This window comes from Cheilinus undulatus, linkage group 9 (assembly GCF_018320785.1).
Source record: "Cheilinus undulatus linkage group 9, ASM1832078v1, whole genome shotgun sequence".
Lineage (NCBI taxonomy): Eukaryota > Metazoa > Chordata > Actinopteri > Labriformes > Labridae > Cheilinus > Cheilinus undulatus.
The window spans coordinates 6,545,791-6,608,553 of NC_054873.1; the positions used below are offsets into that span (position 1 = coordinate 6,545,791).

General features: G+C 39.6%; 2 protein-coding genes across 2 annotated transcripts; both read right to left on the reverse strand.

Moving 5' to 3' along the window:
• Positions 1-359: 359 nt before the first annotated feature.
• On the reverse strand, positions 360-25,927 carry LOC121515509 (creatine kinase U-type, mitochondrial-like). Its single transcript, XM_041796318.1, has 9 exons — positions 25,654-25,927; positions 16,339-16,537; positions 12,531-12,626; positions 12,156-12,377; positions 11,716-11,801; positions 9,061-9,184; positions 7,335-7,469; positions 6,107-6,232; positions 360-1,267 (listed from the first exon to the last, which is right to left on the reverse strand). Exons 1-9 carry the CDS (start codon positions 25,797-25,799, stop codon positions 1,154-1,156), a joined length of 1,248 nt encoding a protein of 415 aa, XP_041652252.1. The 5' UTR covers positions 25,800-25,927; the 3' UTR covers positions 360-1,153.
• A 7,615-nt stretch (positions 25,928-33,542) lies between these two features.
• Positions 33,543-54,023, reverse strand: ticrr (TopBP1-interacting, checkpoint, and replication regulator). Its single transcript, XM_041795930.1, has 21 exons — positions 52,981-54,023; positions 49,881-50,118; positions 49,259-49,491; positions 48,576-48,810; positions 48,157-48,295; positions 47,634-47,761; positions 47,320-47,523; positions 46,535-46,680; positions 46,120-46,220; positions 45,773-45,866; positions 44,321-44,403; positions 43,725-43,955; positions 43,484-43,571; positions 43,155-43,227; positions 41,867-41,998; positions 41,565-41,655; positions 41,399-41,457; positions 40,817-41,094; positions 37,484-39,602; positions 34,610-34,738; positions 33,543-34,435 (listed from the first exon to the last, which is right to left on the reverse strand). The coding sequence occupies exons 1-21, from the start codon at positions 53,656-53,658 to the stop codon at positions 34,317-34,319; spliced, it is 5,598 nt and encodes a 1,865-aa protein (XP_041651864.1). The 5' UTR covers positions 53,659-54,023; the 3' UTR covers positions 33,543-34,316.
• Between the last annotated feature and the right edge of the window lie 8,740 nt (positions 54,024-62,763).

Here is a 62,763-nt window from a genome sequence, read left to right on the forward strand (position 1 = left end):
CTATGTGCCGCTGCAATGAGCAAATTTCCTCCATATGAATCAGTAAATGTTACCTCAAAAGTCTTCGTATTAATAAGAGATTTAATATAGATCTGTTTCAAAGCTTGGTGAGGAAACAAGAATCCTAAGCAGCAAGTATAATACAGTTTTGTTTTGCCTCTGACTAAACACGGTCACATGATGCTTTGCAACCACGCTGATCGCTATCATGCTCCTGGAGCTTGGTTACCATGGTTACGTAAAGCTTGGGCTGCAAGCTCAAGCAAAAATCCTTCTGGAAACCAAAGAATTAAATCAGGTCTGTGTAGAAAGTTAAAAAAAGGAAACACTCTGGCACCAAAGAAAGAGAGAAGGAAGGATTACTGTTAAATAGATGATTTCTTTAATAAAAGACATTACTGTGAGACATTCAGTGATGAGCTGGAATGATATTGCTTACAGTACAGAACCCAGCCCGGCCAGTGTGTGTTATTACATTACAGTATGACACCAGTGTGTCATCAAACATACAAATCGTCAGGAGAAAGTCTCCTCAGTCTTACCCTGTTATCCTACATTCAGACCCACTCAGAATGGTGTGAAGAACACACAACCCACAATGGAAATAAAGCACAAATGGACGGACCTCATAAGCACCAAATAGTAGTCATGACCAAACAACACACAGGACTGAGAGGGGCAGACAAAGGCTGAATATAGGACATGCGTAAGGAAGGGGGAGAGGCGGGGTAAAGCCAGGTTCGGTGGGCCGAAGAGAGCCGCAGATACTGTTTGGCCATGCAAAGATGGGCAAACTGGCGGCCATGTTTGCCCATTACAGTTTGTGCATCCTTCATTGATATTTGCTGCCATGTTAGATTAAGGTTTGTATTTAAGATTAAAATCCTTTAAAAGCTTCTCAAACACTTTGAAGCCAAATGCAGTATAGTGGGACTTTGATTGAGCCAGATAGCTGCATGTTTACATTTAGATTATATCAGAGAGAGGTATACTGAGAGGGAGGGGTGAAGGAGAGGTGAGGAGATAAGTAGTAGTAGAAGCAGTAATAAATGAGGCGTTGACATAGATATTTATAATATCTACGGGCACAGAGGGGGTGTTTGTGCATGTGTGTGTGCCCAGAGCTTTGTGGGGTGAGGTCAGGGGTCAGTTTCTACTTGAACTGCTTGATGGGTGGGGGCACCTTGATGTCCTGGCCTCTCTCCAGCCTCTTCTCACACTCGACCAGGTAGCTGACGCCATCAATCACCGTCTGCACCAGCTGGACCTGAAAAATAACCAACAGATAATTAAAGACCCTGTAAAGTGAAATCTAAAGTTTTTGTCTTAACACTCTAGAAATGTTGGAATATGGCTGCTGGAAACATGTGAAAACTCTGAGATCTACATGTGACTGAATTCTGAATTTAGGCCATTTCATCTCTTTCCTGGCTTGGTTTCATGTGGGCAGGGCCAACATGTGGGCTCACGATGTCACGAGCCAACAGTAGAGAATGACCCCGCCCCTCTAACACTACAATATTGTGGAAGGAAGTAGTCACCTGGTGAAGGGACTTCTGGTTCATTTTGTGCAAAGGAATTCAGTCTTGTGCTCTTGAGCCATTCTATAATGTTGATGTTTCATTGCAAAGTTAAAGTTATGCATGTTTTGTTTCTTGGTTCATGTTTTTAGGGGAAAATATTTTTCCAAGTATGACACCATGAGTGAAGGGGTTAATGCTGCAGACTACCTGTATCCTGAGTGGGTGTGGTTTCATGTCATTCAACAGACACGCCCACACCATCCTGAATTAGATTTTACTGCCTCATTTTTCTTGATTTGAAGCTTCATTTTATAAACTTGGAGATGCTTTATGTGACTGAAATTTGACCTGGGGGTTCATAACACAGTGATCTATCATACAACATACCTAAATACAGATTTATGTTTACTTTACAGGGTCTTTAATTTCATACAGTGCAAATTCAAATAAGCTTCATTACTGTGTCATAATTCCACATCCATTTCCTCTGCTTATTGGATAACCAAGACATCCCCCTCCACAGTGACTTTTTCCAGCTCCTCCTGAGGAATTGCCAAGCATTACCAGGTCAGATGGGATATATAATACTTCCAAGAAGATCTGGGTCTACCTGGGGGTCTCCTCCTAGCTGGATATGCCTGCAAAACCTCCAAGGGAGGTATACAAGAGGCACCCTAATCAACACAAGTGGCTCCTTCTTAATACAAGAAAGTGGTGGTTCTCCGAGCTCCCTCTAGGTCTGATCTCCTCACCCTAACTCTAAGACTGAAGTCAGCCACCCTGCATGTATCTGCAGTCTCATTCTTCAAGTCACAACCTAAAGCTCTTGACCATAGGTGAGGGCTGAAATGAAACTGGTAAATTGAAATCTTTGTCCTCAGCCTTAGCTCCCTCTTCAACATAACAGTTTGGTACAAGGCCAGCATCCCTGCTGAGGCTGCACCAGCCCGCCTGTCACCTCATGATCCATTTTATCCTCATTTGTGAGCAGGACTAACCTTGCAAAGCAGATAGACTTTCCAGTCTGTTATTCGGCAAATCAATCTTGAAAAGCTCCAATCCTTAACATTTGTGAGCAACCAAAAATTAAGTAAGGGTTAAGTTGTACTCAAAAGCAAGAGGCAATGGCTGCCAACGGTGTAACAAATAGCTCTGATGTTGCCAAGTATGGTACCGTTTTTATCAGAAATGGACCGTGTTTCTATATGAAATAAAGACCAAGAAAAAAACTGAAAGCCATATGATTGAAAAGATGTTTTTCGCTCTTCTCCCAGCCTGCTTTGGCATGAGTTTGTGATCTTAATTGGTGGGGTTGGCTGGTGTATACACTGAAAGAAAGGCAATTGGCAGGTCTTTGAATTTACTAAGATTAAATGAGTTTATGTAACACAATAAAATCACATTCCTTATGTGAACATAATTTAATCAAGTAGATGTAACATGTTAAAGAAGAATGTATAATCTATGTATTTGTTTTGAGTTGACTGAAAGTGATTTAATCAAGTGTTTTCCAAGTGTCACACCATGAGTGAGGGGGTTAATGGTGCAGAGTACCCTGTCTGTATGTGTGTGTGTATCTGTGGTAAAAATAAATGATAGCTGCTCATGCTCACTGCGTGAGGGCTTGTCAAACTTATTCATTCTGTCTATGAGCCATTCCTCACCACAGCTCACCACAATATTATTCTGCACTGTACTGTGAAGAGAAGTTTATATTGGTTTTATGAATGTCTTTGCAGTCATTAATCTGTCCTGAAGATGCTTTTAAAAGCATAGCTGTAGCTAAACATCAATGTGTATTTGGTATCCACTGCATCTTATGTACACAATTACACAATTGATTGGAACTAGTAACTTGAAAATAATGTGTTCATTCAACGTGATTCTTATGAACAGTCTAATTTGATTGAAACATTTTGGTCTAAAGAGTAATAGTTAAGTTGGGATAAAGAGAAAAAGGGATGTTGGATCTACACATTTTGATTGTGTGGGACCGATGTACACATTCAAATGAAGTAGATTCAAAGAACTTTTTCTTTCAGTGTATAATGGCTACTGCCATGGCGGCTATTAGCACAGATGTAGCTGTAAAGGACAGCAGTTTAATTAGAACTTCTCTGAGTTTCACACAGAAATTCAGGTATGTTACAGCAGCGCAGAGCTCAGCTTCAACCTTTTGCCCAACTACCAATTTTGTATTGTCGCTCTGATTGGCATGTATTAAATGTGACAGACACAACATTCATTCAATCATCTTCTGGGAATTTTTTTTAAAGTTCTGCAAACAGTCCATCTGGTGTGTCAGGTAAGACCTAGGCCACAGAATACTTGCCAGTGAATCCTTGCCCACTCGAGGCAAAGATTCACTGGCATTTCACCCTTAAAGGTAACTGATCCTGATCACTGCTGCCATTGAGCAAGAGCCAGGGTGCACCCTGGACAGGAAATCACAGGGCTGACATACAGAGACAAACAAGCAGTCACTCTCACCCACAGACACTTAAGAGTCACCATTCAACCTAACAAGCATGCTCAAGCCTGTGATAGGAAGATGTAGGACAGGTAAAGTGCACATACACAGGAAGAACATCTAACTCCATTCAGAGGGGCCCTGTGTGATAGGGGATTTGGATCAGGAACCCTCTAACTCTTAAGCAGCGGCACAAACACTGTGCAGCCCAAGACATATAAATGATTTTAAGACACCTGTTATTTAGATAGAGGTGGCTTTGCTCTGCCACCAGCCTTCATGCTAAGCTAAGTGAAACACTTGCTGTTTCCAGTTATACTAATGTAATTCTACTGTGCAAGAAAAGACTTCAACTATTTGTCCTTCTGCAAGAAAATGGTACAGTAAATTAACAAAATGTGAAACTTTCCTCAAAGTTCACAGAGAGCACACTCACTCCTACTATAGAGAATGAAAGCTGCACACAGCAACCTGCAGGCCAGACAGCTGATCCATGGACATTACAGAGACTGCCAGATCTTGCATAAACACAAACAGTCCACAATCATAACTGAGCTGTGAGGGAGCAACAACCAGAGGCTGATAACCTTAGTGAGGAATTCCTCCTCCAAACAATTTTTTTCTACCAATGTGTGTATTTCTAGAGATTTGTTTCTTGGGGGCTTTAATGCTTTTACTGTGACAGGACAGTGAACAGAGCTGGAAATTAGGGGGAGAGGACCCCGGTTTTCTCCATTTTTTAATCATACTTGCAACAGAGAAGTAAAGAAAAGTAAAGAATGGCATCAGAATATCTCTAGATCCTGAGAAGTGCTGACATCTTCAGAGAAATCAAGATGCACAACCTTGTTTTGGTATTTGCTCTGAATGGCCATAAGAGGAAAATGTCCTTCCACTGTATGCCTGCTCTTTTCTCCTCATGTCCCTACTTCACCTCTCTCCATCTGTTACACTCCTCCTACAGAGCACTCCCCTCCTGACTGCTCATCAGTCTGGGACCTAGATGATGGAGGACCACACAGCAGCGAGCAGCCAACGCTATCAACAAAAGTGGACAGGATGTTGGAACCAGACAGCTGCAGTGCTCCCAACACTTAAACCTCTTTTTGTCAAGGCTCTGGATTTATTTCTCCTGCACGTAAGCAAAAAGCAGACTGTGCTCTCTGAATCCCTAAGAGTCACATCTCCAGGTTACATAACGGTAAGAATATCCAATGAATGATCCTCAATCTGAGGGCTAATTAGCACACTTCGCTCAAACTAAGAGAGAATAACAGCAGCAGAGAAGAGCTTCATTGTGCTGCACAGCTCTGTCACACAGGCATGATGACAGCATGACCAAGAACATGACAGAGACACAGAAGATGAATGGTTGGAACAAGAAAACACTCTTCTTCTCACCCTTCTCTTGCTAACAAAAAAAAAAAAAAAAACTCAGGAAAAACAACAACTCTTTGTTTTGTGCTTTTCACAAAACATTACCTAGGAAATGCAAAAAAAAGCTTTTTTTTACACAGTTTTAAACTGCATGATCATAACAAAGCTGTGCTTTAACCCAGTGTTTTCCAACCCCTTTTCCTTGGAACCCCCCCTACAACTACCTAAGAAAAGCAGAGCTCCCCTCAGGACCCAAGAGAGAAGAAAAAGTCACATATGCCGTCAAAAATAAACACCGATTTGAATAGGTTCACTGGTAAAAAAAAAAAAAAAAAAAAAAATTAAAAAGGCCTATGCATGCTTTTCTTATCAAAAGACTTTTAACTTAACAACTTAATAACTGCTTCATTGTGGTTTTAATTAATATTTGCAGATCTAATTTTGGCAGCCTCAGAACAGACAAAGCCTTGCGCCCACCCTAAGATCTTTGGCGCACCCCCTGTGGGGTCCAGACCCCAGGTTGGGAACCAATGCTTTAACCCATTTAGCCTTGATGCAACATTTGCATGTACAGTGCCTGTAAAAAGGATTCATCCCCTTAGGCATTTTACACTTTCATTGGTTTAATAAATCAATCATGGTCAATGTACTTTGGCTTCTTTGACAAAAAAAAAAAGAAAAAAAAAAAAAACCCTCTGTAAGCTTTGAGGATTCACAAAAACACACTTGGCTGTACCTCAGATTGTCCTAGACGGTCCAGGTTGGAGATGTCAAACACACCACCCACAGCAGCCGTGTCCACACCGCCTGTCCCTCGCTTCTGCAGACGCAAGTTGGCTAGGATCTTACCAAAGCGAGGATCCTGAGGATGGGAGAGGAGTGATTGTTTAATGTTAAGATTCAAATGTACGTGGGTATTTTATGTTCTCTAAAACTTTTAATAGTAGCATTTATTATAAGAGTTTTACAAACATTTTTTAACAGCTTTAAAACAAGTCTTTTTTTCAGGTGAAAATATCAGTTCTACAATTATCTGCGAAGTGTGAAATCTTAACTTAGTCACGCCAAGGCAACGAAGTAAATAGTCTACAAAAGAAAAAAGTAAAATCCTGGAGTCTGCATTCATGTCAGATCAAAATGGAAAATGATACAACAAAAACAGAACCAGAACTAAGTTCTACTTCTTTTACCATCACTTCTACACTGTCCTAACAGCAGCGTTTGACAGCTGTGAGCCAAATAATTTTGACTCTAGTTGACACAAGTCAGAGCAACTTTCAGTCACAGATGTGGACATTATTTATGCATAACTAGCTCAACTTTTTAAAGCAAGCTAACAAGCTCTGCTGAGTGAAGTACATAAAAGAAAATCAAGGAAATATTTCTGTCAGACACTCCTGATACCTAGTTATCTCCCCTTTTCCTTGGTCCTTGCTCATCTCAACACAAGTGTGAAAGAGAGGAAAATTGGAAGGGTGACAGGGAACAACACTGCACCAAATATCACACTGCATGGCTCACATGCTGTCAGGATACAACAGAAATAAATGTTATGTTGATTTTGTCAGTGACCCTGGCTTTTACTGCTTCCAGTTAGGTATTTGGTTTCACTGAGTGGTTTCAAATGAGTATAAATCATTTAAATCTTAATATATTTTGTAACAAAAATTAAAAATATATGTAAAAGAAATGGTTAAAATACTCAAACTCTAAATAACTCAAGTCCAGCATTTCAAATTGCTAGGGGTCATAGTCACTGATAAATATTTTTTGTATTTAAATTTTTTATTATAGTTTGATTTATCTTTATCTCATGTACTATAATACTGCATGGGCAGCCACTTGTTTATTTAATCCCTGCCAATGTTTTTTGACACTAAAATGACATAAACAATCCTCCATTTTTTGCTAGATTAAAAGCATCATTATACCGTATTGTCTTGCTATCTAAAGCTTTCTGTTACCTTGCTCAGCAGGGGAAGTTTGACATGAACACCAGCTCTGAGCCCTGTGCCCAGATTTGACGGACAGGTGAGGATGTAACCTAGGCGCTCGTTCCACATGAACTCCCAGCCTTTCTCCTGGATCAGACGCTCCACCTGAAAGAGCAACAATCAGTTACTACACCATGATAGTATGAATCATTCATTCAACCTGGGATTTTCAGAGCATTTTTTTATTGACACCATTATCAGCTGCGGATTTTTTATTTTTAGAGCTAGCTGGCGAAGAATCAACAACCGTTCACTTCAGTGTCTTTTAAATGACTTCAGCTGAGAGTGGATGAATGCAAACATCGGCATGTTGTTAGAATTAAATCAGTGTGTATGAGGCACTAAACACATTTTGACACACCTTGAGTGTGTAACAGTCTAATAACAGATGATTGTGAGTCTTACTTTGCTGTTAATCCCTTAAATAAACAATTCATGCTTGAATGGCTATGTTTGGACAGATTGTCTGCAGGTTTTTGCAAAGTAGAACAGTATCAGTAATTTCTGGTGCAGGCGCTACTCTCCTCTTAGTTGGAAAAAAACCTGATGCATTACAGAAAAATGTAAGTCTATCTAAGCTTCCTTGAAACAAACAGAACTGACACAAGTGTGTTGCAAATTAATCTGTGTGCTTTGAACTTGAACTACTTTAGTCAAATCTACTGAAACCAAGTCCAAATCAGGACCACAGTCAGAGAAAAGAGAGGTATATATTTATTTTTCTTAGTTTAACAAGAATAAGAAAAGACCAAGAATTTGAATGACTTTGACCAAAAGGAAGAAAAGGCGAGGCCAATCAGGACCCAAATGAAAGAAGAGACCTTTGCCTCGGACAGAAAGTAAAAAAAAAAAAAAAAAACAATTCTTTCAACTAGGGCTGGCCACACACTACAGGACTTTAAGCCCAATTTGAGGCAAGATTTCCTCCCCTAATGATTGTGGGGATGTATTCGAGTGGAGCCTCCTAACAAACGATTGTTTGTCTAAATAATCCTCAGGTGTTTGCCCAGACCCCGAATCGTAAATATCAAGCATGTTTGATATATATGATTCTGGGTGGTAGTGCCTCTGATGGACTACCCACAACAACTAACAAGAAAACAGGCAGATGGAGTAGCATCACCTCACAACCATAAACACATCTGTGCCTTTATTCCAGCCAGGATTTCATCCTGTGTCTTTCCCTTGTTTTATGATTTTTGCTGCACCTGTAACCCATGCCAGGGCAGCCTGTTGTGGAGGGACAACCAGAGGATATAGACAGACATCCGTGTTTGTTAGTTCCTTCTGAAGTCACGTGATCATGTGAGTTCGTTGGCAGGTTGGCAGGTGTGTGGTCTCTAGTGGTCTGACGGTCTGGCTTAGTTGTCTAGTGTGTGCGTTCGGAAGATTAAAGATGAAAAATCATCTGAAATTGTCCTGATGTCTGTGGCCTCCCAAGTTTTTAAAAATTGTTTCGGATTCAAAATGTCTAGTGTGTGGCTGGCCTAAGACAGATCTCAAGTCCTAGAGCAGCACAATCGGGTCAGCTTAATTTATTATACTTCTTAGTTTTTTTTTTCCCAGATTGATTAAAACAGAATTAAAAGACTAAAACAATCAAAAGTTCCCTCCGTCCTCTCAAACCCGTCTGAAGCCTCTTTAACAAAACGCTTTAAAAGATCCACTCTTATTGCAGAAGTAAACCAAGCCAAACCTCCTTCAGGCCTCTGCAGAACCTGTCAAAGACCCGCTTCATGTTCCCTCCTTTCTCCATGGAGATGACTCTGGTGTGATCCTCCTCATTGATCCAAACCAGGAATGTCTTCTCATTGTTGTGCCTGTACAGACAAAAAAGTACATTTTGCTGTAAATCCAGTTAAGCAGTATTGATCCCTGTGCTTCAGTGTTTTTTGGCCTCCATATCCAAGGCACTGTAGGCACTCAGGGAAATGCTTAGTGCTGCATGTATTCATTTTTATTTAACCTTCATTCAACCAGCTAGTCCCTTAACATTAAGGTTTCTTTTTGAGGTAGACCTGGCAAAGACAGAACACCAGTTAATATTAGAAAAAGATGGACATGAACAACATAATTACTTTGACCTTAGCTAAACACATCCTTTTTCTCCTGAGGAACTCTCCATTACAGTTTAAAGACCTCCACACAACAAGAGTCTCTGAGAAAACTGTCAACTCTAACTCATCATATTTCTAATTACGAAGAACTCAGGCTCTGCCAGTCACTGCAGAGGCTTTTTGTCCACACTGACCTCCTTAATGCTGTTAGAGATTTAATAAAGTAATGGAAAGGTTATGGAGACAGCTGTTAGGAAATGTAAGAGAGAAAGAAGGAGACAAAGTAGAGTAGGATGCTTGAAGGCCAGAGATAGAGGACAAAAAGAGTGTCTGACGGAAGGTTCTATAAGAGAATTTGAAAGAAAGTAGAGCAGAAAGTAAGGACAGTGAAATAATGAGAGAAGGGAGAGGGAAAATGAGCCAAAACACGGAAAGAGGAGACGATGGAGGGATGAAGAAGTGAAGGTGAATTATTTAGGAGAGCAGAGGCTTGGAGGAGGAGAGAATTGAGGGTGGTGATTGATTTTGGCTGGCTAATACATTGCATTGGGCTATTCCTGGGCACACATTGAAACTCAATGCTGAGGCAGCCCTGTCTGCATTGCTAATACACCTCCAGCAGAGCTCAGCAAAGGGGTGATGGGATTATTGGTGGGGTCATGTCAGGAGAGAGGAGTGGGGAAGTTCAAAAAACAATGGGGAAATAAGGAGGCATATTTAAGAGAACTGTTAAGGAGAAACTAAAAAAAGACAGCACAGTTGGCTTTTTTATGGCAAAGAATAAAGTGGAAAAGTTTTCCATCTGACCTGTTCAGAGGTTTTAGCAATGAATGGGAAAAGTTGATAAATTCAAGAGGAATTTTACAAACAAATCTCTTTCAGGTACGGGAGAACACATTTCTACACATCTGAAATGAAAATGAAATTTCAGTAGACCTTATTGCGATGTAATCTAAATTTGGCTTAACTGCTCAGCTCTGCTGCAAACCTTGTTGTGCCCTTCAGACCTCTCTGTTATTTCTCGTACGTTTACACCAGAGATCTTCAGTAAATGATACAGCAAATAAAGTCTTTTACTCACTCTGCCGAGTCCCCCTGAAAGATTAATTCTGTTCCTATGAGATATCTTCTTTAAACTGAAAAAACAGTATGAGCTTCCCTAGCTTTTAGCCCTAAATGGGGGTAAGGATTTCCCTCTTAATCCTCCCTTAAGCATGACATTATCTCACTTTTACTGGAGAAAAATCCAGCAGAGAAACCTGCTTTCATACAACCTTATGACCAACAAAAATGCTTAAAAATATATACATTTTTGTTTCAGTTGAACCTTATTCCTGCTTTGCTGCTGATCATATTTTCATTCGAATGCTTAAAGATTTATCTGGTCTTTTTAATTCATACGATTGGAGCTCTTATGGTCTACAAGACATTTAACAAGCCTGGGGACCACATGAATCTGTAAGATCATGCATTATTTGATATGACAGATGTGTCTGGTCCTTCTCCTGTTCAGGCAGATTTCTAGTCCAACTACATCAAGTTATCAATAAAATCTGGTTGAAGTGCTCTTCAGGCCATCTTGGTTAACAGTCAATGCCTTGATCTATTGTGGTATATTCTAAGTGACTCAGCATCTGAGAAAATGGGAAGCATTTTATTTTACCAAAAAATGGGAATTGTTTACTGATAAATCTTGTCATGCCTAACATCTAGGTGTAAACATATGCAATAGTTCAACATTTGGAGAATTTGGCCTGTTGGCAAACATCAGCCATCAACAAATAATGTGGCAACAACAGATTGAGTAGAAACCGATTATCTTTTGTGCCCAATCAATCTTATGCTGGAAAAAATATACTGAATTCCTGGATCAAACTAGATTTTCGACTAGGCAGAGCAACCCACAAAATAGACACTGATCCGTCTCTCTGAGAAGAAAGAAGTGAGGGATAAACTCTGGTATTGGCTGATGAAACAAGCAAGAAAACTAAGCAGACAACAATCAACAAATAAAGGTCCATACTGCATAATGATATGCTGCAAAATACAGACAGAGAATGACTTGAGTTCCACAGTTAAAGAATACACATCTTTTAGTAACCCTGGTACAATGGTTCATACATTACAACCACACAACACAGATTGCATCACATGCTTAAACCCTAGATTACCAATCCAAATAAACGCAGCACCATTTGATTTTCTATACACATTACTTACGGCCCAACGCTTGGAGACTATTGAGTTTGAAAAGGCCAGAATGTAAAAACAACCCTCTCAGGTTTTTGTCTCACCAGATACCACGAGCATCAGGCCAGTCTCGAGCCATGCCTGCACATGTCAGGAGGGGTGACACGGGCTTGTCAAACAGGAAATGGTCCTAAAAAAACACAGAGATCAGAAGTTTTATATTCATAGAGCCAACAATGGGAGTAGCTGAAGCACTGAAAACTTAGATTTGGCAGTATTGTCAGAGGGAGGTAGAAACAAAGGTCTGTGTCTTAAAAATTCAATAATCACGCCAATCTTTCCTCCACCGTGGGTGGGACAAAAATACCACTGCAAACACATTCCCAACCCATTTCTAACAACTCGAGAGAGAGAAAATCACAGTTTTTTTCAGGTCAAACATTTCATTTAAAGAAGAGAAACAAAATCATTACAGAGAGCCAAGTGTATCACCTCAGTATTGTAAAACATTTTCACATAAACCCAGCATTACTTCCTCACTTACATCAATGAGCTGTTGCTGCTCTTTTTCTGTCATCAGGGTGAGACTGTAGTACCTCCCAGCAAGGTCCTCCTTCAGGCCAGCAAGGGCGTCCACCACCACCCTCTCCACCTCCCTACGCTCTGCCCGGGTGCAGGCAGGGGGCAGACTTAGACCCCTGATACTACGACCTGTTCTAACCCTGGATGACAGCACGTACCGCTCGTCAAATTGGCCTGACTGGATCTGAAACAAAGACAGGCAGAGAAATATTGATATTACATTCAGTTGTAGCAGAATAAAAGTTGTTTGAAAAAGTTTGTGTGTTGCTGTATAAATAATAAACTAACTTTGTTGAGTCACCAGCCTGCAGAGCTAATCTGTCTCTCTGTGGTTTACCTTGCTGGCGTCCAGGTCAGTGGGGTGCTTCATGGCGCGAGGGTCATATCCGTTGTGTCTCTCTTTGATGACTGGGTCCAACAGGTCTGCAAATACCTGAAACAGGCATAGAATTTATGAGTATTAATATTTAAGACTTTTTTTTATAAAACATAATCCACACTTTCATGAAGTGATTCACAAAAACTACAGCGGAGAGCCAGTTAAAGAAGAGGTTTCACAGAGAGCTAAAAGCCATCAATAAAAGAAGGATTCTCTGGTTCAATGTTTTCTTCAAGGACATTTGAGCAGAACTTTAACAGGCACCATGAGTTATTTGTAGCCCTTATACCACCACATCCCTACTGCTTTCCCATGAGCTACATCTGCTACAACTATATTTAGATAAAATGCTGATATGTTTCTCTGTATCTACATTTGATTGGTATAAAACTGTTGAGAAATTAATACATTTTTCAAACTTATCTCAACTATACTCTGAAGACTAAACTAATGCTATCAAACCTCACAGTTTATAAAGGTTAGATTGAAGCACCAGTCAATCCTAAAATGGAATATGGAGCTATGTGCCCTACGGCATGCTGCCCCAAAACACAACTCTATAACATGTTGAAAAACCCACTCTGCTTCAAGAAATGGTGCTATAGGTGGTTCTTGGAAGGAAAAGTGTCATAGTTTGATGACACAGAGTCCTGATGAACTGCAGCCAAAAGATTTCCAGCAAGATTAAGCTTGATTCTGTCTCCTAGGTAAGTCAAAGGCCTGGTGGATCTGGCTGTGACTGCAGGAATAGGGTGAGTGTGTTGTGACAGAGCTGGTTAGCCTTACAGCTAGCTCAAGCTCCAAGCACCCTGAGGCTGTTTCAACAGAATGACTGCTCACCTGTCTAATCCTTATTGTTAAAATCCAAACACACTTCAAATGCCTGCTGTAATTTTAATACAACTGTCATTAACATTATGCAACTTTCCTATGTAAACAAACCTTTGCTGTCTGCTCTCCCTCTTTAGCTCCTGTTGATCAAAAACTGCTTTACAGAATATCCTAACAGACCTGGAGGACTTCTGAATGTACATCACTCCTTTTAAGCAGCTGCATCTAAGTATGTATTTTTTTATTTACCTCATATCCTTCATTTTTTTGCTGTGCATTCGATGTTAATGTTGTTGTTTCAGCTTTTTATAGCATGTAAGTTAAGTTTGCAGTTGTTCCAGTTGTTTTCCAGCATTTCTGAGTTAATCACAGTATTTTCAGCTCCTGTTGAGCCAAGATTTTTGGTGGATTCAGTTTGCAAATTTGTCAACATTTTCAGCAGTAGGAGACAAAAGCATGGGTACGATAATGAAACACTAATTCCTTGCTGTGAAAAAGCAGAGAGCATCCATGCTATGATAACCTTCCTGCAGGAACAACTTCTATTTTTCAAACTACAGTCAAAAGCATTGCCACTAGTAGTGAGCACTCCCATTAAAAGAACCACCAACACTTAAGAAAAACAAAAACAATAATCCATTGTGCACTGCATTACATTTTAAAGTTACTTTGCAAAAGCTTCATATAGAAATGAGATGTCAGAATATTATGAATCACCAAAAAAGGAACACTTTTACAAATGAGTAACATCATTTGAGGGAAATACATATTCTGTCCCTGCATTTGTAACCTAAAACTCTCGTTCCTGATCCAAAGTTAAAGTAATTCAAAGATGTGGAGACTGCTGTTAGAAGTTTCAAGAACTATGTGATTAAAATAGATGCAAAGTTTGTCTCTCACTATAGATAGACACCAAGGTATCCCCTAAGAGATGTCCTAACCTAAAACTTTCCATCCCCTGTGCTGTAATTCAACTTCCTCTAAAAGAGGACAGGGAGGATGGGGGAGTCATTTTTGTAGTTGCACTGAGACAAATTTCCCAACCATTCTGATGATTTAAGGGTTGTCATCTATGTTGAAATGGTCTTACAGTAATGGGGAGTAGGCTCGGGACTTGAGTTCAAATGGAGATTGTATTAGGTAAGAAATTGCAGCTGAAAAATAAAACCTATAGTGTCTATAAAAATTATTCAACCCCTTAGATGTTTCACCTTTTGATTTTGTAACTCAGTCATGGTGAATGTAATTTGGCTTTTCTGACATAAAATATACAGAAAAACTGCCTTAATGTCAAAGTGAAAACAGATTTCTACAAAGTAATGCCAATTTAACAAAACATGTAAGGTACAATAAGTGACTGCATAAATATTCACCCTCTTTAAAGGGACCGACCTAACTGAACAGATGTCCATTCTTGGTGCTAGTAGTCTTACAATTAGTGAAATGAGGATCCCCTGAGTGCAGTGAATGTGTCTCAAGTGATTGTAGTATGAAGACCCCTGTGTTTGGAAGGTCCAATCTCTGCTTAATCAGTATTCCTGACTACCATTACACCATGAAGACAAAAGAACACTCCAAGCAAAAGACAAGGTTTAAATGTTTAAAGACAACAATGTGAATGTTCTGGAGTGACTGGGTCAAAGCCCAAACCTCAATCCAATAGAGAATTTGTGGCTGGACTTGAAAAGGGCTGTTCATACCTGATCCCTGTGCAACTTGACAGAGTTTGAGTAGTTTTGCAAAGAGGGATGGATTAAAATTGCAGTGTCCAGATGTACAAGCCTGACTGAGACCCACTGACACAGAGTCAGTGCTGTGATTGCAGCCAAACATGCATCTACTAAATACTAATTTGAAGGGGGTGAATATTTATACGTCACTTATTTGACATTACATATTTTTTTAATAGACATTACTTTGTAGAAATCGGTTTTCACTATGACATTAAAGAGGGTTTTTTGTACTTCTTTACAAGGAATGAGTATTGACATCTGGCACTAAATGTACCAACACATCCAATACCTACTGAACCGAATTACAACAAATATTGATACTTCATTTAGATACCCACCACCCAAAGAAAGGCAAGAAATCTGTTATCGAATTTGTATGATTTATGTGTGTTCTTTTATATCCCATGTTTGGCATCTTATAAATATATTTCTGCAAATCATTTATGATACCCAGACTGCTTTTATTCTCCTCTGACATTCAACACGTGTTTTTCCCCCACGCAAGTATGGATTCAGGCACCATTAAGGCACTGGCATTTTATCAAAAGTATCAATTTAGCATGGGTGTTGGAAAAACCAAAACAATACCCAACCCTACTTTTTTGTCAAAAAGCCAAATTATATTGGACATGATTGATTTATCAATTCACTGAAAGGGTAAAACATCCAAGGGGGTGAATACTTTCTCTTATTCCTGTTTTTCCTCTACAATTAAGACACAAAAGCCCAAAAACAATCTAAAAATTATCTTGTATCACTGAAAATTAATTAGCCAGGGCATAGACTGTCTGGATAAAACAACAGCTTGCTACTCCAAAGCACTTGCCTCTTGTCCATATAAGATCAGTTTTGGCAACAACAATACCAAACTTGAAGCTTAAAACTGCAGCCCTTACACTAATGACTGACGCTGCAGTTCACATAATTCTCCTTAAAATAGTTAATACCATTTCTTTAACACATTATTTTCTAGAAATGGACTTGATTAAACTGTTATTTTTATCATTAATGAGATCTCAACAAAACAGGACATGCCACGCTACTTTTTAAAATGTAAAAATCAAACATTGCAGAAGCTTTTCAGGGTTTTTTAATACAGAGCAGGACTAGACTAGATAAAATGTGTCAGTCCCCATGTTAACACTTCAGTCTGGAGATGTTGTGGTTGTGTTTGTGTTTGAAAAGATACAAAAATGTCTGACCTCGTAAGACTCCTCGTCTCCTGCCACCATGCCAACGGTCTTGATGAAGGGGTGCCCGGGGTTGTCCACGCCCGTCTGGATGGCTTGGTCCAGTGTGTAACCATTGGGAGTGGCTTTATCACACAGCTTGGCATAGACAGCAGGTGTCAGGTGACTGGCCATGCAGTTGTTGTGTTTGCGCAGGTCAGGGTACTCTGCACTGCACAAGTACAAGCGTAAGATAACATTTTATTTTACTGCACCAATCTTTGAAAGGGAAAGACAGTATGGGCACAGGCTGACTATGAAGCTGAGTGCTCATAGAAAGAAGGAATAAGTTACTCACTCAAGGACACTTCAGGATGGCATGTGCAAAAGTAACTTTGGTTCAAACCTGTAACTGTGTCTATGGGACAGTCTGCTGTGAAAGGACACACAGGGACATCTGGATGGTTCTATAACACTTGTTGGCATTGTGAAAAAATACATAGAGATGTTCTGAAACTGCCTCTAATAGCCTTAAATGCTGTTGATACCAACAGGTGTGCCAGTCAATAACCCCATCTTCACATGATAGCCATTTTCCTGTGCTTATGGTGGGAAAGCTTAAATGCTGTTTAAATGTGCTGTTATTTTTTTGGTTTTTATTTCTTATTTATACACAGTATCAGACATATGGTTATCATTTGGCAATCTGAATTGGTTAGAAAAAGAAGAAAGATCTGGAGGTACTTCAGGCTCAGTCTGAACCATATAGACCAAAAAAGTCACCCAATGTAGGGCAAGTTTTGATTTACAATTATCTAAAGTTGCAGACAAGCTCAAGAACTGCAGAAATATGCTGGAGACAATTTCTTAAACTGAGGTTGTAAAATAGTCTTTATTCTTAAATAGTGATGCACAATATTATCGATATGATATCAGTATCTGTGGTGATTGTGGCACTCTTGTGTTTTATGTTGAAAATCTTCTGGATGTCTGTTTCCTGCTTGAAGTTGTTGATTCTGTCTTCACAGAGATTTGGCACCTCCCTGCACTGGTTCTCATGGCACTCTCGCATCTCATGTGATATCAGCCTCTCGCTCGTGTGACTCACTCTAAATTATTGCAAGTATTGCCAGTGTTCGTTTGTGCCAGCGGTTAATCCTGTTCTCCTCCACCTTTTCCAGTGCCTTCTCGTGCCGCCAGTGCTTCAGCCCAATCCCTGCCATGCTGCCACACTCTCACAACAGACTCACTCACCTACCTCCTGCACGGAATCTCTCGCCTCACGCTCTCCTGGATTCCCCCCTCAACCTCCTCCTAATTCCCCACAATAAATCTGTTAAACTGCTTCATCTGTTTCCGGTCTGCTTCTGGGTTCAACTTAAAATCATACATCAATCATTACAAGTATCAGCAGATATAAGCTTATAAAACTAATGATATATATCAGCTGTAAATATTGTCAGTATGAACCACAAAATTAGCGTAGTTTCAAGCAGAACCAACAGGCCAATGCTAGCTGAAGTCCTTCACTTTGTTAATTCTCATTCCTTACACTTTTATGCTTGTTTAAGGGACATGTTATGAATTCTTAAATTTTTAAGAAACTGGATGATTTTTTTCCCACAAAAACTCAGTGAAAATTCACCCTGCTCATTTAGGCAAACTTGGTGCATCTGAGGTGTCTGCTCCCAGCTGAGAGCTGTTGGTAATCAGCAGGGCTGGGAGGCTATATAGCGAGAAGGCTGCTGCTCAGTTTGGGTTGGGTTATGAGTGTGTGAGGGTCAACACCATCAGTTGGCTCTCTATTTGTTTTTGAATTTAAAAAAAAGAGAAAACTTGTTTCAGGGCCTTTTTGTTTGTGTGTGAGGGGGAAAATTAAGAAATCCGTTTGTTTCACTTACCCCTTATTTGAAAATGACTCCCACCCATTTTTATTTTGGGGCAGTTTTTTAGTTCTTCCATCATTTTGATAGACTGAGTAGGTGGCAGTGTGGAGAAATAATCCCCTGCCACCTTTCAGAAACCCAAGACCCATTTTGTTTTGTCCTTGCAGTTTTTTGTTAGTTTCCCCATTAGCGACCTTTCTTATAAAATTTGTGTTTTCTTTGGGGGGAAACGTAACAGACAATATTGGCAGAAATGTACTTTTATAATAACCTGACACGCCAGATGGACTGTTTCACACATCCATTCGGGAAACTTTCGATAGACAGCGTTTGGGAAAGGGCGGAGCCTTTGAAAAAATACTCGGAGGGTGACTGGATGAACATTATGTCTGTCACATTTTTACGGGCCAATCAGATCAGCAAAAAAACGTGATGTCATAGCTGCAACCGAGGTGTGCATGCACCGCTACCGAGGAATAAACTCCAGACAGAACTGCATAACGTGAACAACATGACATGTCAGTACACGACTTTTGTCGTTTTTGAAAAGAAAACAACTCACTGCTGTTCTTTGTTCTTCTTTTAACGAAGAAATTTCATCAATTTCTGATAAAACTGGTGCTTTAGCAGCATCCTTTAGCAGCTAATCTCTTCCGCCATAATTACACCTGTCTCTTGCTGCTGCTTGCTTACATCATGACTCCGCCGCGCCGAAAAGTACTGCCCCTCGACGCTGATTGGTCCTGTCACTTTCTAACCGGGCCAAAACTGTTCAGATGGGAGCTTTGCAAGATGGATTCGCCAGTGAAAAACATGGAAGAGGGCGGATCCATCTGCTTTGCAAGGTTACTTTTACACATCCCTATTCTGAAATAGCTTGTGTTTCAGAAACATATTACAAGATTTGTGATATCAAAAAGTGCAGAGGCTTAAATATCGTCAGTCAAATTTTATTCAAAAGAAAGAACTCTGCATTAAATTGCACAGATACATAAGCAACATTTGGAAAAGAAGGAACTCCTATTTTTCCCATATTGCCAACAGATTTGTGCAGTTTAGACAATGTGTAGGAGTATGTCTATATTTCCAACAAATAAAAAGGAATACATGAACCAATATCAATGTTTAGGACTTCTATTTTTGTCATTTTAAACAGGTATTGTTATCATCAGATTTTTACTAATAATAAAAAAACAACTCTTAAATAAAATGACTAAAATAACAAATCTCCGTTAAGAATACGTTTTCATTTAGATATATTATGGTCAGCAAGCATATAATGTTAGTGGGTCTAACTGAAAAACAATCATTTTACTGAGCATTAGGCCTCGTGTTCCAAAACCATCCATTCAAAATTATATGCAATAGCCCAATAAAGTTTTAAGAACTATATAAAATTATTTTCTCAACCTACAACTTGTTTGACATCATTTGAAAAACTGGGGCACAGCTAGCCTTGCAGTTATGTCACACCATGTATGGTGGGTTCAAGTTCAGTCTGTGGCTCCTTTCCTGCACGTCATTCCCTACTCTCTCATTCCTGTTTCTAACAATTAATAAAGGCTGAAAAAATCAGTATAGACAGTACTGACGAAAGTAAGACAACTAACAATTGCTAAAAACCCTATTTCAATTCTATTTACAAAATAACTGTAGCCAATATCAATATTGATACTTATATTTAAATGAAGTTCACACCTAAAACTTCAGTCCTTAAAACACAATTTCAATTTTAGGGGATGGACAAACTGAAAATTTCAGTCTTTAAAACAGTTTTTTAAGGGGAGCAGGTGGCCTAGTGGTTAAAGCGCTCCCCATGTACGCGGGCGGCCTGGGTTCAAATCCGGCCTGAGGCCCTTTACCACGCCTCTCCCCCACTCTTGACCCTGTTTCTGACTCTATCTACTTTCCTCCTCTATCTAATAAATGCCCAAAAATAAATCTTAAAAAAAAAAAAAACACACACACACTGATGTAGTTCTGTTGGTTCAGCCTAAAACTCCACTCAATAATGTGTTCATACGGCCAAAAATTACCGCTTTCATAGGCTGATTTTATGGCGATAATTCACATTAAAACTAATAACTGCTAATACTGATATCACACCAGTATTATCATACATCCCTAGTTTAAACAGCCTGTTTATAATCTCTTGGCTACCCTTCAATTGCAAGTAGGTTAAACATTCACCCATATACTGGAATACACCTCACCACGTATCTTGTCATAAATCACTGACCTTCTTAATATTACATTGTAAACTGTTCTTTTATCATTACCATGTATTTCTGAAGAGTTTTTAAAATATATAAGCCTCTTTTATTGATGTTTTCACAGGCTTATTTTTTATATTATTTTGGAGGGTCTTACTGTAGCTATTTTCGTTTGTGCATCTACTACTAAAGAGCTTCTTAACTACTATTTGACATACTGTGCATGGATGCGTGATTTAAATGTGATATGAAACGTGGCCAGAGGAAATGCTGAATTCTCATGGATAAATGATTAGGATTTGTTCTATTATCTACATTAAAAGAAGTGTTACCTGGAACACAGTGGTATGACATAAACACCTCTGAGCTTCCTACACAGAGCATATCATTAGAGGAAAATCTCAAGTCTTCATGTGGGAATCAGGAGGAAAAGATGGCGTCAGAATTTCTCCTACGCTGTGACATACACTAAAGAGAGTCCTGGATTTTGCTGGAAGATGAAAACCCTCCCAGCTAACTGACAGTCGGGCATCACAGACTCCACTGCCAAAAGGCTAAAATTGATCTTTGAATCTAGTTGGGATGCTAAAAGTGCCATTATCTGAATGGTGATGGAGACAGGAGCTTTTAGATTCCCTCTTTCACTGTAAAATAATGCTGCAGCACAAATACAAATCTAGTAATTACCTTTAAACCTCTATATTCAAATGAATTATTAAGGCTTTCAGGCAGGCAGGCACAGAAAAAACAAAGAGCCTGCTGTCAAAAAGCTGGCTTTGACCCATAGATAATACTTTCTATAAAGACTGAGGAGGATGGAGGGATTTTTTATGACATGGCTAAAAGTGCAGAAGCAGCACAGACTGAGGAGCTTATTGGTTCCTGTTTCCTGCTGAATGCCAAAAGATAAGAAAACGAATGTGGAAAAAATAACTGATGAGCACATGGGTGCAGAAAAACGGACTTACGGCATAAAGCGCTGCGACCCAAGTCACATTTTTTCCATAATACTGCATTAAGAGATTGAATAAAGGCATGCCATAACTATAATAATTGTTTAAAATAATTATTAGTTGGCACCAAAACAGAGATGGAAGGAAATGAGAGAGTGAAAGCTCATGGTCAGCATCCAGAGCCATGAGGGGTAGCTATCAGAGCCAGAAATCACAGGTGGCTGCAGGTGTCAATATGCACTGGAGTCTGTTTTTACCTCAGCATTATTAACACCAACAACAAGCTGTGGGGAAAAGCTTCCAAGAAATATTTGCGCCAAAGGAACGACAAAACGATGACTCACTAGTCACAGTGGAGAGGATGTACGTCATACAGTAAAGTCTACTGCTGAAGAATGATTCTATACTAAAGGAGTATTCAAATACACAAAAAGTGGTCACTGAACCAATCTACAGGAGTAGTTCGACATTTTTCCTGGTCATGCATAGGGCTGGGAAATACATCATTTTTTTTTTTTTAATGCATCAATGTTTTTTTTTTTTTTCAAAGGAGATACATGACATTGCCAAAAGTATTTGCTCACCTGCCTTTACTTGCATATGAACTTAAGGAGCATCCCATTCTTAATCCATATGGTTTAATATGACGTTTGTCCACCCTTTGCAGCTATAACAGCTTCAACTCTTCTGGGAAGGCTTTCCAAAAGGTTTAGGAGTGTGTTTATGGGAATTTTTGACCATTCTTCCAGAAGCACATTTGTGAGGTCACACACTGATGTTGGACAAGAAGGCCTGGCTCTCAGTCTCTGCTCTAATTCATCCCAAAGGTGTTCTATCTGGTTGAGGTCAGGGCTCTATGCAGGCCAGTCAAGTTCATCAACACTAAAGGGGCCATCCCCAAACTGTTCCCACAAAGTTGGGAGCATGGAATTGTCCAAAATCTCTAGGTATGCTGAAGCATTCAGAGTTCCTTTCACTGGAACTAAGGGGCCAAGCCCAGCTCCTGAAAAACAACCCCACACCATAATCTCCCCTCCACCAAACTTTACACTGGGCACAATGCAGTCAGACAAGTACCGTTCTCCTGGCAACCGCCAAGCCCAGACTTGCCAGATGAAGAAGCACAATTTGTCACTCCAGAGAACGCGTCTCCACTACTCTAGAGTCCAGTGGTGGCGTGCTTTACACCACTGCATCCAACGCTTTGAATTGCACTTGGTGATGTATGGGTTGGCTGCAGCTGCTCAGCCATGGAAACCCATTCCATGCTTGATTTTATACACCTGTGGTCATGGAAGTGATTGGAACACCTGGTTTCAATTATTTGGAAGGGTGAGTGAATACTTTTGGCAATATAGTGTAAATATAGTTTATTTTGACATAAACAGCACAAAAAGTAAGGAAATTTGTGTTTGGTAGATTATTTTTTTGTTGTAGCAATGCTTCTTGGTAATAAATCTTATTCCTTTGGAGAGCCTGTTTATTTCCCTTTAACATGGTCCCACATTTGAAAGGACCATGCATTTGTTAGATGAGGAGCATTGGATGATTGGCTCCTGTTATGTTCAGTGATGAGTCCAGATGCCTATGGCAGTTGGATCATAGGGTAAAAGTGATGAGACTGCACTGATAGGGTAACATCGTTTGGTGGAGGCAGTGTGATGGTGTAGGGCAGCATCTCACTCACTGAAAAAACAAGGCTTGTCATCATTTGAGGCAATCTCAATGCAGAGGGGTATAAAATGAGATTCTGCAACCAGTGGAGTTCTCCACAGTCTGGGACTGAACTCTATCCTCCAAGATGACAATGCTCGCTCCACAAAGGCAGCAAATGCTGGTTGAAACATAGGATGCCATTCCACGGCAGTATGTGACCAGGCTGCATAACCTGCAATTTCCACATACGACAACTGCGCCACACACTGAAGTGCTGTGTGTTTGCTCTGACCGAAGGCAGCCAACCTCGCCCACTGGAAGGGTGTCTAGAGCACTGCCCTGCAGCACACTGCTCTGATAAGTGGGTTAAATGATTGGTTACTGCTTCCGCCATTGGGTGAGTACATAAGGAAGTTAAAAGGTTAATGTCTGCTTAAAGGACCTGTGGTTTTATGTAAAATTCTTTGGCTAAATGTCCTCAAAAGTTAACTTTTCCTTGTCAATGGTGCCACTGTAGCTCTGTGACCCACTAACCTCCTGATGACCCTTTGCTCTCGCTGCAGGATGAGACATAATGTTGATATGGTGATGATTTACGATTGGAAGTCTGTGCATTTTGTTGTATTTTGAAAGAACCTGATATTCTACATGTTACTTCCTGTTTGGAGGTTTCTGATTGATGGGAACTGACATGGTTTGGCAGCGAAAATAGACCTGTAGCGTATCTTGAATGAAGCAGAGTGGAGTGACGCTCCAGGGACACGCCGCTGCCAGACTGGGGCGCAGGCTGTGGAACTGCTCTGATAGACTAAAGAGGGAGTGATGTGCTCTGTGGTACCATATGCTGGTGGATCGAGGCGTGGTTGCTGTATGTAGGAAATGGAGGTGGGGAGGAGGTGTTAGGCTGTTGTGACTGTATACGGTTCTTCCACATGCTACTGAGGCTCCTGTTTGTTAAATGAATAAATTGTTAAACCGCCAAAATTTCTTGTTTCTTTAGACTTCAGTCACCCAAATCAGCATACAACATCAAACAAGAATCAACAGCAGAATAAGTTGTTTGGCATTGGCAGAGAAGATCTGGCGAATTTTCCATGGGTGCAACCCGCATACTCAGCTCTGCTGCTCATCCCACATGTGCATGTTCCTTACAAATGTAGCACCATTTAAAAGGGAAATAAAGAGGCTTTTCAACGGTGTAAGATTTATTGCCAAGAGGCATTGTTAGGTTTATATATGAACACATATATAAATACATTTCAAAATTGTTCAGCCCTATGCTGAAATAGTTTTCTATATTTTTATTTAAACTATGATCTCTTGGAAGAGTTCTAGTAACAGCCCTAACAGCCCTTACTTAAAAGTACAGATCCTGAGATATAATTGTTTCCACCAGTCGCATTATCGTTATTGTCAAATGTAAAAACTTTAGAGAATAATTTTTTTTTTTTAATTTGCAGTGGCCTCAGTCAGATTTTTACATGCAAGAATTAAAAATCAGAGTCAAACTTGTTAATAGGAACCCCTATGGATGAATGGCCTGTATGACAATTGGCCCATGTGGATTTCTAAAACTGACTTTAGTTCTGTTATTTCCTCCCTGAAAAAATGTTGAGATATATATGTATTTCCCAGCCCTACTATTTAGCGTGTCCGAGCACAAATGGGTAAAGGATTGTTTGGACCCCCCAGCTGAGATCACCTCAGAAAAAACTGCAAACAAATGCCAGTACCTAAATAATAAAATATTGGTTGAGTGCTAGATTCCCTCTGTGGTAATGAATCTGGTGCTGTAGGTGCACCTTCAGTGTGACAGTTATATAACATTCAGGGCAGGGTTTTTATATCAGGGCTGATAATATTTTACAGACCTGTCTATATACACTGCTTTATAAAGCATGCCTGCGTGGTGTGGGACACGTACTCATCACCACCTTAACCTCTCCACGTCTATTGTTATTCTCTCTATTAATACAATTCATATTTATATCCTCCTACACAGCACGGTCCTTTGTCCTCTGAGATCAAGTGCAGTCGAGGATAACCTTCTAGTACTTTCTACAAAACAAATACAGCTAAGAACGGGTCTTTTTAAGATTTACCTCATATTATGTTATGATTGGTGTATTAAATTTACAGGTTAATTTAGGAGATAGTGCCATGTATTCGCCTATTACCTTAGATTTGCCATATTTAGGCGTTTAATTTACGAACCAACCCACTAAAGTTCCCAAACACCCTCTTTGATGCAGCATTAATGTGTTCTAACGGTGCATATGGTCTTAACATCTCTGCGGCCATGACAGCATCCCATTTTAAAACTCTTTAAAGAATAGAATATGACAGTATTGTTGTTTTGTATAGCTCTTTTTCAAAAAATTATATCCTGTAGATCCTATTTTAGCACATTTTAACACCATTACTTGCTCACTCCTCAGTCTCAATGTTCTTCACACTGTCATGGCGGTTACCTTAAATGCCCCCTCTTTAAATTGGGTTCTGCTCAACGGTTTCCACTGTGTTTCGCACCGCGCCATTTTTCGAGTAAATTATACATAAAGCAACATTTTTTAAAACCAAAAGAGAGTTTTATGACAAAAAGTGTCTTTATAATGACATATACCGGTGGGGCATCGTTACCTGGCGGGGTAACTCCTACGTACAGGGACCCCGGCGTTGACATGTTCCCGGTGAAGCAGAAATCCAGCCGTTGCTGCTCCTCCAACCAACGACAAGATCCCAATTTTTCGTTTGGACGTCAGGAGTCTTGAAAAGCTGCTCGCCATTTTTAATTTTCCTTCAAAAGCTGGTTAAAAAAAAAAAAAATAATTTTCCTCAGTGGCAAGAAGGGAAGGACAGGTGGATGAGAGAGCGTCAGTGATGAAGTGCCCTGGTGGAATGCGGTAGCGGTTAAACCGAAGCGGAGCGGCAGCGGCGTCAAAATAGACGGAGGGAAAAGGGACAAGACCGGAAATACAGTTTCACAATAAAAGCACAAATATTTCCCATGAAGATCCTGTCATTTAATCACGGTCGAAATAAAAAAAATGTCAAGTCTACTTAAATTTTGTTCTCTTTTGTTTAACTCATTTTAGAGGGAAACTTTTAAACATTTATTTAAAACATAATGCAGGTTACTTTGCCCATTAAAAGGCCTGTTACTCTTATCCAACATCTTATTTAAAATCTGTTATAAAATATGATTAGTTGTATATTTGAAATACCATAGAGAACTGTTGTATCACTTTCATACTTGGAGCATACCACTACCAATTCAAAAGAACTATATTGATCAATAAATAGATAATTCATGATGCAGGATGAGATACATTATTTTAACTAGTTTTCCTTCCAAATTCTGAGAAATGTATTGTTTTACATTAAACATTTGCACAAAATATTCACTAAATTACCCAAAAGGTCAATTTCTAAATCTAAGAAACTTTTGATCCTTACTTTGCTAGTTATAAAATTATTTAATGTTTAATTATTTTTATTAAATGCTGTTTCTTTTACATTAGGAAAATTGAAAAAGAAATGGACACATATAAGTGATATGTTTAAATGTGTATGTTGTTATATTAAAGTATATGCATTGCATTGCATCTTTTATCTGTGGTATAATGAGGTTCTGCAATTCTAAAGACACCGGCTCGTGCTACTAGGACACACCCCGAGTGATGAGCATAGGGTCATAAGGTGTTTTGGTTCTTAGATCATCAGCAATCCTCACCTAAGTGGCCCAGCCAGGGATGATCAGACCCTGTCTGGTGTCCCAATAGCTTGTGTCATAGTTCTTCTCTCCTTATCTACAGCTACAAAAGCTTTTCTATAGCCTCTACAATGTTTCAGGTGGTTCTTCTCTCCTGTGACACGATGATGCCAAGAAGGCTATAGCATCCAAAAGAGAGATCTGCAAAGCCCCTACTGCCTACGTCAATAGGATTGCAGTGAGCCTTCCATCCATGGGGTCTGCAGTACTTCTCCAAGTCAAGATAATCTTTTCTCTTGTGATTGTGGGCCTTTGCCATTAGGTCTTGCCAGGGGATTGTGAGGTCTACCATGACCACCTATTTGGATAACTATTAGGACCAGATCCGTCTTGAGTGTTGCCCTTGCAACATCATATAGGAACCTCAATCGATTCCCAAGGTTGACCATCAGCTGTCAGTTGTGGACTGTGACTAGCAATCCAGAAGAGGCCCTGTTTGCCAGCTGTGGTCTTTCTCCTTGCCTGACAGAGATGCTGTGCTGTCTCCATCTGTATTTCCCCTCTCTCAAGGCTTTCAGGCAGCAGCTTAAGATCTGCTCCAGGGATCCTCTACACTGTCACAGTTGGCAGTCCGGAGAGCAAGCTAGACCCCAGTACTGCAGGCTGGATGGACTGTGTACAACATCATACACAGTCTACATCAAGATCTTAAACCCAGCTTAAAGCTCCATCCAGGCAGTCTTCTAGGCAGCTGTTTGGTCCCACTTAGTCCAAGCTCCCTGCGTGCACATAATCACGGTCTTGCTACAGTGCCTCTGCTTGAACCCAGCATGGATCCCACCCGATGTTTCTCATTCTCCTCAGGGCTTTGTCTTACTGAGGTCTGAAACTGTCCAGCCCTGGCAATCCTGCTACCCCTGTGCACAATTAGTGCTAATTTTCTAATCATACCACTATTAGAGCCTCTGCTTCTTAAGTATGATAAATCAAATAAAAGATATAAAGCTTTAAAACATACTAGTATATGCAATATATCAGATGCAAAAATATGCCCCTTAACTGTTAATATATATTATTTTATTTAAGCCCAGCTAAAATGAAGTTGTGACTCATCTCAGAAATCCTCAGGGCTTACTGATTTAATTTTCCATTATTTTACCGCCAGTCCTAAAATCAAATACAACAGGCTGGGTTACTATATAGCTCATGATGCACAGATTCTAATTAAACGTTTACGACTGGGGGTCTTATTGTGAAATTTCCTTTGTACCGGAAGTCCCCTTCTTAACAGTGGTGGAGGAGAGCGTGGAGTGAATACAGAAGGGCATCAGTGAATGAATGAGGCTGCAGCAGTCAGAGAGGTTTCACTTCACGCAGCCCCAAAACATTCACGGCAATCAGCCTTAACTTCTTTTCCACTCTCAGGCAAGATGAGGGAACTGTTTCTGGTTTTAGACGCATCACAAGGTGAATCGAGTCATTCTCACCATAAAACTGCAGTAACTTCCTCATAACGATGCGTCACGACTGATGTGACTTTACTAGAGGGGAAAACGGGGACACTCAGCCACAGGTCAGTCAAGGTAAAACGAAGTTGGGTTAATTATCACGACTAAGATATCATAGTGTCAATAAAATGCTGTTTATTTTAAAACTCCATGCATCTAATCTAAATAAGTACAAAGCTATGTTTTTTTACAAGTTTATATATTTTGCGAAAGAAATGTGCATACATTTAGTTCTATGAATCAAAATGTAAGAAAAGGAGGTCAATAAAGCAAAAATCATGACAAAAACATCAACTTGGACTTAAAGTCCAGTCCTTAAGTCCTCAGGTCAGTTTTCCTCCCTTGGATCATGACCTCCTATCAGGGCCGCCCATAAGGCGAGATAAAGGGAAAGAAATTAAATGAAATAAATTGTATTTATTTATGCTGCAGTACAATATAAAATTTTCAGAATGTTTTCTTGAAACAGAATTAGATTTTTGGTAATGTTAACATTGTGGATGGGCACACCAACTAAACCATTTGGAAAATAATGTTAGACTTCATAGCTAAGCCATGATGTGCACAAACGCTGGGATACCAGAGAATACAGTAGGGGGAACTGGAACAGTTTTAAGGGGAAAATAAATGGCAGAATACAGGCACAAATGGGTTGAAAGTGGCAAAAAACTTGTAGACTTAAGTGGTGAAAAGTGCTTAAAGAGTGGAAAAATATATTAAAACAGTCAACAAATGGTGAAAAGCAGATAAAAAGTAGCAAACATTTGCAAAAATGGGCTTGGTGTGGAAACAAATGTGGCAAAATGGGTGGAAACACTGATTAAAAGGGGTTAAAAAGTAACGGGACTAAATAATTTAAACATCAGAACCCAATAATAGCTTCAGCTCTAAAATGGGGTAGCTGTTAGCCAGGACGCTAGCACCAATGCTACTGATCCAACACACATATGTTGATAGAATGAATATATCACAACTGGGGAGGGTCCATTCTCTGGATTTTTCAGGGCCCAGTCAACTCTGTGGGCAGGCCTGCCTCCTGTTACCCATTTAGACCTCTTCAGAAGTAAAACAATAAACAATGTGAACTTTACTCAAGAAAAAGTAGCGATACCACAGTTTATACTCCATCATTAGTTGGGCTGTGTATCTAAAGTACAAATGAACTAAAAGTACATTTGAATTAGAAGCTAAATAAAAATTAAAAGGCCAAAAGTGAAGAACACATCTGATACAGACAGGATTATTTGTACCTGGCTAAAGCTCAAAAATGGAAATATTAGAGCAATGTTCAAATACCCCAGAAATGTAAGCTTGTCACTGTTAAAGTTCCAACAAAGTCTAGAACCTGGTCTGGGGCCAGTTCACTTTTTAAGTTCTATTAAAGTACCCCTGAGAAAAACACCGAACCCCCAATGGCTTAGAAGGAGCTTCTTTGTGGGCAGCAGCCCCTCACCCAGATAAACTCACATTAGTGCACTTATTTCAGCCTAACTGTATTTAAAAAACAGAATAAAACAAAACTGAATAGTCCTGAACCAGCGTTCCTCTTCTTTCAGTCACTTCTTATCTTACTTCTTCAAACATAACTTCTCTTTAGTCTTCAAGTTTAATTCTTTTAACTTTGTGATATCTTGTCTGTTAATCTTTTTCAGACCATGTTTGTCTATTTTCTTTTACAGCCAGTAAAATATATTATTTGCATACTCTATTATCCTTCTTTGTGGAGCACTCTGAACTTGGTTCTTGATAACAGTGCAATAAAAAAGATTAAGACAACTATTGGAATAAGAAGTATATCGAGCCGAATTTTTGTTACGACTTGTCAAAAGTAACTTTGGTATGATTCAATCTATTAATAATCAGAGCCACGTACTGGACATGGTCTCTTACAGAGGCTATTTCTTTAGACAGAGGTCCCACTGATTTATTTTCAGAGTCTGAGCTCCTTATGGAGGCTCATTCAGTAATCTGTGGATTATTAAAGAGGAAATTGAGGGCATACAGCACTCCGATCAAAGTTCACTTTGTGTTTCTGAAGGACTTAGAACCAGTTTACAACACAAAGGATATATTTAAACAATGTAGTACTTCAGTTTATCCTCAACAACAGCCATAAAACCAAAGTAATTCATGGGGGCTGAAGTGCTGGCATAGCTTCCTCACATGCATTAGAGCTGTTTTAAAGCCTTGTGGACGTTAGGTTTGTTCTAAATGTTCAAAATCAGGACTAGAAGTATAATTTGTAAAATTTACTTAATGTTTACCAAAATCTTGCTTTTGAGGCAAAGTGCATCTTAGAAGATCATAACTGTGCAGCAGGGTGCAACACCTGGGTATGCACGATGCATTCACTCTGATACCAGCCCTGCTGAAAATCATGCAGAATAATGAGGCATGCACCAATTTTTATCAACCATGCACAGATGTGCATCTGTTGTATTACATCAGTGTAATACTGGCAAGCTGGTTTACCCAACATTTGATTAGGAGAATAAGCTTTAATTAGGGGCTGATTGAAGTTAAAACTTACTTGTATCCAGCAGCTGGTTAACTGAGTTTAGTTACAGCAGAAGGCTGACTTCATTCCAGCAAAAATCAGTCACCATAACTTTGATCCATATTGACATCTTGATTATTATACCATTTTGCTTATCCGATTTCCATATGGTTAAATTAATTGTTTGGATTGCTCCAAGTTGGACTCCTCAGAGTCAGAGTGGTTCCACATGACGGAGGTCATTTGACTTGTTTTTGTTAACCAACAGCAGCCTGTAAACGATCTTAAGTGCTTTCCATACTGACCAGAATACGAGTGTGGTGTGGCTCCATTTGCTACTCACTAAAATTGGAGTGAGAGCCATTTTTAGTGTGAGGAGAAGAGCCCAAGCTGTGCTATAAAGTAAAAGATGATACGCTCCATTTACTAAACAATCTTTGTTGTGATCGTCTTGTTGTCGTATGTTGGGAAGCAAAATGTCAAAATCAGGTGAAACAATGTGAAGGCCCTATAATCCTAATTCTAGGTATTAAAATTATTTTCAGAATTTTTTCAGTGCCAGAGCATGCTCAAAAAAGAAAAATTTTGCATGTGCATATGGTCTGATTTATTGCTAATTACATTTGAGGGCAATAAAGAACAGTCATGGATCAATTGCTGGCTATCACAGTCTAACAGTTTTCACAACGTAAGTCCACGATATATTAAATTTTGTGGGAAGGTGCAGCATGCCAAAAATCCACTTGGCCAAATAATCCGACTCCAGCAGGAAGCTCACTAGTTTGAAAAAAGGAATTTAATTTAGCTGCTTTATTTATTCATTTACATTTCCAAGAGTGCATCTAAGATTAAATGCGTCATTGGCATTCATCTGACCTAGTCTGCTTTGAAGCTCGATAACCCTCCAGCCTTTATGTAAAAGGTTTGCAACTTAATAGGATGGTGTAACAGGTGCAGGTGCTTATACCAGTGGTTCTCAACTGGTGGGTCCTGAAAGCGTGTCGGGGGAAAAAAAATGCTGCATAAAGTATATGGACATACAGTACAGCCATACATTTTTATCAAGTTTTTCAAGTGAAATGAGCATCTATATGTGTTTTCTCAAGGTTTCAACTTATCTATATTCTGCAGTGTTGGCGTCATGGGGGGGCTTTCACAGGCCAGGCCACTGTGCCCCTCCATCCCACTCTGCAGAACTTCGGAGGCTGTATTACAGCACTACTGATGTGGTAATAGAGATGAATTTCAGATTTAAAAAGCCCAGCTCACAGCTGATCAGCGCCTTTTTTGCACAGAATCACTGACATTTTTCTTGATGTAAAATTATGAAGCACATTACTGGCCTCACAGTATAGTCTTTCATAAAGGCGGTGGCACAGCGTCTTGCATACATGAAATACGAACTGTGTCATTCCTTTAGAACCTAACCAGGGACAAGGACTGCAAATTAGCCATGGCTAGAAGTCTTGTATACACTGCATAGGTTGCACTGAAATGAAATGCAGCAATGCTTATGTATTTCCCCTGGCGAATAAACTGATAAATAAAAATAAATAAACTTTGCAGCATGTATTGAAGTGATACTGACTGTTGTTGATGACAAACATATGAATGGATATCATAGTTATGAATGGCAGTTTGTGCCCCCCATCTGATCTGTTCTGGAGCAGACTCTTTCTCTGAGGTACATCAAGTAAAATAAAATGCAAGCATGCATGTCTCTCTGTAATGATGCTTCTTCAAACATGTTTGCTTTGCTCGTTCTCTTTGTTCATTAATGTTTTCTTCCATTAAGGGTCCAAACGGTAACATTTTTCATCAAAAAGCTTTGGTAACGACTGAATGATTTCAGAAATCTGGGTCACGACTGGTTGACAAGGAGGTGGCGGTGGGTCCTGGCTCTAGACCAGTTGAGAACCACTGGTTTATACGACAGTCAGTAAGAAAAGGTGTTTTTATGCCTTCAACGTTGGGATTTTTTTTTTCAATCAAAACAACTGAAACTGATTCTAACTGATATTTTTTCAGTGTTGTCCTGGAATGGAAGCAGGTAACGTTGGAAACCATTGGCCTAGGGGCCCTATAAATAAGGTCAAGGCTTAAGGGGGAGCTCCTGAGAGGCCTCTGAAGTACATTACAGTATAATACAACAATGTTTAAGCTGTTGAAAAGCCAAGTCACAATACAGAACTTACAAGAATTTAAAAGTGCCTGTTGAGTCACGACCTACACAAAACTTTAAAGAGCGTGAACAGATTGTAAATAAAGTGGAAATCTGAACTCAAAGGTAAAAATGAGTTTTCACTTTTTAGCCGCTATCTCTCTGTGGCTCACCTACCTGGCAAACACAGGTGTGTCACTCGTATCATTTTTACTTCTACACCTGGTGCCCGATAAAAGGTGAGCTCATGAGTAATAATTAACAGCTAAAATGACCTGCAGTTCTGTTGAAACAATAAAATCAAACTTCCTGATTGGATCAGTCAGTAGGTTTGATTTAGGGTTTATCAGCTACAATAAAAATGTAATATCCTGAATGCAGCAATCATTAATGTAAAACCTACATGCATGAAGAGTTGTATTCTTTCATAGCGACGAACTCTGAACAGGTCAGAAGTACCAAGCACAGATGGAAGCTTTGGTTTGCAATCCTGCAATTAAAACAAATTACCACACCCAAACAGATAACTGACAATAAGGTGAATCGTGTCTTTGAGTTACCTAGTAGTTTCCCATTATTCCCTTGTCTAAAAAAACAGGTCAAATCCCAACAATGTCGGTATTCAAAAAGAAACATTTTCAGGAACATAATTCAGAAAACGTACATTTATTTACATAAACTTTGGAAACATAAGATATTTACAGCATTACTCAACAGTTAGACCTTCCCTTTTACTTTAAAAGCGAACGTATGACAAAAACAAACTCATAAATAGACATGAAAATTATATCAACAAATTTAGACTCCAGACGTGATTGTTAAAAGGCTAATTAAAAGTTTGAGGACATATTAAACATAATACCACCATTTCCCTTTGAAGGGAGCCATGCACACATGGAAGGCTTTAAATGATAAAATCCTTGAGATGAATGACTGCTTTAAACCTTTGTGGCAAAACAGCACAGCCTTTGTATGAAAGCCCTCAACAGATGTGCATCCATTTATTTTATTACTCTGTTTTTCTGTGATCTTGACTCATTCATTTCGTTATTGAGACAAGAATGCAGGTAATAAGAAGCTCAGTAGAAATACTGAAAGAAAAAGGGAGTAAATTAAAATAAATGAAGCATGTCTTCTTAGGGCCTCTGTACTTTTTGACTCATTGCCACACCTTTAATCTTGAAATATCCGGACTAAAACAAAATCAGCTGGTCTAAACAGAAAAGTTCAGGGTCAAAGAGTTGGTGGAGGAGTCTGAAGGAGGCACTGTTCTTCCATAAAGCCTTTCAAAGCAGTGCTTCAAAGACTTTTTTCACATGTGCCGTCAATAGCACTCCAGGAAAATGAGGCAAAGAAAGATCGACAGCTTCACAGCAACACACTGAATGGACAATACTTGTGCTTTGGTTGCCAGATGGTTTGAGGTCAGTGGATCAGTCTCTTCCTGCTGTAGTTCCTCCCTGTGTTTGAGCGTCTGATTGGCTGGCTGAAGGGAGAGAGCTCCACGCCATCAACCTCCATCCCTTTCCCTGATGAGGCCTCATCTGCAAAGTGAAAGAAACAATGGTGATCATAGTTAGGGTGTACGAAACCTTCACTGTATGTATCTGGAACCACTAATGCTAATTAAAGCCAATCAAAAAGGGGACATGCAAAGTTGGTTATCAGCTATATAAGTCAGACCCTCAGAGAAATACTAGTAAGTCAGAGAAACTTACCTTTAAAGTTTGGCGTTCTCTTATGAGCAGAGCCTGCTTTGCCCTTGAACAACAACGGAGAGTGAGTGAGGGCTAAAATCCCACTGGCTGTCACTGGCTTCCTCACTTTAGAGCTGGGGGGTGTTGCCGCTGTCAAGGCAAAAGAAAATGTGAGAAAAATGTTTGGTTTTTTTTACAATAATGCAATTTAAAATAAACCACGTCAAGAAAAATAGTGAAAAGACTGTATACCCATAAATTTAATGTTTCAGTCATCCAGTCAAAAATATAGTTTTTCAGGACCAGTAGGAATAATTACTAACTCATAAGATCGATATCTGTTATTTGAAATTGATGTGCATTTATTACTGCAAATAAAACTGACTTAATGTTAAAAAAGTAAAAGTGCACAATCAAAAACAGAGAGAAAATAAACTATTGAACTGAGCTCTGCCAACACACGGAACAGCAAAGAGCAACAGCGGGAAAACAGGACGTGATGCTGTACGCTCACTGTGCCAAAGGCAGCTTGGAATAAACTGATTGGCTGGTGCTTGGTTTGACCTTGGAGAGTGTAGCAGTGGAGCCAAAGCAGAGAGCTTTTTGATTTGAGAATAACTTTACTGATCACCATAAAATGCAGGTACAGATATTGGGCCAAAGCCAAGTATCAGCCTCAATAATCAGCCAGGCTCATAGGCAGTCGACCTCTAGTTCAATTTTTTAAATTTTTTAACTTTCAATCGTTAATTTTGATAAATCAGAAAAAGTATCAAATGCTCATAGCTTTGCATCTGTGATACTTCTACAGAAACCTTTTTTCATGTTCTGACAAAAAAACATTAAAATCTGTTTCAGTCTTTTCTCTGTTATCCATAACTTTTCAGAGTAACTAAACCTTAAGACCACATTTAAAAAAGTTATACTTTTGTTGATCAGTTAGGGTCCAAGTCTCAATGTTTGTGCACAAAGTAAATTCAAATTCCAACTTTGAGTTAGAAGTATGGATAGTCATGTAATTCTTGGATGTCAATTTTTAAGTGTTTCTCAAAGGCCTATTCCAAAGACCCAACCCCAGCTTGGCTATCCTGGGATGCTCCACAGAGACTCTGGGACTGGCCTATGACACACTGCAAATTATTTGGTGCTTACTAAGATTTAAAAACTTAGATTATTAAGTGTTGGATAATTTATCTTTTTTTAAAAGTTAATTTCTTATTTTGATTGTGTAACTTTACAGTATAATCTTAAATCAAGCATGATCATATCTTTTTTGTCTCAATTAGTCTAGAAGTCCTCAAGTTAAGTAAATAACTCTTAAAATAAGCATCATTACTTCACCCACAGTTTCATCAAAATAGATCTTGTCTCAAGATTAAGTAACAAACTCAAGTTGCTTGATTCAAGAATCCCAAAAAAAGCATCAATAAAAAAATGCAATTTATTGAGCAGAATACTTCTGACTCTGAACATGTTAAAACAACGTTGGAAAGAAATTATATAGGCTGATTTCAGTAGAAACATTAAGATGTATGGTCTAAAAATATGGACTGGTTTTAAGTTTTATGGTTTAGTTTTAACATGGATTTGGTTCAAGATGAACCAACTTGTTTTAAAACACAGCTGAATCATACTTTACTAATACTAAGTATTTTTTCCACTAAATTTGACAATATTTTATTAAATTATCATAATTTTTCAGCTTAATTTGCTAAAACCAAGAAATTAAAGAAATAGATTTGCTTATATTTAATATAGTTCACTTATTTTCAGGCTGTAGGAAGTTCAGTTTTAAGCAATTTCAGCTTAAACCAGTATTTTCTGCTTATTCTAACTCTGTTGAAGGGTTCTGCCAACTTACTTTTTTCTAGATCTAACAATCTTATTTCAAGATATCTTAAGTCAAATTATCTTGCTGCACGGACAGATAATTTCACTAGTTTTTAGTACCTTTCTTCTGAGATTTACTGTTTTTATCTTATATTAAGCCCCCCTGTTTTTGCAGTGCATGCAGAATGCTCTTCACCTGGGAACAGTGGTTGCTAAAAACGTATTCTCCTCTCCTGGAAGTCTACCTCACCACCATCTTCTCACACTGGATTAAGGACTTACTGAAAGTCATTAAACTGGGAAGACTGCGCTTATACATATGAAACACAAAAGACAGATTTGAGAAAATTTGGGGTCCATTCTTGTCATTGTACCACAATATTTTTTAAATCTGCAGACCTTTTTTTTTTCGCTTGGCATCACACATTCAAGTCATTTTACCAAACATGTCAAGCTTTATCATTGTGACACAGGTTCTAAAATGCTTTGTGACTCTGTATACTGGCAGCCCTTTCCCTTTCATTGTCTTTTGTTTGCTTCTTTGTCCTGTAATAGACTCTCTGTTTTACATGCTTTAAACTGAAAATTTAAATAAAGTATTAAAAAAAAGGAAATATGGAAAGTGACTGCCCTCTACAGGCTTTGCTGTTTTATTTTGGTACCATGCAACCCAATGTGACCCTATACTAGTCCAACTGAAAGGCACAAAATAAACAATGGAATTAAAAGAATTTCATGCAGACTCATTTAAATTCATATGCACAGAAATTAAAAAAACCCAACCCTACAAAGTAGTAGCAGCTGATAGCCAAAATTCACAGGTTATGGCGACTCCAGCAATCAGAGAGGTGGTTATAAAGCTGTTGGATTTCGTCTCCTACAGGACTACACGTTATCATTTCACACTCAGGTAGCTCTTAGTAACTCTACCTTGGATGGTTGTGACATTATGGCTAATAATGAACTCTGCAAAAGCAGAATAGACTGTATGAAGTTGTGGCTGATGCTGAATGTGTTCTATCTTGACAGACAATCTTTTATGGCACAAGTTCAATCGCAACGTACCTGACTTTGCATCGTCACTTTCAGTGCCCCAGATAACTTCTTCTGCTCTCTGACGATCAGCACTGTCAGCTTCTTGTGCCAGCTTTTCTATCCAGTACAGGTCCTCCAGTGGAGAAAGAGGAGGATCTGCAGCAGCTGGTGGTGAAGGTTTGGAAGTCAAAGCTAACACATCAGCTTTTGAGGACTCATCTGCGTCCTCGATGTCCTGCAGTCTGCTCACTCCCAGCTCAGCCTCCTCCAGCAGCTCTGCCAGCAGCGGCTCCCCCTTCAGACATCGATCTTTACCTCCAAACACTCCAACCTGAGCTCTCTTCCTGCGAGGCCAGCTGTTCAGGTTGTCTGGGGTTACTTTCCCTGCACTCTGAGGTGAAGGGGTCAGTGGGATGATATCTGGCACAGCCACAGGAGACACTGTTCCTGCAGGATGGCGTGTGGGGGTGTAGGATTGACAGATGTAAGTCTGGACGCTCCCGCCTTTTCCAGGCGTGCTCTTCGCTGGAGTGACATGTGTGCAGATAGATGGTGACACACAGCCAGGATCTCTGTGCTTAGAAAACAAAGCTAAAGGGCTTTCCATCTGAGAGGGTTTCACAACAACTAAAGGGCTCTGAGCTCCATTTGAGGCCATATCTCCTGCATTCATGGAGTCTGTACGTTTGAATTTGAGTTTGGGAATTCCCGATGTTTGCATCTCCATTTCTACTTGATAAGTCAGAGGAGTTGGAGTGCTCGTACCCTTGTGTCGACTACCTTTCGCAGGACCTCTTGGGGTTGAAAATCGAGGAGAATCGTTGCCATAACCCAAGCGAGCAGCAGCCTCTCTCTGTTGGCGGTCAGGAGTTTGCCTGAAGCCATAGCTCCGTCCAGGTGTGCCTTGGTTAAGCAAGCGTGCTTTAGGAGAAATTGTACCAGCCAGAAAATCTTCACCTGACTTTGACGGCTTACGAGAAAAGCTAATATTCATCTTCAGACCTCCACTAAACTGAGTCTTCACAACTGCTGCATCTACAATATCCAGGCTATCATCATCTGTGGATACGGAGTTAAATCGTGATGAGTCGGGCTGCTGTGAGTCTGAATGAGAGCTGGTGTCAGTTTCTGACGTTTGGGAAGATTCAGCAAGTTTCTCCTCTTTCAGATCTGACTGCACATTCTTTTCCACAGGTTCACAGTCATCTGAAGACTTTGTAATCAAAGCAACAGGTATATCCTCACCAGAATTGGATCTTGAGTTACGTCTAGTGGCTCTAGCACCTTGACCAGACCGTTTTCTTGTCAGGGATTTTACAGGAGACGGATCCGTTTCTTCTGGAACAGTGGTATCTCTCGGTGGTGTAGAGAGCAGCTTACATGGAGATTCAATGCCTGGACTTTTGACTGGAGTTCGTCCAGAGCGAGTTGTCATTTGGTAAGTGGGACTAGGGGTCTTAGTTTGACTTCTTGTGTTGGGTTTGGGCGAAAGGTTGCGGTCTAGAGGAGGTGTGGATTGTGGAGGAGGCATTGTGGGTGATGTGGCTGTTGTCTTTGCCAGTGGTGAAACATCAAGAATGGTCTTTTCAGACAGTCTTTCTAAGACCACATTGAGAGTCTTTTCTGGGGTCTTGAAGATGTCTCTCTTGGTGTTTGTGCTCCTGACTGGACTCTTGAACTTGTCAGGTGTGTTCATCAGTCTGGGAGAGGTGCGGGCTGCAAAACGTGGAGACTCCGGCACCTTGAAAAGACCACTGCTCTCGACCAATTTAGATTTTCGAGGGGAAGGAGACCATGTGACGCTCTTCTTGGGAGTCTTTGACACTGGGCTACAGAGTAATCCAGAGGAGTCGACCAAAGCTTTGACCGGAGTCCTGAGGATGCCCTTCAGTGGACTCCTTAAGGGGCTTTGCTTAGTTGGCGTCTCCACCACTAAAGCCTTTGTGGCTGGAGATCTGAACGGACTTCCTCTCAGAGACATGCCAGAGCTGCCTGCCACAGGGCTCTCAGCCACAGAGGAAACACACAACCTGGTGGAAGGAGGTGTGTTGGGGATCCCTGTGGTTCGAGGGGTCTTTGGAGTTGTTGGAGTCCCATGGTTGACTCTCATACGTTTAGCAGGTGACTTTGTAGGTGTTTTATTTGGACTCTAAAACAAAAAAATAAGCATATGAGTGTTATGATTGCACGACTCATTCAATTATTCATTCATTCTATTATTTCAGCTTTGAAAGATCTGTTGCTCTTTTTATCCACGCTGGACCAATGTTAGTTGGTCAGTGCTCAAAGAAACTAAGTTGTTTTGTGTAACTGTGTCATTAAAATTATATTCTAACATTATTTTGGGGCTTTTGGCCTGTATTTTCCATTTTGACATTTTTTGACAGGCAGAATGACTGGAAATTTGAGGAGAAAGGGGGGAGAAATACACCAAACAGCATCAGGCAGTAAAGGTCTTTATGAGTCCTTTATTTTGGATACATTTTTCAGATCCGTAGCTAATAAGAACTGTCACAAACTCAAACACTGCAGAGTCTGATGTGTTTTCCTTTCATTTCTAGATTTTGAAGTACTAGGCAAACGGTCAAATTCTGTGAAGAAAAAAAGAAGCAGCAAAGATGATTTTGTTGCTCCTTGAAAAAAGAAACACTGGGTTATTCCTCTCCTGTCAAGAGTCCTTTATACATTTAAATTATCTACACAAGCTTGTGAGTCACTGGGCTACAGGAAAGAACCGAGCATTCTTCTCTTTGCATAAAACTATGACAAATTTAATTGAGAAAAATTAGGACTAGGATCCATGCAGACACTGATGGACCAGACCTGGTGCATGGGCTATCTGGCACCCCAGACAGACAGTGTAGTTTAATGGATACCTTTAAATGTTTACTTAACAATTAGTACAAAACATCTCTTTGAAAAAGCATGCAGCACAACTATGTGAACCAAAACAATATCTACTCGTACAAAATAAAAGATAAATGTGTAACTTAATCAAAGATTAATCAGTAAAACAGAATATCAGTTAACTTCATATTTATAGTTCAAGTAATGGTGTGTTCAATTTGTCCTCGTAATTTAGACATTCAGAGTAGACGTCATCAAAAATGCACCCTGTCCTCCGACTCGTAAGTTGGAGAAACCCCCATTACCTCCAGTTACGAGCTTGTAGAAAATAGAGCGTATTCAACTCGGGTGCAACATCATTACCAGCTCTGACGTCCAAGTTAAATGGAACGCATCATTAATCCAGCTGTTATAAATGATTTGGTAAAACATCAAAATGTCTTTGGTAAAGCGTAACTTTCAGGTTTAAAACATCTTAAGCATGAACTGATACTGACACACGCCATGTGTACTCACCTCAAAGACACTTGAGTCCGTGAACAGCCGTGACCTGGTGGACCTGGTTGCACGTGACAGCTCAGAAGTCCGGCTCGGAGATATCGCAGCACCAAACAGAAGACGCATGGGAGAGCGGACACTTTTAATGTTAAGATCGCTGATTTTGCTGTCGCTGAGCGTGAGCTGTGACGCAGAGAGCGCTCTTTCCAGGTTTCGAGAGCGAGGCTGAGAGCTTGAATAGAAGATGTTAGAGTGTCGTCTGGCAAAATTCTTGATCCTCGGGCTCCTTCTGAGGTCTGATAACATTAAAGGGAAAAAGGATAAAGACATGACAACTGTTTTTCATGTGCAAAAAAGGTTGCTAGTAGTACAAGTAATTTATTTGAACAGCATTAAAAATCAGTCCCTATAAGACAAGCACAAATTCAGGCTAAAGATAAAATACAGTGAGGAATCAAGCTAATCATAAATGTGTCAGCTGAAGCTCAAGCTTTTAATACCTACCCTTTAAATATAACAGAAGACTACGAAGCATTTATAGGTGCCACAACAGATTCTTACAATGTTTTTATATTTAAAGAACAAAAAACAGTGTGATACCTTCTGCAGGCTTCACTGGGGACTCTTCTACAATGCACTCTTCAGTCGGGGCAGATCTCCTATGGAGAGGAAAAAAGTCACAAACATGACAAAAAATCTTTATGAGTGATGGAAGAAAAAACTTAGATTTATCTCTACCAAGAAGCTTTAGGTGCAAAAGACTCACCTTCCCATGCGCTGTCGGTAAAGGAGACGACTAGACACCTGCTTGTGGTGTGGGGTTTCACACACGGACTTTGTTAGAAGCTTGTGTCTCTCTGAAAAGGAAGATTGTCCATTTAGATTAACTACTGGATGATTCTTTGGTCATAGTCCTGTCTCAAATAAAAACGTCAATCCAGCTGATTACAAAAGTACCAAGGATACTTGCGTTAAAGATTCTTTCATTTTTGAAGATAAAACATCAGCTTTTATTCAAAGATTTGAAGCCGTTTCTTTCTGTAAATTTGCAGTAATGACTGAGTTTACCTTCAGATTCATAAGATCTTTTACGTTTCAGTCCTTCCACAGCAGACACAGACTGGCTTCTTGGCAGCTTGGCTTTCTTTGATGGGGACAGGATCTCTTGGTTGAACAGGTTTCTTCTCACCTTTGTCACCTCTGTGAGTGATCAGATAATAGTCTGTATTTAGGACTTCTGCTACAACATGCTGCAAGCTCTCTTTACATTTTGCATGCGATGCGTTTTATACATCCCAGACCGCCTCTGTATGCAGTCTGAGCTATCCAAATTCAAATTCAAATACATGTACTTTAATATGGAGTTTGTCCCCTTTTTGAAGCTATAACAGCCCCCTCTCTTCTTGGAAGGCTTTTCACAAGATTTTGGAGTGTTTCTATGGGAATTTGTGCCCATTCATTCTGTAGAGCATTCATGATGTCAGGCACTAATGTTGGACCAGAAGACCTGGCTCAAAATCTTATTCCACACTGAACTCATGAAACCATGTCTACATAGTCCTTACTTTGTGCACTGGAGCATAGTCATGTTGGAACAGAAAAGGGCTTTCCCCAAACTGTTGCTATGAAGTTGTTGAGCCCGCTCTGTGATTTGTGTTCCGCTTTGTGGCTGAGTTGTTGTTGTTCCGAAACGCTTCCACTTTCTGATAATATCACTTACAATTGACTTTGGAATATCCAGCAGGGATGAAATTTCACTAGCCGTTTAATTGCAAAGGTGGCATCCATCACAGTACCACACTTGAAGCCACTAAGCTCATCAGTACGACTCATTTAGTACCACAAATGTTTGCAAAAAGAGACTGCATGTCTAGGTGCTTAATCTTATAATCCCTGTGGCAATGGGTCTGATTGAAGGCCTGAATTCAATAATTAATAGGTGTGGCCAAATACTTTTGTCCATATAGTGTACCATAAGACTACTAAACAGCCCCCCCTTCAGGATGGAAAGAATGTGATGCCAACTTCTTCATGAGATTTAAAAAAACAGAACCAGCTTTACAAAAGTAAGGAAGAATGCCTCATTACTGCCAAAAGCAGCATATTTAACCACTTATTGCAAAAACTACAGATGATGTACTGTACTGAGATTATTTGTAAAAGTGGTTGGTGGAGAATTTTGGATCTTTTAGAACCAAAGTATCTTCAGCTGTTGTTAGATTTGTTCTTCTTTTTACTCTGAAGGAGAATTTTAACTGGTTACATCAACAACTTAAGACATAAAAAAATACCCATGACAAGGACCTATGCTGTTAGAAATATGTGAATGATGTGATCAAATTAAAAATGAACATACCTTGTGTTTCTTGTTTCTGAGGTTGTGGTTCTGCGACAGGTTTCTCCAAAGCAACAAACGTCTTTGATTTGGACTGATAAACAAAATAAAAACAGGTGAAGTAAACCAGATAAAGCAGTTAAAATAACCCTGGAAATGTATCTGCTATTGTCTTTAGCTCACAGTTAGCGTTTGAGAAATTAGACAAAAACAGAAATGATGCACTTTTTGATTCTTTAGGCAGGTTAGAGCCAAACTAGCTGAGATTTTATAGAGACAGTAGATGACAGTTTCATAGTAGTTCAATATAGTTATCATTAGTGAATATTTATGTATGCCCATCAGCTTACAGCTCTTGTGGTCTTTTTAGGCATCTCTATTTGGCGAAGACTCTGTGATGATTCAGTCATGCTGCGATGGCGAGTCAGCATCCCACTTCTAAAGAGAAACAGAACAAAAATGAAAAACTCCCAAATTTCATGACTCTAAAAAACATCTGTCACGATTTTACTAGAAAACTACTATTCAGCCCCCCAAACTTTCTGATAGTCCATATCCTGAGTCTGAAGGACACATGAGGAGTCCCTTCACCTCCTCTTGTTGGCTGAACGATTTCTTAGCTCCTGCAAGTGCTCTGGGCCATCTGAAGCCCGGCTGTGCGTGGAGAGAGGAGGTGAGGAGGCTGATGGAGAAACGCTGTCTTTGGCGACTGACTCGTCGCTGAAGAAGTCTGCAGGAAGAACAGCCACCAATGCCTCGGGGAGCTGTGTGCCCAGACTGTGGTAGATGTCTGCGAGAACTCTGGGCACAGCAGTCAGGAACCTGCCACAATGCAGACGGACAACAGACAGAGCGATAAATACTTAGATCATTTAAAGTAAAGCTATGATGCACCAAGACTGTGTGCAAAAAACAATCAAGAGTCATAGCATTGAAAGAAGATTGTAGAGCAAACTCAGAATTATCTCACAGTAAATTTCTGATATCTCTGAGGCAACTCAACTCCTTAAATGTCATTAGGTTTGGTAATAAATAGTTTTCTTCCGTCTACTGTATTTCAAAATAATTTATCTTGATAACTTTTATCGGTTCTTTGTTTAACAAAAACACGACAAGAAATCCAAGACATGGTTGTTGATATGGAACCTTGCATTCCTCTTGAGAAATACACAAAGCCAAACACTTACCCTGGAAGGACCTCATCTTGAAGGAATCTCGTCATGCACACAGGATCTTTTGTTAGAGAGATTATCCGGAGCATTTCAGCCACCTGAAAAATTGAAGAGTTTAAAATTGCTTATTAATTTTGCTCTTTTTCACAATCTGAGGTCAAAATAAAACAAACAACTGACTTAAAGGTAGCTTAATTGGTTTGCAAATCCGCCAAAAAGAAGGAAATGAGAAGCATGGCATCTACTCGCTTTGACATTTGTTTATGCTTTGTGAGATCAAGGAGCCCACCCTGCAGGCTACAGCAATTGTTTAAACATTTTCAAGATGCCAACGACCCTCTTTCCGCCTCCATATCTACTGTGCAGCCAAGAGGATGAAATGGGTCCGCACAAATGCAACAGGACAAGCAGATCTGAGCATGTGCTCTGGTTTGATACATCACACTCAAATGAACCCCACTCATGGGTCCAGTGGACTCTGATGTGGACCTGGGTCCCTAATCTGGAGCTACTTAGAATTCTGTGGTACTTAAGACATGCATGTTGGTAAATATGGCCTTTCATCTTCAAAACTGTGATGCTTTTGCCCATAGTCTTTGTCCAAAACAGTGGTTCTGAAAGTGGGACTTGGGACCCCCTATGGGGGGTGCAGCAAGACTAAGAAACACCAGCTGATGACTCCACTACTGAAGCAAAGGAGCAGCTCATTGGTCTCACCTCAGATTCAAAGGTGCGGTTGCAGTTCAAGTCCTTGAGATTGTTTGCATTTTGGACTGGTGTGGTAAAACCCACTGCTAGTCCTAAACCTGAGTCCTAAACACACCTCTATTCTACAAGATCCTACCTGCGTGAGACCAGTTTTTCTGCTGTTACCTGAACAAAGAAAAATCCAGACCAAAGCTGGACACTGACAATGAACTGACAGTGTTGGTCTGACAACTGCAACCCAGACTGGAGAAGATCTGTAGCACAAAACCCGCCCACAGTAGTAACTGAAACTACTGCAGGACTTGGGAGTATAAATCTTGAATCTTGTTCACTATGTTTTTATTTTCAAGAGATTGTTCATCTTCAGAGACTGAGTTTTAAAACTCTGTTTAAGGTGATGGTTGTTGAAATTTTGATGGGATTACTGAGGTGAATAAAAGAAATAGGGATTTGTTGGCAAAACTTGTGACTGGCGTTACGTTTGTCATATGTTTACAAGTTTTTTCATGTTGATTTGTCCAGTGAGGGGTAGGGGGTCCTGAAAATAGTTTCATCTGCAAAAGGAGGACCAAGCAGAAAAAGTTTGGGTACCACTGGTCCAAATTAAAGCTCAACTACAAACAGAGGAAGATAAAATGCACCCACTCTAACTTTTTGAGAAAACCACATTCTCTGTGGCCACAACATTTATTCTTTATTTTACCATAAAATTAAAATAAAAACAAAAGCATCAAAAGAAGTTGATATAAAGAGCATTACCTCCTCTGCCATTTGATCAGAATCCAAAGAGTCTGACTGCTCTGGAGAGAAAAGCTTGCACAACTCCAGCCTCAACAACGCTTGAAGCTGACACCTAGAGGACAAAGCAGGTATTACTGATACTTTCATAAAACTGACCCAATTTAAGAATAAAATAACATCATTTAATCCAGAAGAAATGGTTATAACCAAATAGACCAACACAGAAGTACATAGAAGTACAGATTTTAACCTGGGCTACAGAAAATATAACCACGCTGTCGTGATTAACTGGCTGGTCTCAGAAGGGTTATACGTAAACTAACTTTAGAAATAATAAAATAAAAGGGTCAAAAACAAGCACTTACTCTCTGACTTTACTGTCAACATCTCCTGCTGCGCCATACTGCTGTCTGATTGATTTGCCAGTCTTCAGGAGATGCTGCTGGATAAACTGGGAGTTCTTTTCCTGCAAAGACAATTTAAAAAAAAAATCACACAAACATTGAAAAACTGAACTTCAGTGATTTAGCACTCAATACTTTCACTGTCCTGATAGAAAGTTTCTACACCTCACATCAAAGTCGTGGAGATTTTGACCTTCTGTGGCCATGTAAATCGCACAACAATCAAGCAACTTAAAAACCTTCTGACAGATTAAACTCCAGCATTTGATGATCTACAAATCTGCAACCATTCCTTCCATAAAAGGAAGTCTGATGTTAAACGACAGTAGATCAGATGTTAAATTGTAAACACATTTAAACCCATCACTAGTCTCACCTTCAGGTCTGATTCTGTCCCAAGAAAGGTTTTCACAGCAAACAAGAGCTGCTGGACACCAGTGAGGAGGGACGAGTCTCTCTCTGCCACAGTCTTCTCATAGCTGGATTTCAGATGTGATAGAAGCTCTTCTTCACTGGTAAAACCTGGCAAAGGGAGATGACACATTACTTGGTTGGCTTGAACATCAAAAGTGGAGTTATTTACCATAAAATCTAGTGTACAAGACAACAATCTACTACCTGTCTTTGTTTAGCTTCAAAGTGGGCTGTAATGTATATTCTAATGTGGACAATATACCAGTATACCAGCTGCTATTTTATGGAGCAGATTCTACCAAAACCTCCTCCAAAAGCAATGCTGCTTCATGATCACATGTGCAGATGCTACCATCACACACTGCACTCACCATAAGGTGATTAAAAATGTGCATCAACCTTGCAAAGATGCATAACAGCACAGTAAATAAAGCTTAAGGGGTGCTGGTTTGAATAAAAAGGCTCCTCTATTAAAGACAACAAATGACAGTCAGAGGTGAGCACCATGAGTCTGGACAAACTGCTTGCTTGCTGTGGGTCGGCACTTTACAACTATCAAAGTTCCGATTGGCTGAGAATTCAACCACCATACCTGTAACTAGCATGATTGCATAACAAGTCTGAATGGTTATAACAGATGGTAATTAAACTACACAATGGGATTCCAACTGCAGGATAATCGTTAATACATGTATTCCTTGTCTTTGTAGAATATGACTTATGTGAAGTTCTAACAGTGGCACTTACTGATGGTTTTTGCTCCTGCAGTTTTCTTCCTGTCACTTGACCGTCTCTTCCTTTGCCTCTCTGGTCCCCTGCCCTCGGGCCCTGGCGGCTCACTCTCAGTCTGGTTTTTCTGAGCTTTTACATTCAGCCGAGCAACATTAAGCATCTGCAGAGAGCGGCTCATGGTCTTCATCTTCTGTTTCACTGGTGTGCGCTGGGTGCCACCTGCAGATCAAATACAGAAAAAGATCCATTTTTTTTTCAAACTTTAAATTAGACTTAAAAACCCTGACAGGAATCGAAATGATTTCCTTCCAACTTCTTAAAGTTCTTACGTTTCTTGCCCCTCTTGTCATCTGTGCCCTTGGACGTTTGATATAATTCAGCCAAACCACTGAGCAGCTCCTGCTGCAGGATGGATGACAACTCTTCTTCTTTCTGCTCTGGTACTGCATGCAGCAACCTGAACATCAAAAGCAAGGCAGACACAAGGATCAAATGTCACATTTCTGGCACAACTGATGTTTAAGTTTATATTATTTCTAACAGGAATCAGAAATTCCTGGCTGCTGCAAACACCAATTATTACAACTGACAGCTCTTTCCCTTAGTGGTTTGTTTTTGCATGAATCTCATTAAAATGTGGAATTACAAAGTCACATGTTACCTTTAAATTAGGACTTTAAACATTTATTTTAAACAAACTATCTGAAGTCAAAATCATATTGAAATGGGTCATGATTTCAAATATCCGACTGATCAATTTACTCAGTTTATTTAAAAATAAAAAATGAAAGGTTCCAAGCAATTTTACCACTTTTCAAACAACATTTTTTCTGTTTAATCCTATCTCTTTACCTCATTGACTCCATTAAATGGGGGCTCACTCCTGCCTGGTCAGACTGAGGGAACCAGCTCTCAAACACGCCTGTCCTAAGTGGCCTGTGGTTGATTTCCTGCTGAGCCCATTCAGGAACCTGATGATTCCTGGACGCGTCTGAGATTAAAAAAAAAAATCCACAAAACTGCCATCAAAAAGATTAAGGAGTTTTACTGCCTCAAACATTTGTTGGATCAATTAAGAATACATGGATAAAAATGGTTAAAAACACTCAAAAGAGATGTATGAATCTGAAATTACACTGTCCTGTTCAAGTTAAACTTAATTGGAGAACAGTGTACTTCTACTACAAGACATCTTCATACTTTTCAAAAACACAACCTTCATTTTGGTGGTATGACATATTTTATAATGAACATTATTAATCTCTCCATACCATCCACACCGTCACCGTCCTCCTCCATGATGTCGTACACGACTCCCAGAACACTGCTCACAACTTCTGGTAGTTCAGTCGAGGTTTCAGCTGTAGCAGTGGTGATGTTTTCAGCAGTTGGAAATGCTTTGTGCTGCGTGATTTCAGACTGGAGAACAGTGAGCAGGGCCGTGGAGGGCGACAAGGGGGAGAGGACAGCCGAGCTTACCAGGCCGCAGTCCTTTACCTCAGAGAGCTGCAGGGACAGTGAAAGACGAGAGAAAAGGCTGACCAGTCAATCAATAAATAGACACAGGAATTAGGATAATCAATCACAGGATGTTTTTTTAAGATGCAGCTATTTGATGAATGGTTTATATTTCAAGGACTATCTACTATTTTGTCAAAAGACAATAATCAATAAAAAAATTGGGGATCCATTTCATTGATAGCTATTAAATTATATCCATTTTAATAGCCCAGCAACAAAGAAAATGACCTTGTGAACACCCAAAACAGGTTCATTTAGTTACTTTCAATTTCCAGTTAGCACATCAGAAAGGGTGACATAACATATACAAACATTAGACACACTTATGAAACACAAAATAAGTATTTCCAGAAGAATAACAAATACATATTGCCCCCTCTTTAGCTGTTGCAGATTTGTTCAGGTATTGTTTACTGGTGCTATTGCTTCTCACCATATGCAGGCTGTGAACAGACAGTTCCATCAGAAGATGCTGGAGGGTTGCAGCTTCTTGGTCCTCGCTCCCAGAGCACTGAAGCACCCACGACTCTGTAGAGGTCTGAGTCAGAGACGAGGCCTCCCAGCCCTGCAGCACTCCTTTCAGACTCACCTCCACAGACTCTGGGAGAAGTCTCTGTCTGCGAGACACTGGTTCAACCATGATGCCACAGCTCTGTGAGACATCACCTGGTTAGGTGAAGGGAAAAACAAAAGAAAGATATCAGTAGGGCAGTCCTTTGTCAATCTCCATTAACATTTTAATTTGATGCAGCCTTTCTTAATTATGCGTTAGGTTCATCTTAACATCTAGGTCTCACAGTCTGATTTATAAAGCAAGAAATCGAAGCCCTTGTTCCTTTATCTGCATTTTTGTTTGTGTTTTCTAATAAATGGGTAAATATTTGCAGACAAACTTCTAAAGGCAGCACAGATGTACAGTGTACAGGAAGTACAGATCAAACAAAAAGGATCAAAAGTGTCAACTAGAGGTTCTGAAGAGGAGCGAAACACACAAAGTCCAATTCGACTCAGTTAGACCATAAGAGGTAGAGGGCATTAGTCTTTATTATACCAACCTTGCTTCCAAAGCAGAACACCTCCAACGACAGGAAACGCCAGGCGGTAGAGCCTTTCAGAAGACAGCAGGTATCCGATGCTTGACTTGAATGTAAAAGTGTCACTCCTGAAGCTTGAGTTTGGATTTTGAGCACAGCAGAGGTTCAGCAGTGCAACCACAGGGATCACTCTTCCACCTGCCTGAGCTAAGACCTCAGAAAGTTTGTCAGAGCCGAGGTGATCCTCACTGCTCGTGATCTGCAATAACACGAAGATCAAATTACATACAACTGTCAAACAGAATGATGTGTTTTAACAGCTGCTTTGTCTGCAGTTCAAAACTTCAAGTTGTGCTGATGGATTGTTGTTTTTAAACTACCAACTTATATTATATTCCTAAAGAAACCAGTCCTGTTTCTGTTATCTTTCTCTGGACATCTGGGAAATGGTGGGTTCAAAATACAGTGACTATTGTTTAAAAAAACTGCCAAATTGCTCAGGCAAGTTACAAATCAAAGGTAATAACAGAACATTCTACTATGTATGATGCAGATGTACGGCGGAAAATTATCCATTACTGAATACCAGCATTGGTTGTATATTTTACTGCCATAACTGGACCTACATAACTTGTTTATTTTGGTTTACAATGTAAAACATTTTTATGTTGAGATTCCAGAACCTTTAAAATACTAAAAAGGTTGCTTGTCTTCATTGATAAAAAGAAGTTACATGAAATAAGATGGAAAATTGAGGATGCAAACAGTCATGATGCACTGTGACATCATATTGAATCAAATCTTTGGCACAATATTTGTATTGAACTATGAGATAAGAGAAGATGCACAGCCTTAATGCCATGGTGTCAGTCACCCAAAATTTCCAAAATGCAACTTTGAACTAAATCTGCAAATATCTGAAGCTCTGCTGCAGCAATGAAAATAAATGTAAATTTTTTTCCCCCACATTTTTTCCCTCATTTGGAGCTTTGCAGATTCAAAATCAACATAGCAGCTGAATTTCAAGTTGATATGAAAGATATATTTTTACAGGGCTTGTTTAATGATAAAACTTTTCAAATCTACACAGAGCACTTCTTTAGACAACTAGAAAAAAAACATGATCCTGTATTGTCATCCAGTTCTGGTAGGCAGCTGTCTGCTCAGCTGTGGTTTTCTACTGTATGTAATGAGAGAATGGCAAAATATAAAATACGAGCCCAGCTTGTTGGACAAACTGTTGATGACAACATTTGAGTTGCAGTCAGCATTATATGCACTACAAACCAGTGGATCTTAACTGGTGGGTTGGGACTAGGGCTGAACGACTTTGGAAAATAATCCAATTGTGATTTTTTCCCCCAGTAGTGCGATTAATGATTTGATATGGGATTATTCCATAAGTTTCTCATTTTATTTGTTTTCTGACAAGTACAAGCAATAAATGATTCTATATTACAACCAATACAATATTAGATTGAACTAGCGCTGAACAGTTTTGAAAAAATACTTCATTGTGATGATTTTGACTTGTATTGCATACTGGACCTGAATGATTGTTAATTTATTTATTTATTTCAGACAACAAACAAGCAATGATAAAACAATTCATAGTCCATCCCACAAAGTTTTCATGAGTCCGAAACAGGAGTAGGAAGAAGCAGAAGCTTTTCTAGTCCTACGTCCACTTACTGTCCTTTTATAAACATCATAATGTTCCCGTGTCACTCCTTATCCCAAACCCCCCTCACCCACCCCCGCCCTGATTCATTCACTCACTCACCCATCCTTCCATTCATTCTTCATTCTTTAGCGTAGCGTAGCGTATTGAAGGAAGTGATCATGTTTACGTCATCCTGATATTAAATCAGAAAAAAAAAAAAAAAAGGTGAAAGTAGGATTTTTTGTAAACTAACCCCCCCCCCCCCAAAAAAATGGCACTTGAATGATTGCATGATATGTAATGCATAATATCTCTGCACCAAAAATTTTAAACTGGTATTTTGACACAAATTTCAGGTTTAAAAAATAATGCAACTTCTACAATTTGAAAATTGCAGGAGGCCATGTTGCGATTTAATCCAATTTTCGATTAATTGCCCCTTCCCTAGTCAGGACCCACAAGTTGGCCATGGAGCTCTTTTCAGTGGGTCGCAAATATGTCTGGAGTTAAAAATATGTACCAAAAATTTGATGAAACTCTCCTAAAACATAGTTGTTTGTCACATGTTTCGCACTGTCAGAGGGCCAAACTGTACTTTTATTAATCAAATAAATCTGATTGGTGACAAGTATCAGAAATTTGGGTCACAATTTGTCAACGAGGAGTTGGTGGTGGGTCCTGAGGGACAACAAGTGGAGAAACACCACCAAATATGATTTAAAGATTGCCAAAATTCAAATTTGAAACAAACTGTAAAACATACATCACATGCATCTGCTGTAGTCCCATATCAACATATCAATACTAGTCATGATGCATTTATTAGGGATGCATGATATTATCAGCATGGGTAAGACATAAGCAATTCTGCTGACATCAATAAGCCTTGTACTGGCTGTAAGTATTGGCCAAAATCATCTATAAATCTTGTTTGAATGTATGACAAAGTTTTGATGGAGTTTTAGGCAGGACCAGGAGGCCTATGTCGCTCAAGACTTTTTATTTGTTCATCCTCATTCCTTAAACTTCAGAGAGCGTTCTTACTGAAGTGTTAGGCCTAAACTACATTTATATTTCATTAACAACTAAAATTATTTCTGAATATGGGCACAGCAAATATCTGTAAAAATCCAATAATGTGCATCCCAAATATTGATTGACTAATGATCTTATCTGCTTCACAACTTTGTTTTAATAGAGAAAACTTTCTTACCTGATTTAATGTCATTATAAAAGTAGAATTTTGTTCTCAAATTGGGTATCATTCAACAATGGGTTACCAAAAGTGTGGAGAGGAAGAACATTTAAATGTGAGGGTTTTAAACCACAAACTGGGACATAAGGTCAGGTTTATTAATAGAGCACATTCAAACTGTCTCAGATTATCAAATTGCTACACAGACAAGATAATAAAAAGCTGGGATTTTTGTGTCAAGTTATAACTTTATTTGTACTCACCTGTACATGTGATCTACTGTCAATCCAGTGCAGCACGACCTGTTTCTGCACCAGCATGTCACGGAGGCCTTTAGGTAGGATCAGCTCAGTCACATCTGCATTAAAGTCTTGTTTTCCCAAAGACAGATAGTCCACAAGATGAGTCCGGGAGCGTGGACACTCAGAGACAACAAACACAAGATTATTCCCATTGTTTGAGATATCATCCTCCTGCGAGACACTGGACCTCCCAGTACGGCTGGACTTCCTGGGCCTCAGGGACAGTTTAGTAGGGGATGTGATGTCTGGTCTGTCCCACTGGAAGTCCAGGAGGGTTTCTTTGAGTGCATTTTGAACCGAAGCAGACTGGCTGGACTGATGCTTCTGTTGAGACGGGTAAGGTTTATCCTTCGCGTCAAACTTGGCTTCAAACTCGATTTCAAAATCCTCGAAAGTTTTGTGGCGGAGCTCCTTGAAGTCTGACCCTCTTGATATGAGACCATTGCGACTAGTCTTGGACTGAAAGAATTTGTAGCCCCATCTGACTTTGTCTAATCCGTATTTGCAGCTGAAGTGCAGCAGAATTTGTAATATCCCTCGTTTCAATAAATGATTCCTTGTTTCCAACTGATCGCCTGAATATTGATCTCCGTTATCTACATCAATAACAAAAACCAAGTTGTGAAGCATTAAAGCCATACCTTCAATTCCAATGTAAAATGTCAATCCATTAACGCAGGACAAGCTAGACTGAACGTATCCAGGTCCGCTGACGCCACTTTAACAAACTTTGTTCTATAAGTACCTCACTGTTTGTGTGCATAGAGACGCCATTTACAGCTGCTACCCTCAATTCAGGTTACTATGCTATTCAGCTAGCATGCTACAGTTGCTACCGGGACACAAGTTTACGTAATAACGAGTATCGAAACTTAATGTTAGCACTCGGTGTCGTTGAAACTGGAGCGGCCAGCGAAAAATAAGAACAGAGCTTACTAAGTAGTTAAATTTATCCAAATGTCCATGAAAAACTATCTAATATTCGCCATTTTCGAGTAGCTGACGGTATGCTCCTTAACCGTTCGCGCTTCTTGGAAAAAAACCCGCCTCTTTGTTGTGATTGGTCACGATCTGTTAAACTCTTCCCCGATTGGTCGAAAATGAGGGGTTACAGTGTGCACAAGTCTCATACTAACTTCTCATTGGACAAAAACACTGTCAATGAAAGCCCGACTGACGTTTACCACCACGCATAGATTCATGTGCCTTCTAAATAATCGGAAAATGTATAAAAACATAATCTTATGTCTGTTTCGAACGAGAATGGCCAGTAATAGTTGTTGAAAACATTGATAACTACTTTATCCATCAAGAAAAATTCACGTTATGGTGTCTAGACACATATAACTGACGTCAGAAACTATTTATTTGATGTGAAGTAAGTAATTTAACATTTCACATACGTTTATCTAAGGATGTATGCATTCATTATCGGTAAGATGTTATTAGGCTGCGAATTTCAGTTGATATCCGAGTAAAGTGACCTAGCTTGAGCTTAACGATATATTATTAGACATACTTTTTCAAGCGTCAATGTAGTTCCCTATGCATGACCACTTGAAAGTAGGAATTCCGAGCACCCGAGAAGCACGTGAATGCTTTGGGTGTAAGTGACTGACATGCAACGCCCATTTGCATTTAAGTTTTAAAAGCCAGTTTCTTGTTTCCCACGGACATTAAATATATATGGAAATAAAAAAGAATTATGAAAGAATCATAATCACACTAACAAAGTTGTTGTTTCCCATGTTTTATTTCCGTACTTTATGATTTATATATTTGTTGCACTCGTTTAAATATAAAATTATAAAACATTAGTCAATGCCGTGTATTATGCAAGTAGTAGAGGCAAATATTGTGTATGTTTATTTTCAGTACGGCTACGTCTGCGGCAGTGAATCTACACCTTATCCTGTAATTATTTTCTCAAGTTATAACAAAGTTACTGGGAAAAAAGCAAAATCCATCAAGTAAGACTTGTAATTAAAGGATAGTTACTTTAAATCCTCACATGGTTAAAAAATGCATACACAGCAAAACATTCTATACATTTATAGTTTTATCTAGCTTATTTTGCATTATTTTTACAAAAATCAATCATTTTTTAATAAAAAACAAAACACATATTTTTTAAATGCAACAAGCACATTTAATTAACTTGTATGTGATTATCACAGCCTTGAATATGTTAGTAATGTGCCACAACTTAGATTTTTATGCATTGTTATTTCTTAAAATGTTCAGAATTTATAAATTATTACACTCAAAGTGTAAGTGGCCAAAAATGGATGCCATACACATTTGACAGTGAAAATACTATAAATAATAGAAATAACCCAGAAGAGTTTGCATTATTTTTGAAGCAATATCAGACCTGATCATGAATATCAAATATTGTTTAATTCTAGGGATGGTAACCCTTTCTGTTCCCGTTTTGGCAAAAAAAAAAAAAACAAAAAAAACAACTCATGTTTCTAATATAATTTAATGAAAATTGTAATTTTTTTGGGGGGGAACGTAACCTTTCTTGTTTTGGTTTAAGTGCAAAAAAATTTTTTTTTGTAATGCAAAAAAAAAAAAACAAAAAAAAAAAAAACAAAACAAAACAGAAAATTACAGGTGAGTAATACTAATAGATACAAAGGGATGTATTCCGGCATAAAAACTGATTTAAAAATGGGTACGTACAGCACTGTGCAGTACTATTTGGCATGTTTGGGACTAAACTGAGGAAAGTAAGGTGTGTAATGGCAAGTTAGCCCACCTGAGGGCACCATTGGGCTGGAAGGAGGATTGGCACAACCCTTGTCGCGCTCTGGATGTCCTTTCATAGTACCAGGGGCATGGGAAATCAGTTTAAAAAAAATAGCAAAGTCCACGACTTTAGGGAGGATTAAGGAATGGATATGAAGAGTTAGCATGGCCTGGGGTACGATGAGCCACATGGTGGTGCTCTGAATGACCCAAAAGCCTGAAAACTGCTGGTGGACGCCAGGCATATCGGGGTGAAAAGGCCCTGACAAAAGAAATGCTATCGAGCTTGACCTTGGCTGAGCCATAAACATACATGTCGACATGTGTTAAGCTTGACCCCCCCACCGACATCGGGCACTGTGATAAAACCTTAGCACCCTAACATGCCTAAAACACATGCAGTTGACTGTTAATCCCTCTAGGGGCATCTGGACTACAGACATTTGTACAAGAAGACATAAATCACAGTGAAGAGCAGATGACAGCATACATAAGAGCTAAAATATGAGGAAAAAAGACAAATTTAAAAGAGAGAGGCAAAATATAAAAGGGTTGTTAATGATGGTCCACTTCAGACCAGCTGCTCTGGTGTGCCAAGACAAGCAGTGAGAGCTTGGCATCCTCGACCAGTCAGTCTGCTACAACCTTAAATGGAAAAACTCTCATTCAGAGACGCACGCTGCTTTGATCGAGAGGTCTGGGTCCTCTCATCGGTTGTCCAACGTTCCCACATGTTTCAAGCAAAAACAAGTTCTCTCAGAAAAGTCCCCAAACTGGTGGATTCCCGTAATAATTCTGGATTCTCACATGCAAGTTAACCTGTGTTTGACATCTAATAAAGAGCAGTCACAGCAACCTTCATGTTTGTATTTATCATCTAGATGTTAATAAGTCCCAGCATCTTTTCCCACAATAAAGAAATCTTTCTCCTTTTTCTCAGGGCTGACAGACAAACCAGAAAACCAAAGATTTGGGAAATAGAGCATTGTGACTGGAGGTATGTGGGTCACCTTATGTTTTGCATCCATAATCACGTCTTTTCCTCAGCACCAGGGGGAGATGAAGAGCTTAAAAAAAGGCCGGATGTAGAGAGAGATGAAAGAACCCGCTGAATGTTTAGACTCGGCTTTCTGTGTAGGTCAGGGATGCTTCCAGGAGCTGCTGAGACTTAACAAACACTTGAATCCACACTTCAGTGCTCAAAAACACGTGCACTGATCCACTTATTAAAATGGTAGGCACTCCGAACACTGAGGGTTATACAGAGGTAACTTAAAATCCCCTGTCGTAGATCATACTTTATGTACAGCATAAGAGACAATCATGCCTGTGGGCTGAGTTAAAAAAAACTAAAAGGTATAACAAATAACACAAATTTGAGGATTTTTGCTCAAGAAACAGAGAGTAAAAATTAACTTCAGAGGTACTTTTTGTATTTTCATACTTTAAGAGTTTGTATTTTTCCTCTTTTACTTCAAAAAAGATGCTCAATATTAATCTCTATCTTTATATACAGACACCCAATTAGCAATTAAATTGTTGTTTTACATCCTGGAGTTTTTACCTTATTTATTACTTTCATTTTTAATAAATAATTCATTATGATTAGCTTTGAAAAAGTATTAATGCATCACTAAAGGGGGGAAAAGGCGGAAGCTTTCTGGGGCCCAGCTGCAGGGTAGGGGGGGTCAAAAGGGGTCATCATGATCTAGGTTATATTTTACCAATCTTATTTTAAATTTAAATTCTCTACTGAAAAAGAGTTGGTGTTCAAGTTGGTAGAATTTGACGTGATGAGCTATAAAACATTTAGAATAGCTGCAAAGAAATAAAGAATACAAATGCATTTTTTTTAGAATTGAATGGTTTTCTTGGGGCACTAAAACACAAGATGAAGCTCGTGCCCATCAGCACTGTTAAAGTTTTTACAGACTTCAGCGGGGAACAAACAACAAGACATCTGTGCCAATTTTTGGACTGATTCCCCCCTCCAGTCAAAGGTGATCTTGCATGATTTTCCTGTGATATGTGGTGCTTTAAGAGTCTCTACCTGTCCCTCTCTGATCAAAACAATAAAAGCAGCTATGACTCGAGATCATCCGTCCATCATAAATATCTTACACTTTCAGATGCCAAGAAGTAGATTTGACTGGCTGTACCACCGTCTGCAGCCATTTATCTCACACCAGAGTACAAACAACATGTAATTGCAGACACATGCAGTCACCAGTGCTAACCAGTTACAGGGTTTGCAGGCAGTCTGTGTAGTTTTGATGTGCATGTTGGCTACATGTGCAGGCTTCTGCTAAAGGTTCAGCGCTACACTACAGCGTGTGCTATGGCATAGGCTTGATGCAGAAACATAATTGAAAAAATGTATGCAAATGCTCAGCAATTCAACAACTGTGGGTACTGTCAGATGGAGCCCTCTTAGGGGTTTCCTACTGTCATTGTAAACTTTCAGCAAATGCTGTGATTTACATTAAGGCTCCAGAGCCACTCTGTGTGAGTTTATATGTTCTCTCTGTGCATGCATGGGCTCCATCCAGGTACTCTGACTTCCTTCCACAGTCCTCAGAGATTTGTTTGTGTATTTGGATCCCCATTTGCTTCATATTCACTGGAAGCAGTCACTGTCCTTGGGTCACTATTTTCATTATGACAGTACAATTTCCACAACCCCATTCTGATGATTGTTGACTCTAAAGCAGTGACACTCAGTGTGTGGCTCTTTTGTGATTATTCGTGGCTCTTGTAGGTCTTAATTCAAAATATTATTCCCCCAGAAAACCTTAAAAAAGGGGAATTTTGACCTCAGAATAATAATAAATAAATAAATAAATAAATAAATAAATAAATAAATAATAATAATAAATAATCCATTGCAAGTCACATTTATCAGTTTGTTTCCCCACACTGTTACAGTAAGCTTTTAATGGCAACCTTTATTTTTTGTCTATATATTTTCATTGCCCTTATTTGCATCTTTTTGCCCCCTTTTTTATCTTTTGCCACTTGTTTTTGCTATTTTTGCTGCTATTATCTAGTTTTTGCCCCTTTTTGCTAGTCTTTGATTCTCTTATCCTGCTTTTTGCCACTTTTCACACATTTAAGCTGCCTTTTGCTATTAAATGCCACTTTTTTCCCCATTTTTTTGCCACTCTTTGCTGCTTTTTGCCCATTCTACCACCTTTTGCTGCCTTTTATCACCCATTTTTGTCATGTTTTTGCCACTTTTTGACCATTTTTGCCACCTTTAACTCTTCAATTTGTCACTTCTCAACCAAACTTGCCACTTTCTGCCCTTTATGCCACATTTTCTCCCCATTTTTGTCACTTTTCACCCAGGTTTTGACATTTTATGCCTACTCTTCACCCTTTTTTGCAGCTTTTTGACCATTTTGCCCCCTTAAACTTATTTTTATTGCCACTTCAACCCATTTTTGCAACTTTTCATTACTTAGTTTGTGGCTCTTGCAAAGGTATTTTTCAACAATTTGGCTCTTTGATTGAGCATGGTTGAGTAACACTGCTCGAAAGTGTCCATAGGAGTGAATATACCTATACCTGATGGGTTGCCTCTGTTGACCCCATCTCTTGCTGGGATTGGCTCTAGCCTTTTGCAACCCTAAATGGGAAAAGTAATATAGGAGGATGTATGGATGCTTTGTTGTACAATTTGTCAGCCCTTGGGGGCCCTTTACTGGCCTGGGGACCCTGAGCAGTTACTTGCCTTGCCTGTTTATAAACAGCATCTCTGTAAATGCAGCAAATACTTGAGTAAAAGTAAAATTACTGATTTAAAAACGACTCAAATAAGCATGTAGACAAAGCAGCTACTGAGCTACATCAACAGTAGCTGATTCTACTTTCCACTCGTGGTCAAAGAGGCTCATTTAGGAGACTATGTACCTAATTGGACACCAAACAGACGCACAGTCGTCTTTGATGCATTGCAACGATTGTCAACAGATTCATCAAAATGCAATCAGGCCGAGTTTGTAGACGAGCCTGGAGACACAAACACAACAGACACTGGAGCACCAGCAGGCTGCTGTTTACCATAAAGCTGTGCAGGCTGTGGGTGGAATCACTGAGCGGATGCTTTCAGCCTAGCACACGTGCCGACCAGGGTATGAGTACTCATCACAAACCGACCTCGCCAAGATGTAAATGAAGTCTTCTGTACGTCACTGAAGTGGGACAGCTTGAAAACATTTTTCTGATCCTGCTGACCCCAAAAATAAATCCTTCCGTCCCAACAGACCCAGCTCCTGGCTCGTGTTTGAATTACTAATAAGGCAGAGGACTGGCTTGTTTGGGGACATTTCTTTAAAAACAGATTTAAAATTTTTGCCTTTTTTGGACACTTTGAGGTGGAGAAGCAGCAGCCGGGGAACATAAAGGGAGTGGGTTACTCAGATATGGAGGTTGTATAGCACCGGAAGAGACTTTGTTATCCTATGGGACATTTTCTACATGTTTTGATTTCCATTTAGATCAATTTGGGGTTCATTTAGGAAGAAAGGTGGAAATGGGAACACTGCTTAGATGTAAACAGACCAGTGAAGCAGACCCTGGTCTGATGTTTTTTTATGGTGTATTTCATACATACATCAGCTTTCAGCCTTATAGCAGGGGTCATCAACTCCATGTGCACAAGGGCCAGCTTTTTCTTGATAGATGCTCTGGAGGCCAGACATTGAAATAAACTTTCTTTTATAAAAGGCTGCAATAAACTAAAACAAATAGAGGATCAATATTTGGTGTAGTTAAAATATTCTTGTAAAAACACTGTTGTTTCCACCCAAAATTAATGGAACTTTTGCTTTTAACAGTGAGAGCACCTTTACTGCAGCCTGCCACAAGGGGGCGACTGAGATATTTTAGCTTCGCATTTCTGGAGCTCTCTTGATGTCTATCAGTTTGATGCTAGTATGCTGTGTCATGATTGGCCAGAAACACATGCAGGAAACAGGTGTACTGTGAAGATTTTCAGACAAGGAAACTGCACTCTCAAGGAGCCTTATGTGGAAAATTGATGAGAAAAAACAGCTTTAATCAAGATAAGACTGTTCTTGTGTGCTTCCTGTTTAAGTTGCTGATGTAAACTTTTCAGGCTTTTCTAACAAAAATATGTGCCTCTGGCCTGTCAACGATCCCCTCAATTACCAGAAAAATCCATTCCCTCCCCCTTCTCTTTCTCCACCTTTCAGAAAATGTGCACTGAAACCAAGCGGAAACCTCCGGTCCTGAAAAAAGAATGCGAAAGTGCAAAAAATTGCAATACTGCGAGTGTCCACTTGAGGCTGGCTGCAGGAACACTGGAAGTCCCATCTGGACACATGTTAAACAGCAGGATTTTACACTACAAATAAACTGGTTTACAGCCGGGTTCAAAAAACCAAACGTGTCTCATTAGCTAGTGTCTAGTAGTGATTGGCACATCTCATTTGATTGACAGATAGCTCAACATTCAGAGGCCACGTTTCTGTCAACCAGAATGCTAGCTAGCTACCTGACAGGAAGTCATGCTTAGTGGGCGGGCCGTTAGGTTGATCCAAAGTTCAGTTGAGACCACGATTTCAATATGGAAGCCTCCACGGATTGGCTTCAAAAGCCGTTTGAGTCCACCATGTGACGGCTGACGTCACACAGGGTTTGTCCAATTCTTTCTACAGTCTATGACTGAAACAAGCCATTCTCAGATTTTCCCCTCATGATGTCATGTGGGGAGTTAGCTCCGCCCCCAGGTTCAGTTGGCCCTCCCTGCTTGGAAGAAAGCTCCGCCCTCCTCTACTGATCCTCCTCTCAGCTGGCATCTGAGATGAGGCCACATCCATTAAGCCACATTCATTTCGTGAGGGGGCGGAGTCAGACAGCTCAGTAACATTTAAAGCCACAGAATCAGCAGGGCTGAAACAGAGGGGTTTTTAGACACACAAAAATCCAATACTGGAGTGTTTTTTCAGGGTTAGGGTTAGGGTTTGGGGACCTCTTATACCAATATAAACTTGTCTTAAAAGGGTAAAATATGTCCCCTTTAAAAGAGCGCATGCCATATTTTCCCTGTCAAATGTTCTAGCATTGATAATCCTCTGGGGCATGGATGGGAAGCGGTGGGGGATCTGATGTGGCCCATGGGCTGCCTGTTGATGATCACTGCTTATAGTGGGCTTATCTGTGATTCATAATGAAAGCTTACATGAGCAGTGAACTTTAAACAAAGTGAGGGACGGTGATCCATCATGGTGATGGATTTAATGTCCGTGTAATGTCTGATGCTACGTCACAAAGCTGTTGTTCCTCTTACACATGTGACTAAATCAGATAGACTTTAAATATTAGATTTTCAGGTTAACTGACTCATGTACATGTCCCTATTAAAACATATTATTTTTACGTTTCCCTCTTAGATACTTCTAAAATACTTGTGTCAGATATCCTTTGTCTAAATTCTGGAGAGCAGAGCTGCGTTTTTCTGCTCTCTCCGTCTCTACTGTCGAGCCCTCAAAGAGGTGACGTACTTTCAAACATCCTTCAAACTGCACTTCAATAAGACTGTATTTTCAACCTCTGATACTTTAAGGTTGGTACATGTGAGCTGCTGGCTCAGTTTGTCTGTACACTTTGTTCCAGGTTCCCTCTAACAGAAGAGTGGGCTGTTATGCTTTTCAGCCCGCTGCCAGCTTGTTCACAAACACATCATGTGCGTCAGCAGGTCACGTGAGCCCTCTTTAAACGCCTCTACACAGCTTTTCTGTTGATTTTCAGATTTGGCTCTCAAGGCGAAGGTCTAGTTCCTATACGTCCAACTTTTAAGGGATGGAATCTTAACCCTTAAGATACCTGGGTCACCCTTAAAGTTTAATTTCAGAGCTCAACAATGTATATGTATTTATTTTCACTAACAGTGCATTCAGAAAGTATTCAGACCCCTCCACCATGATGCAGTCAGTGAATGGCTGTCCCACTGTGATGGTTTCCTTC

Coding starts and splice junctions, on each gene's coding strand:
- LOC121515509 (XM_041796318.1), bottom strand. CDS start 25,799: ATGGCGAGCAGCTTTTCAAGACTCCTGACGTCCAAACGAAAAATTGGG. Junction 9,185..11,715: donor CCTGATGCTCGTGGTATCTG/GTGAGACAAAAA, acceptor TTGTCTGTACAG/GCACAACAATGAGAAGACAT. Junction 6,233..7,334: donor AACTTCCCCTGCTGAGCAAG/GTAACAGAAAGC, acceptor TCCCATCCTCAG/GATCCTCGCTTTGGTAAGAT.
- ticrr (XM_041795930.1), bottom strand. CDS start 53,658: ATGGCTTTAATGCTTCACAACTTGGTTTTTGTTATTGATGTAGATAAC. Junction 44,404..45,772: donor CTGATCAAATGGCAGAGGAG/GTAATGCTCTTT, acceptor TCAATTTTTCAG/GTGGCTGAAATGCTCCGGAT. Junction 43,572..43,724: donor CGTTCAGCCAACAAGAGGAG/GTGAAGGGACTC, acceptor GTTTCTCTTTAG/AAGTGGGATGCTGACTCGCC.